The sequence below is a fragment of the Marmota monax genome, unplaced genomic scaffold, assembly GCF_021218885.2.
Source record: "Marmota monax isolate L192 unplaced genomic scaffold, Marmota_monax_Labrador192_F-V1.1 WCK01_AAM20220418_F8-fsc00308, whole genome shotgun sequence".
In the NCBI taxonomy this organism is placed as follows: Eukaryota; Metazoa; Chordata; class Mammalia; order Rodentia; family Sciuridae; genus Marmota; species Marmota monax.
In genome coordinates this window covers 904,348-976,436 of record NW_026692997.1, presented here as the reverse complement: position 1 = coordinate 976,436, position 72,089 = coordinate 904,348, and the positions used below count along the sequence as shown (strand labels likewise).

The 72,089-nt window shown below is 33.4% G+C and overlaps 1 long non-coding RNA gene across 1 annotated transcript; it reads left to right on the top strand.

The window, feature by feature from the left end:
- The first annotated feature begins 28,568 nt into the window (after positions 1-28,568).
- On the top strand, positions 28,569-48,880 carry LOC124098086 (uncharacterized). The gene is made up of 3 exons (XR_006853467.2): positions 28,569-28,827; positions 46,765-46,843; positions 48,685-48,880. It is a non-coding gene; the product is annotated as an uncharacterized LOC124098086 (long non-coding RNA).
- The last annotated feature ends 23,209 nt before the right edge of the window (positions 48,881-72,089 follow it).

Below are 72,089 nucleotides of genomic sequence, written 5' to 3'. Positions count from 1 at the left end.
AGCAAAAGAAGCAATCAGTGAGGTAAATAGAGAGTCTACAGAATTGGAGCAAATCTTTACCACAAGCACATCAGATAGAGCACTAATCTCTAGGATATATAAAGCACTAAAAACCTTAACACCAAAAAAAACCAAATAACCCAATCAGTAAATGGGCCAAGGAACTGAACAGACACTTATCAGACGAGGATATACAATCATTCAACAAATATATAAAAAAAATGTTCAGCATCTTAGAAAAATGGAAATCAAAACTACTCTAAAATTTCATCTCACTCCAGTCAGAATGGCAGCTATCAAGAAAACAAACAACAATAATTGTGGGGGGGAAAGCACACTCATACATTGCTAGTGGGACTGCAAATTGGTTCAGCCAATATGGAAAGCAGTATGGAGAGTCCTTGGAAAATTGGGAATGGAATAACCATTTGAACCAGGTATCCCACTCCTCAGTTAATACCCAAAGGACTTAAAAACAGCATACTACAGGGACACAGCCACATCAATATTTATAGCAACACAATTCACAGTAGCTAAATTGTGGAACAAACCCAGATGCCCTTCAGTAGATGAATGGATAGGGACACTTTGGTATATCTTTGGTATATGTGTATGTGTGTATGTGTATACACACACAATGGAATATTACTCAGCAATAAAAGAGAATAAAATCATGGCATTTGCAGGTAAATAAATAGAGTTGGAGAATATAATACTAAGTGAAGTAAGCCAATCCCATAAAACCAAAGGCCCAATGTTTTCTTTGATACGAGGATGCTGACTCATAATGGCAATGGGGAGGGTGAGCATGGTAGGAATGGAGGAACTTTAGATAGAGCAAAGGGGAAAGAGGGAAATGGAGGGGGAATGGGTATAAGAAAAACTGTGGAATGAGTTAGACATCATTAACCTAAGTATATGAGTGAAGACACGAATGGTGTGAAAATACTTTGTGTACAACCAAAGACTTGAAAAAATGCGATCTATATATGTAATATGAAATAAATTGCATTATGCCATCATATATAACAAATTAGAATAAATAATTTAACTTAAAAAATTTATTATTTTCTACACTGCAATAGTTAACTAGCAAATTCTATTTGTTTTCATAGCACATGCTAGGATTATCAACATAGTTTTTGCCTTGTAATTGAGAAAATCATTATGACTTACTACTATTTTATTATTACTATCATGAACCTTCCAATGGTTACTTTCTATAGCAATTCCAATTAAGAATTTAAATTCCTGGGTTTTGCACTCTGATTATTTATGACTTTTTAAAAATTCTTGTAACTATTACAATTTGACTGTTACAAAAATTTCCACTAGCAAAATAAAGGACAAATTTTCCAATAATGTAATAAGTGACATTTATAAAATCTAATAGTAAGCAGCACACTTAATGGTGAGAGATGACCTAAGATCAAGAACATGGCATGGATGTCCTTTCTCCCCACCAGGACTGAACATCATATTGGACATGTAAGTAAGACAGATCAGCACTCAGGCAGGAAAAGAAAAATTAAAGCCATGGGCATAAGAAGAGCAGGAGGAGAGCTGCATCTGTTTGCAGAAGGCATGGCTGTCTATATGGATAACCACAAAGAATCTAAAAAGGGCTCCTAGAACTTCAAATACTACAGTTCATTTTATGACAATACCTTAATAATACTTTTCAAAAATTTCAAGTTAAAGCACAGTGACTTGCTTTGTGGGATATTTGACAATGATTTCTTAAATATTAATTTTTTTCCCCTAAAAATAACATTATTTTCTCATAATGTTGATCCAGTTTTTCTTAAAGACTCTAGAACTCTTTGAAATTAAATTATTAACCTTGCATAATTAATTTCAAGGAATACACTTATCTTTTTATTTTCTATATAATGGGACTTATATCTACTTAAAAGGGGTATAAACCCATGAAAATTAGCATTTTAAGGGAAGAGCTCTCATTTACATTTCAATTCTTTATTTATCCACAATTCTATTTTAGTTTAATCTTTTCTTTTAAAAGAATAAGCTGGGTTTTGATTCTTAACTTTATAAGAATCAAAGTATGTCACTGATTTTAATATTTTATATTTATTTACATGGAAGTTTTCATTTGGAAATTACTTGAGTAATACTTCGCACACTTGTTAAAATTCTTTTGTCTGTTTTCCGTGATGCCCTGGTAATAACTCTGTGTCTGGTACTGTACTATTTAGTAAAATCCCCCACCAATATTCACTTAGGAAATTAGCTAAGCAATCAGGTTTGTGTTTGATGAATGTTCACATTTCTCAAATGCATAATGATATGATGTCAATTTTAACATCATTTTGGTTGTATATGCCCCACATAAACATTGTACATTTTTTCATCAATAATCTTAGTTTGTATAGGTCTGCAATTCTCCAGAGAAACTGCAAGCATAAAAAAATGTTGGCATCCTCTTAAAAGTATCTCAGTACTGCTCCTCCAAATAATTTTGCTTAATAGTTATTCTAGGATCTTAGAACTTTCTAGTGAAATGTGAAAACATGCATTTAAAAAAAAGCTGAAAATACAGACACATATCAGCACATATAAGTAAAAATGAAATAAAGAAGGTATGCCTTCCTAATTGCAAGGAAATATGCAAGAATTAAAATATTTTCCATGAGCTGTCTAAACTTAATCCTAGGACAATTGGCTACCTACCATCTGTTGCAGGAAGAACTTCCTTTTGGATAATTGAAATCATTGGGATACTGTTTTTCAAAGCGGTCAGACTCAGTTTATATCTTTGAACATAGCCTACATATTTAATGAATATATGTGATAATTTTACAGACTACAATCAAACTAATCTTTTTTCTTTCTTGCTTGCTTTTTTTTTTTTTTTTTTTTTTGGTACTGGGAATTGAACTCTGGAGCACTCAAGCATTGAACCACATCTCCAATCCTATTTTGTATTTTATTTAGAGACAAAGTCTCACTGAGTTGCTTAGTGCCTCACCATGGCTGAGTTGGCTTTACACTCACCATCCGCCTGTCTCAGTCTCCTGAGCCTCTGAGATTACAGGCATGTGCCACAGTGCCCGGCTTCCAAGCAAACTATATTGAAATAAATTGTTGAGTTCAGGGGAACAAATAATTCATCATGTCTATTAAATTTACTTTGGTGTAAAATGTAGATGTTGTGTGGTCATAGTTATATTCTTCCTAAGCATCTATGACACTTTCACAATAAATTAATCCTGAATAAAAAGTGGTAAGGATGATATGCTCCTCCCCAAGTAGGAGAATACTACCAATTTGTTTATAAATTACATTTTGTCTCAGTATTACCAGTGCCTTTCACAACAGCTGCTTCTCTCATTAGGGAGAACATCAGCAACCATGAAACCATATCTTTAGTACACAGTAATGAGATATCAGCCTGAAATAACTGCACCACTGTATTCCTCTGGCTCATTTAAATTCTAACTTTCAGTTAAACCACATCACTGAAGTTTTAAAATCTATGTGTTATCCCTTTGTTAAATTGATTTTGCAGAACTATTATAATATTTCTATAATCCACACAGGGGAATTATAACAAATATGCTATATCTACTTGAAGTATTTTAGTAAATCAATTATGCAAATCAGTGCACCTTCATTGAATAACTTCCTTGGGATAGACAATAATGCTATTCACCCTGTTACATGATGCCATACTCTGGGGACCTCTTGGGGGTAGATTTTTTTCTCAGTAGTGTTCAGGCCCTAAAATATGTTCCTATATAGAGTAAACAGTGAGCTTGACACTTGCATAGAATCTTATTAATATAGCTGTCTTGATTTCATTCAGTTTGATGATGTAATCTGTGACCTACCTTTGACTAGTGTGAAGAATGCGACAGTATATGTATTATGACTTTTTTGGTCAACAAAAGTCCACACATGTGGTGGTGGTCCCATAAGCTTATATAGCACTGAAAAATACCTATTGCCTAATGGTGTGCTATTGACACAGTGTAATGCATCACTAACCTAAAATGTTCATGGTGTTGCTATGTATAACTTCTTTTCCTGCCAGTATCATAAAAGTATAGCAATTACAATTATGTTCAAAGCATGACACTTGATCATGATAACAAATGACTATATTGCTGGTTCAGTATTTACTATATAATACTTTTATTATTATTTTAGAGTATTCTCCTTCTAACTTTCAAAAATGAAAAGTCATGTGTAAAAGAGCATGTTATGCTAAATCTGCAGCAGTCTCACATGCGTCATGTTTACTCATCAATGGGCTTTGTCATGCTATTGACTTACATTGCCTAGGTTTGTATTCACGAACTATGTTAGTCCTACAACAAAATTGTCTAAAAATACTCTTCTCAGAATATAACTTGTCATTAATTTGTGCTAAATGGTATTTGCATAGAGATTGTACCCTGCAATTTTATCCTTTTTTTAAAATCTTGTTTTTTATTCATCATATTTTTCTCCATAGACTTGGAGCCTAAAGCAGAAATGTATTGTCCAATAATTATGCTCTTTCATTTATTCAAAATGGTGGTAGTAAAAATTTGAAATTCTCAATATGGAATTCATCATCTTGTGACAAGTAGCAGGAGTTGTGGTCAGGAATATAAAGGATAAAAATAAATAATGGGCAGACTGGCATACATTATGATGCTGACTCTAGTGATCATGCATAAACAGTCACTCTTCCATCAATTAAAGCAGATGCTGTTCTTGCATTGTACTGGTGTAGTGAAAGCAGATTCATCATATTTCTACTATTTTCCTATCCATATTTTAGTACAAGCTGGTAGAGTCTTGGAAAGGGGCTCTCACAGGAAGTATGTGCATAAAACCTAAAGGTCTAATGACTTCATTTGTTTCCCCTTCAAATATAAACTACCCTGAAAAACCCTTCATATCCTTGACAATGTCGCTAGATGCAGCATGTATTTATTTTTAACTATGTTGTAAATATATATCATGCTCATTTATATAAATCAATCCCATATTTCTATTCATTTTCTCACTTGATTTCCATTAATATTTATTAATTGTTTAAGGTAATAGGTATGAAGAACCTACCCTGATGTATATAAATTTTACACTCACAGAAGCTTTCTTCTTTTACATCATTATTTAAGGGGGAAAAGAGGCTAATTTCCAGATAAAAGCAGTAAAGCCTATCTCCCCAGAGGACTGATAATCAATTTAAAGTCAAATTGAATTAATTTAATTTTTATGCTAATGAGCAATTATAAAAGAAAAGTCCAAGAAATAACAATGTGTTTAATTCATAAAGATTTTATAATGTTGTGACTTAGAGTGCATTTCCTCCAAACAATTTTGAAGATTTCAAATGAAAACTCATTAAAATGTTATTCTGGGAAGATATTAATAACCAAATATTATCTATGCTGTGTTGACCCTAACTGATAACCAGAAGCCACCTCGTCAGAAGTAAGGCCACACAATTCCATTATGCGAATCTTCATGTCAAAATGTTTAGAAAGAACCCCCCCAAAATAGCAAATGTCAATTGTCCTGAACCAGATACGTTCAAGGTAAGAATGGGCTGAGTGAAATGGCTACTTCTGGGAGCATCTAGAAAATTTAAAAATAGCATAGTAGCTCAAGATATGGTACATTACAAGACATCATTTTGAATCATGCAGAACACCAATATTCCTTATCTGTACTGAATCATAATAAATTATTATTTGGCTTCCCAAATAATTTGTATGCACATTAAAATTCAAGAAATACTTTTATAGAGACTGCAAGATCTGTAGTCAGCATTCCAGCAGGAATAGATGAAATACTCATGAGGAATAACTGAAAAAATAAAATTAAAGAGACTTGTTAAGGACTGAATTGTGTACCTCCCAAACATAACACATACATGTGTTGAAATTTTACCCTCAAGCACATCTGAATATGACTATATATAGATATAAGGTCTTAAAAGAGTTAAAATAAGGTTATTGAAATGAACCCTAATAAAATATATAATCACTGTCTAGATAAGAAAAGGAAATTAAATCACAGATGGTTACAGAGGGAAGACATGTGAAAACACTGGGAGAAGATGGCCATCTGCAAGCCAATGACAGAGTCTGCAAGACCTCAGAATAAACCAACTCTACCACTACCTGAATCTCAGGCTTCTAGGATCCCAAATTGTAAGAAAATAAACTTCTGTAGTTTGCAATCCTAGCAAACTAATAAAGGGCTATTCATTAAAGGTTGGTAGAGAACTTCAGGACTAACAAAGAAGAGCCCTCACATCCCTTCTAGGCTTAAAGACAACTGTAGTCATAGAGAAAGGCATCCCTATAGAAGTGAAGGCCTTCAAAATTTGAATGTAGCTGCCTTTGAATTCCAGACTGTCAAGAAGGGATCACGGAAAATAAATGTCCACACACTTATTATTTCTGTCCTTCAATATATTGGTTTCTCCTACTGGCAAAATCTCACATGAGTACGTCCTGGTGATGGAATTTGTGTAAATAAATGTGGGGAGGATGCAGACTGAGACAATCATAGGGAGCAGATTGCAAGAGTGAATAGAAATTGTCCATTAGATAATCTTCCTTCTCTTTGTTGTTAGTAACTGATTCTCACTTTTATTCTGAGTAGTAATGCATCCGGCTATTTTCCCAATTCCTTCTATATCTACCTATGTGTAAGAACATATTAACCATATGTATGAATTGAAATTGTTGGACAAGACTTCAAATTATGCTGTTTAAAGGAATACAGATAATTGGAATGAATCTTTCAGCTTCCCCTCCCTTTTTGTTAATGCCTTTATTAATTATTATTATTGTCTATTGTTTTTGTAAAGCAGGTATGCAGACTGATGTTCTGGCCACAATCTTGGATCCTGGAATGATCTTCAGCAGGAAGCCATTGTGGAAAGTGGAAGTTTGGAGAGGTGTTGGGTCTTTGGCAACTGAGGCACAATAAAATCCATGCAGTAAATATATAACAGAGTGTATATATTTAAGCCACTGTTACTTTGTATTTTATATTATGTTGAGAGGATCCATAATATGTGTTTTAGTCAGGTTTTTTTGTTTGTTTGTTTTTTGTGGCTGTGACTAAAAAACCCAACCAGAACAATTATACGGTAGAAAAAGTTTATTTGGAGGCTCACAGTTTCAGAGATCTCAATCCATAGACAGCAGCTTGATTCCTCAGTGTTCATGGTAGAAGGGTGCTGTAGAGGGAAACAGCTAACACAATTATCATGAGGCAGAGAGAGAGAGACATTCCACTTGCCACATCCAAAATACATATCCCAAAGGCACACCCTCAGTTATTCACTTCCTTTAGCCACCTCCTACCCACCTTCTGTTTCCACTTGGTTAATCCCTTCAGGGGATTGATTCACTGATTGGGTTACATCTCTCATAACCCAATCATTTCTCTTCTACACCTTCCAGCATTGTTTCACATATGAACTTTTGGGGGACTCCTAATACCTAGACCATAATACATGCAACCCCCAAATATGCCACTGTAGCAAAAGAATTATGTTGAGTTGAAGAATATCAAGAATCAATAGATGTAAGGAGAGTTTCCTTTCCTTATTTGCATAAGTGCAGAGCACAGATTTCCCATTGGAGAAAATGTCCTTCCAGAACCAGGAAGACAACAGCAATTCTTATCCTCAAAGATGGGGAGTCAACATCAAGATTATTAACTTTGCATAAACAGACTTTAAGAAAATAGCCCTTATCTCCTGTTAGTTTTCTCAGGTATACACTAGTTATTTTCTCACAATTTATCGTACATTGAAGTTTAACTCTCTTTCCTTTGTTAAAAAGATATATGAACCCCTGAGTCTAACTACTTTTTTTGCATTTCAATTCTTTTCTATAAACTCTCAGACTTGCAAATATTAATAAAAAATATATGCCTTTTACCCATTTATCTCTTTTATCGGTCACCTTGCAGGCACACAAGTAGAGAGTCTATGAGAATAGAGGAAAAGCTTTTTCTCCTCCACAGTCTAAAGCTGGACCTAATTCAAACTGATGCAGAGACAAAGGTGAGGGACTATTTTTCAAGAAACCTCACAAAAAAACGAACATATTAATTTTTAAGAATAAAAATGTCTCAGAAGAGTTTCTGAAGTGGAACAACCTCATCAGTGCTTTCTGTGTGACCCTGATAAAGATCACAGAATTATTCTAATGTCAAGTTTCTTACTTATAAATTTAGTTTAATAACAGCATCTTGGTATACTAAGAGAATTTTTCTGAAAATATATATGAATGTACTTGACAAGTGCCACAGTCTGGCTGGGCACACAATCACGAGCCACCACACAGCTTGTAGATTCAAACAGCAACTCTTTATTCCTGAACTCACACCAGCCGTGTACAATCACGTTCTGGGGAAATCCACGTTCTCTGCCCAAATCCACTCCCACTGGGCTTCTGTCTCCAAAAAAATACTGTCTGAATCCCATGAGAACTCAAGGGGAACTCAGGCAGCAGGATACACCCTATTCCCAGCAGGAATAATCTTAAACCTGGAATGCCCTAAACCCTATTATCCTAAACCGGGAACACCCTAATCCGCCCTGGTCCTTGAGCAAGGTCACCTACATGCAATGTCACTGCAAAATGTCCTATTTCCACGAGTCCTTCCACTAAGCAACATGGGGTACGCTGGCAAGGAAATTGTCATACCTACTTGGCTAATGGCTCCCAGCAGAAAAGTAAAATGTAAAGAAAATGAGACTAAGAATCAGAATTTGGAGACTAGTACGAGTTCTTCAACTAACTGAAAATTTATTCTTTTTAATTGATTTGCTCTCTATCATATAGTAAGACAGATTAAATAATTTAAAAATCTTTGGGGTTTTAACAATCACTTTGGGCAATCACTAAGGATTGTAACAATTTCAATATAAAACATGAGCATTAATACTCATATTTAACTGAGCTGCATAAAGAAAGAGTGGATACAATATAATGTTAAATCCATATTAATAAGCTATTTTAAAATGGACATCTATGATATCTTCACAGGTTTGCAATACCGCAAGGGAAAAAAATTTCACTCCTGACAACTGACATCCTTTTATAGGCCCCTAAGTTATCTGGAATGATAACTTGGGAATTATCAGAATGATTCTATGGAAGTATAAATTGAAGTTAGTGAGTTCTTGGAGGAAGAGTAATCTCCTATGGGTTTTCTTTAAGGATAATAATGTTTTTAGGAACTTTTTCACAGGAATTTTGGTTAAGATAAATATGTCATTATTAAAATACTATGTGTTGTGCTATATAAATCCCATGTACTCTGATTCATCACAAATTACTAGGTTTTTTTCTTAAAATGTGTGTGAGTATATGTGTGTGTATGTGGGTGTGTTTATGTATCACTGAAAATAGAGAAAGGTGATATACAGAGAATACAATTAAGGAAAATGTAATGAAGAGGTGGAAGGAAAAAAAACAGACTTTCAGAAGATAAAATAACAACTCTTCCAAAATTAAAGGTTAGTTGTCAGGAATGACATGACTCTGAATATTCATTAAGAAGGTAGATTATATCAATACCTGTTTACATTGAAAAGGGTTTGTTTGATACAAAAAGGTCACAAGTTTAGATAATAAATGATCAATCATTACTGTGATTAAGAATCATAAGAGTAAAGATTCTCATAATGTTCTCTTGAATTATATTTTGTTTGCAATTGAGGTAAATATTTTAAACTCATCACTTATAAATCAAATTCACTTATTGAATATTAATTACTCTAAGTTGTTAAATGTAAAAATGTCAAATCTGTATTGGTTACTATAATCATTTCACTGATTTAAGTTATTAAAAGTTCATAGTTTGTTGTTTATTGTAACATTTTTAGAAATGCAGATATCAGAGAAAAAAATCAAAAAAAAATGCAAGGTAAAAAATATACATTTTTCTTTCCCCTTCCTTCTAATAAAAAGGTAGTTTTTACAATCTCCTATTAGGAGATAGGACAATGTTATGCTTAGCTCATATTTCCTCTTTCTTTCTTCCCAGCTTACATATTTTTTTTCTAACCAAAACAGGAAATGTCTTCAAAATGTTAACCAATTGAACTACTATATATGATTCAGCAAAATTATCTCTGGATATTTATCTAAAAGAATTGAAATCAGTGTCTTCAAGAGGTGTCAGCAGACTTGTATACACTGCAGCATGGTAGCCAGAATGCAGAACATTCTAAGTGTCCATTGTCAGATGGATGAAAAAAGAAAATGTGATATATACCTACAACGGAATATTACCCATTTTTATTTTATGCCCTTTGCCATGATTCTCATCCTACAATTCCCCTCAGAAGAGGCTTGATAAACCAGTAGCACCTATTCTTTTCTTTTATTGAAAGACTTAAATGAGAATTACAGAAATTCAGATACAGAAGAGACTCAGAAGATTACTCAATACATTTCCCAATTGGATTTTTTTAATATGCTCTTTACAATATTTAAGATAAATTGTAATCCAACCACAAGTTGTACTTCGTTATATCACAAACCTTTAATTTTCAGTGTTTATTATTGTTGTTTAAAGACTTTATCATTTTTTAAAGCAGTTGATATTTATAGCAAAAGTGAACAGAAGTTTAGAAATGATTCCCATGTCACCCTTTCATGGATAGCCTCCTGGAATGGACTGAATATTTATATCCTCCCCCCAAATAGTAGGTAAATATGCCACCCCAAGGTAATGGCATTAGGAACTGTGGCCTTGGGAGGTAATTTGTCATGAAGACGGAGTGTTGAGAGCCACAGCCAAAGGGGCCCCAGCAAACTTCCAGCTGCCAGCTGATGATTGGCTCACAGCGGCGCAACATCTAGCTGATTGGCTCCTCTGCGATGATGCTCATTGGGCTGTTTCCCTGCCCTTTCAGACCACGGAGCTGCTCACTGGGGGACTTTTTTGGCTCCGCCCACGTGACCCAGCCAATCGGCCTCAAGAGCAGGAGGATTGTGGGAGGTTGCGAGAGGCTTGTGTTGGAGAGAGAGGCTTGTGGAAAGCCGGTGGTGGCAGTTGGGGCTCTGAGGGTTTTTCCTGAGAGGCTGTTTTGTTTGGTGTGTGTGGTTCTAAAAATAAAGTTAGTTTCTTTTGACAAGTGGCTCCTGATTGTGCCCAGCCAGACTGCGGCAATGGAGCTCTTAGGAATGCGTTCAGTACTTCTATAAATGGAACCACAGAAAGCTAGTTTGTTCCTTTTACCATTTTAAAGATATAGTGAAAATACAACCATATATAAACCAGGAAGTCATGCCCCATGAGACACTGTATCTCTAGGTGACATGCTCTTGGACTTCTAAGCCTCCAGTACTATGAAATACAGATTTCTGTTGCTCATAAGATATTTAGTCTATGCTTTGTTACAGCAGCTTGAACAGAATAGACGGGTGTCAGTATTTCTTTCAGAAAACATCTGCCTTTTTTTTTCCTTCTAGTCACTGACCACACTTTTGCATTCAAGAATCACAGATAAACCATATGCTTACAAAGCCACAAAGTTGTCCTTTCTGTGTAGTACTTTGGGGGCACTAATCAATTTATGTTTTGTATATTTAATTATTTTGGTGTTACATATTTTATTGAAGCATCTAAATCAAAAAAACTACGCCTACATTAATGTACAATTCTATAGATATTAATAAGTATAGAGTTTGTCCAGGCCTGAAATATTTTCGTTACCCTAAGTATTCACTTGTGCCCTTTCATAGTGAACAAGTGCCCTCACTCCTAGAACTTGATAAGGACAAAGAGCCTCTCCTTAAATAATCTGTAGTCAGGCTCCTCTAAGTCCTCTTCATAGTCTTCTACCTTTGACTCTAATCTTTTCCTTGCAAAGTCCAGTTTAAGCAAGTGTGAAATAATAACATAAACGTGTGTGTGTGTGTGTGTGTGCGCGCGCGCGCGCGTTTCTGATTCCTAAAACTCCTGGAATTTCCTGATGGACATCATTGGAGGATCTTAGAGCTCCTAAATCCCTCAGAATTTCCTGGGTTATTAGAACATCTTTAATGACTTTTGGTGGGTTCCTACCTCCAAGAAATTAGTGTTTAAATGCTAGGGTTTTAAATGATAGAAACAGTTGGTATCTGCTTGGTGTGGGAAACCCACACATTTGGTATAAAAATATGCCATGTGAGTGTAGGGACAACAGATTGGTTTTGTTGTTGTTGTTGTTGTTGTTGTTGTTGTTATGTTTAAGAATCTTCCTGCTAAGTCATTTTGAGAGAGTCATCTTCCCCTTGATATACGATCACCCTCATCTGCATCTGGCAAGAACTCTGGTAGGACAATTCACCAAGAGTTGCTGATGCCTTGATGTCTCATTTCAGTAATTTTCCATCCCCAACACCTCAACACCATCCCTACCTGCTCCTTAACTATAAACCCTATTTTTCTTGTTGTATTTGGATTTGTGTCCAGTTACTCTCCCTTACCATGACAGTACCAACACCTGTGCAATACCCTTGAACGAAGTCTTCCTTACCATTTCATAAGAATTGAGAATAATTCTTCCTTTAACAAGAAGCACTGATCTGATCTGTCTTCTGTCTCTGTAGTTGTGCCTGTTACAAAGAGTTGTATGAATTGAATCATATAGTGTGCAATCTTTTATGTCTGGGTATTTTGATTAGCACATGCAACATCACTCATGTTTCTTCTTATATGAGTAAAAAATTACTTTTATTACTAAGTAGCATTCAATTTTTTGTTCATTTGCCTGTAGAAGGACCTGTGGTTTGGGTAATTGTTAGTAAAACTGCTAAATACTGACATTGTAGGATTTATTGATCTTGGGTAAATACTTAGTATATGATACAACAATCTGCTCCTAAGTATATATTTAACTTTATAAAAAAGTGTCAAAATGTTTTTTTCAAAGTGGTTACACTATGCTCTATTGCTACCAGAAATACACAGGAGGTTTACCTGGGTGAGATTTTCCAGATTTTCTGTTGTTTTATTTTGTCATTCATCATAATAGGCATGAAATGTAGATGTTTGTGGTTTTAATTTTAATTTCGCTAATGATCAATAGTGCTGTCTTTCTCTGTGCTTATTTACCCCAATTACATCTTTAATAACTTGTCTATTCAAATCTTTCTCTATTGTTTAAAATGAGGTTTTATTATTTTTTAGCTTTTGGTTGTTAGGAGTACTTTATATAATCTACATAAAAACCTATACAAGATATTTGCCACAAATATTTTTCCCAGTCTCTGATTTGTTGTTTTATTCTTTTTCCAAGACCATATCTTTCAAATATTGAGAAAATTGGGGAAATTTATATCATGTTTTTACTGAGTTTTTCCTATGTCTGTGACTTCTCAATTGCCTTCAGTTCAAAATAGTATTCATGTCAAAGTGGCATATTGTGGCATGGCATTTTCTTACCACCACCATCCTTTTAAAATTTTTATTTATTTATTGGTTCTTTTGAGTTATACATGACAGCATAATCCATTTTGATATAAATATATAAACATGGAATGTCTTATTCTAGTTGGGATCCCATTCTTATGGATGTATATGATGGTGGGATTCACTGCATGGTTTTCATATATGTACATAGGAAAATATGTCAGATTCATTCCATTATCTTTCTTTTTCCTATCCACCCTCCCTTCTTTCCATTCCCCTTTGTCTAATCTACTGAACTTCTATTTTTCCCCTTACCCCGAATGGCCTGCTTCCCTCCAGTTTGCGGTCTTACACACCTTCCCCCTCATACTTTTAACTGCAATCCAGGGATTGTTTTCTGTAAGTTCAGAATGATTTCTCTTAATTTGGTATTTATGAAATAAAAATTTCTAGGAGCTGGGATTGTGACTCAGTGGTAAAGCGCTTGTCTAGCACGTGTGAGGCCCTGGGTTTGATCCTCAGCACCACATAAAAATAAATAAATAAATAAATGTATTGTGTCCAACTACTTCTAAAAAATAAATACATTTTTTTTTAAAAATGAAATAAAAATTTCTAAAGTTATTTCATATATGTGTAATAGTAAATATTTTAGACTATTAAAATACACATAATTTAAGAGAAGATAAAAATCATGATATTTGATCATGTAAAGAATAACTAGTATGTTTTTTTTTTTTTGTTTTGGACTCTGTTTATTTTGTTAAGTATTCACTCAGACATATTTTAATTCTTTGTAAATACCGTGTCCTGAATTTCAAACAATTCTCTAACCTGCCATTTTGCTCAACAGTATAATTCAATACACAATGTTCTTATAATGCTCATTATTAATTTTTACATATACTTCAACGGGGTTACTCATCTATTCTGATTCCATAACATGTTCAATGCACTTATTTTCTTACTTAATTTTATCTAGTAATAAAATCATTTATTTACTTAGTTGATATGACATGAAATTGCAAGATTTTTCAAGACAAAGATTGCATATTATCAACTTTATAACACAGGACAGCTAAAAAGTATCATTAATGTGAGTCAAACTCAAATGAATTAAAAACTATCTTTTTTCCACTCTACACTAAAGCCCCACTAGAACTTCATTCTTAAAGAGTGAAGATCAAATAGAAGTTTGCTCCTAAAGTGCAAACATAAGTGGGATTTTTGTCCTGCATACGAAATTAGACCTTTTTTAACCAAATGTGACTTTCATAGGAAATGCAACTCAGAGAATTTAAGTGCTTTACCTAGGCAGAGTGAATGATTATTAATCTAACCCTAGTTGGACCAAAAATATGATCATGAAAAATTTATGCAAAATCTTGTTTCATTCACATAGATAGATAGATAGATAGAATTTTTTTGATAAGAGGATAAAAACACATATAGATCAAAGAACTGGAAATATTTAAGGAACCACTGATTCATATTATCCAAAACATTTTATAATCAATAGATGAATCTAAACATTAAGAGTCCATGCTATGTAGATTTTCATCATTTGTTTTATTTGTATATTTTTCTTCAAATGACACTATCTTGAACCAAAATGCTTCTGGATAGATGCAAAGTGAATGTAAATTTAATCTCATAGGTTTTTTGTTTTGTTTTTGGTACCAGGGATTGAACTCAGGGGCACTCAAACACTGAGTTCCTAGTCCTATTTTGTATTTTTATTTCGAGACAGGGTCTCACTCAATTGTTTAGCACCTGGATGATGCTGATGCTGGCCTTGAATTTCTGATTCTCCTGCCTTGGCCTCCTGAGCCTCTGGGATTACAGGTATGTGCCACTGTGCCCAGATCATTAAATTTTGCATTCCTGTAATAGTTTTCTGTTTATTCTAAAACAACTCTGTCTTTAATGTATGAACTGTGTATACCTGTATTTACTTTAATACGTGCTAGAATAAGCAGTTTAGTTTTAAGTAGCTGAAAAACTTACTTAATGGTCAGATGTCACATGCAAATATTTAATTATGTCTCTATGCTCTTCTGGAAGGAAATAAGCTCACATGAGTTCTCAAATTATTCCAGACTCCTATTGATGCAATAGCATTTGTATGGCATCTCCTGTGACTGAGATTACAGCAAGTTATCTAGGTTTTGAAGGACTCAATATTGCAAACAATTCTTCATGTCTTAATTGTAATGAACTCTGGTCTCAGTAAAAATATTCATTATGTAATAATGACTTCATCAAAGGTAGTATATAAATTAAAGAACCAAAGTAATATTTTCCACTTTGACTTTTTTAACCTAAGTCACCAGAATACTTAAATTTTATATTACTTACATAGCTATTTAAACTTTTCAATTCATTTATGAGTATAGGTGGCACTTGAGATAAATCATACTAGTAGTATGAGAGTCCTCCTAAATTATCTAAGTTAATGCTTCTTAACCACTGGTGTGGCATATCATGAATCCCTCGAGTATATGAAGAAAGAATGAACCTGATTATTTAATTAATCATCAAAAGTTGTTTATTGAAGTCACACAACTAGTTAGTAAAATCTTAATTTATTTGGCTTCAAGTTCATTAATAAAATGAGAAAACTAAATTCCATAAAATTTTCATGTTCTGTGCTTTGTTTCTTCATGTTTTTTATCAATACATTATAGTTGTATATAATATGTCCTATGCTTTCTAATAACCCCTTCTTATAAGTTATATAATTTGTTACATTATAAAAATATAGAGATATCATACTGATGAAGCATATTTACAAAACAGCATGTAAGAAATGAAAAAATTGAATAATCTCACAATTTATAATTTTAAAATCACTTATGAGTATCAACAGTAAGAATAATTTGAGAGGAAGTTGAAAAGATAGCCCTATATTCAAGGAATTTCTAATATTAGGTGAATAATCACACATATATACAGGGTAATATAAAGATACAAGAATTAGCATAGTGTATTTATGAACAATAGAAGTAACAAAAAGTAGTCCTTATCTAAATAATGAGCTAAAATTTATTAGTGCTCCAATTTTGCATAGTTTCACCACAGCTGAAGACAAGAAGGAACATTTAGTGGGGTGCTAGATGTTGAGGAGGAATATAAATAGAAAAAAATTCTTTGAAAACACCACTATTTGAACATGGATGTTATTGTATATGGTCTTTTTTTTTTTTTTTTGAGGGGAAAGTTTGTGGTTTATCATAATGTACATGTGCTCCAAGTCAACAATAAATCATCCACAATATGTATATGGTCTTAATGGCTCCACACCACATCCTGATTTAGTTTTGGTATTTCTCTCAACTCTAGTAACTGCTGTTTCAGTAGAGGAAATTGAAAACTAAGTTTGGATCTCAAGGCCTCACTGAAACTGGATCAATGCATTTCACTTCTAAATGTTCTGAGCTACAACTAAGACGTAGGCATTTACTCACAGTGCCCCAGGCAGGTATTGTTCATTGAATGGAGTCCTGATTTTCGTTGCTTTAACTTGTCCAAAATTTTGACACCAGAAATCATAATTAGATTTATTGATTTACTTACTTTTAACGTATATAGAAAAGGGATAAATGTTTTTGTTCAATGAAGGACTCAAATATTAAGTGACGAATTTTATGTTATTCCTATTTATTTAAACCCTTGTTCCTGGAAAACAGTGATTGTTAGGAAGAGCTGACACCATTTTGTAGTTCCAGAAAATGGTTTATTGCAAAGAACTATCCTTAATTGTTTAACATAGATATGACTTATAAATGACCAGGTCATTTTCCTTGACAAGGTTATACACAAACACTGCATATTCTCATTCTTTATCTCATAAATATTTAAAAGAATTATTTGTCCATCTGGACAAAATGTTCTCTTACTGAAACTCAACCAAATTTTATTCAGAGTTCACATTTTCTCCCAGATCCCTAAACTTTGTCTCATCTTTGATTTTTTTTAATTGCACATATTTGTTATACAACATCATATTTTGACATATAGATAGCCCCAAACCCCCAAGAAAACCAATCTGAGAAAGAAAAATAAAGTTGTAAGCATCATGCATCCTGATTTCAAATTATATTACAAAGCTATAATAACCAAAACAATATTCTATTGGCATAGACAAATGAAACAGGTTAGAGAGCCCACAAGAAAACTCAAGTGTATATGGTCAACTAATTTTCAATGAAGCCACCAAGAAAACACAATGGACAAAGGATAGTCTTTTCAATAAATAGTGATGGGGGAAATTGGATATCCACTTGCAAAAGAATGAAATAGGCCCTTCCTTGATTTTAGTCAAGCATTAAGGATTGAAGCAAGCCGTAGATTGGGAACAACACCCATTTCTTGCTCACTATCCTATCATATCATCTGTTCATCCCATTTCTCCATATCTCTTCTTTTATATCCTTGCTTATCTATTCTGTCTTAGGATGCATATAGATTTTAGAATCAAAACAATCTCTCAAAATAATCCACCTTTCCCTGTTGTAATTATCTTTTGGAGTAAAATTTCTCCTTACCTAAGTCAATATTTTTTTAGGTAGTACTTATAATGTTTCCCATCCATTTCATTTAGATATTCTAAGCCAAATTAACATTATGTTTTAGTCAGCTTTTGCTGCTATGACTAAAAGACCTTACAAGAACAATTTTTGAAGAGGAAAAGTTGATTAGAAGTCCACAGTTTCACAGGTCTCATCCATAGATGACCAACTCCATTTCCTGGGTTCAAGGCAAGGCAGAAGAGAATGGCAGAAAGATGGGATGGGAGAAAACAGCTCAGGACATGGCAATCAGGAAGCAAAATATAAACCCCAAGGTCAAACACCAGTGACCTACTTCCTCCAGCTACATCTTACCTGCCTACAATTACTGTCCAACCAATCCATTCCAGTGGTTAATCTACTGATTAGGTTAAGGCTCTCCTAACTTATTCATTTCACCTCTTAAAATTCTTGCATTGTCTTATAAATGAGGTTTTAGGGAAAACCTCTTATCTAAAACATCACAAGATACTTATTTACACATGAAGAAGTAACAACCACAAATAAATGTTTTCTAGGAAACATTTTCTAGGAAGTCCTGTCTACAGGAACCTTCATATATAAGGTGATTTGATCTAGTCTTACAAGCAAAGGTAAAGACTATAGAGACAAAGATGTATCTAATATCTTGCAGGCTGAATAACCTACTCTACTCTATGACTCTACTCCCTGATGTCCCTTTTCTTAGAACATTATCTTTAGAAAACTTTGACTTGTAAATTCTATCTCCATGTACCTTTAAAATATGTTAAAAGATTTAAAACCTTTTGCCAATATTAAAATCCAGAATGTCTTCCCAAGGACTTGAGCCCATCTCTCTTTTAAATGTAAACATTAAATAAGATGGTTCTTCTACCTCCCGGTCTTTGGGTCTTTGAGCAGGTAGGAGCCCATCTGTGATGAATACTAATTTGTAAACACAAATCAAGTAATCACAGGTGAAAACATCTAGAAACTCAGAAATAGCTCAATATTCTTGAATATTGTGTTGTTTGACTCCACACTGATGTACTTCAGTACATTTGTACTACCTCACCCAGCACCTAGAAACCCTCCCTTCTTTTGGATCAATGGAATTGAGTTTGAATATAATTTTGAATTCTCTATTACAATGGGCTTGAATAAAGTCTTCCTTGCCTGTTTAACATTTCAGGTGCAATTTCTTTGCTTTGAAAGAGTTCCTTAATTTTTTTTAAAGGAGGAATGGAAGGAGACAACAAATAAAAATCAGCAATTCTTTTGTTTTTCATAGATAACTCAACCCATGCAAATGGGAAAATAGACTTCTCTATTTTCAGTTACATTTAAAAATTATTTTATGGACTACACCCAACTTTTGGCATAGATTTAGTTATATTTTGGCAGAGTTAGAGACTACAGGGATTATATAAATGTGGAATATATTATTTTGCTTTAAAGCAAAATGAAACACCTAAGAAATATATTTTTTTTATGCCTAGAATGTGCTTCTACCTCTTCTGTATTTGGCAATATGTTTATCACCCCTCCAGATACATCACAAGTGTCTCAAGTTGAAGCCTACCCAACATGGACTAGATATTTCCTGAGCATACACTTTTTTATATAATTGAATCATCATGATTTATTCCCTGCATTATTACTCCACTCTTGATTCTTTTCTCCCTGTGCTATTATCAATCAAGTCCTCCTCTATATTGTCCAGATTGGATTGGATGCTCTCATTCTATCCTAAACTCTGGCACCATGAATGTTACAACAGGCTCCCTTTGTAACAGGACACTTGATGGAAGGAGACTGACATTCAGACAACACCTATCTACAAGCTGTGCTACATAATGTTCAGTACTGTTTGAAGAAGTCATCTAATTTGCATGAAGGTGCCATATGGGATGGTGATTTCCTGGTCCTGTATGTATCATCATAATAGTATTTAAAACAGAATTACCCCATTACTCAGAACCTCATAAGTTTAAGAGCAAGTTTTGTGTGTGTAACTCATATCAGAAGCCCAACATTTGCCAAAGTGTCTAGAAATATACATTGGTGGAGAAATAAATGAATGAATGTAGATTTTTAAAGTGTATTCATCTCTCTCCTTTCTCCAAAAGAAAACTTAACCATTCTAAGTTTCCATAAAGACAATTTTCTCAGTAGAAGTAATGATGGTTTTTCCTAATGCAATGATTTTCTCAGCCATATAAAGTCTGCTTGTGACATCCTTAAATTGTATCAGCTACCTTCTTCTCCTTGGAGCATGCACATATGGCTCTTATAGTTTTTACCTCATATACCAGACTATTGCTGTCATTCTGTCATACCTCAGGGACATCAGTGCACTAACCTATTGCAGCTTAAGAGTTCTGTAAGTGTACTGCTGGTGTGCTATGAGATAAGAAACAAGATAAACTGTGAGTAAAACTTAAACATTCTAAGTTTCCATAAAAGACAATTTGCTCAGTAGAAGTAATGATGGTTTTTCCTAATGCAATGATTTTCTCAGCCATATAAACTCTGCTTGTGACATCCTTAAGTGGTATCAACTACCTTCTTCTCTTTGAAGCATGCACACATGGCTCTTATAGTTTTTACCTCATATTCCCTTGCTGTCATTCTGTCATACTTCAGGGACATCAGTGTGCTGACCTATTACAGCTTAAGAGTTCTGTAGTGTACTGCTGATGTGCTATGAGATAAGAAACAAGATAAACTGTAAGTAGCCTTAAAAAAAATAAGCACTTGTGGAATTCTGTATATTCTGGAGAAATACAGAGATTTGCTGGCAGAGTAATATGACTTTAGTGGAGAAAGAACATCCTAAAGACTTATTTTTAAAAGTTCAACTTCTTGGTCCTATTTTTTTCCCTCTTTCTCTTCCTCATTCTTTTCTTCTTCCCCTTCTGGTACATACCAGTATTATTGTTAAATAGCCTCTTTACAGATGTATGAATTTTCAAGCCCATGTGTCTACATTAATGTGGAGTAAAATAAGTGCCCCTAATAACTCTCAAAACCAAGTAAGCTCACTTTCCAATTATATTCAACCTTTATGAAACCATGGGAATGTTATAACAGAAAGCAAGTCTATATGATCTCTTTTAGTGATATAAAAGCTCTTTGGCCCCAAATTTATATTCCTGCCATTTATTTTATAAGTGTTCTCAGATTCAGTGCATTCAAATAAATTTATATTCTCCCTGACAATGCAGGTGACCCCATATGACTCTATCTGTATTTCTGAGAGGATTTTTCAATCTTCAGTAGCTTTTATATTACCTTCAGGGAGTCTTTTTATTGATATGTGCGTGTACATTAATACAAATGGGATTGCTCTCTCCTAATCCTTTGAAAGTTGTAGCCAGCGAATATACATAATAACAAAGTTGCAGGCACGGATGCATCTTACAGAAACTCATCTTTAAATAAATGACACTGCTCTATACAGGGATTGTTATGGGTTATAGTCTGAATAGTTATCATTTTTCCATTGAAATGTTTTCTCTGAGCTTATATTTGTTCAAGAATGTATTTCTACAATTATTTTTATTTGTCTCCTTAAGTAGTATGGTTGTTCAGAGAAATAGCAAATGTTCACACATGACATCTGCTGGAAAATAATGTGGTATAGTTTAAAGAACATGCAGATGTTATATAATTCTAGCCACAAATTCTACTTTGACGAAAATTCCATGATTCGCAGCAAATCACTTGGTCTCTCTGATCTTCAGGTCTTTTTTATCTTTAAAAGGGCCTTTACTTTATTAGCCACCTAGGAATATCTTAAGAGTTTGTATGAGTCAGTGAGATAATCTTTAAAAACTGGTAAAAATATTGGGCTCCTAATGATGCACCTTCCTTCTCCCTCCATATTGCTATCTGTGATTCAGGGTAATGGAGGCTCTATTATATTCAGTCCAGGGCTTCTAAGCTCACTCAAGAGATTAACGTACTGCCTGTAGATGGGAAAAATAAATGAACGAAGGGCAGAATGCAAGGTTTAGTAAGCCTGGAAGTAATAATCATAGCCTCTGCCCATGTGCCACTGGTTCCAGCCAGAAGTAAAGGTTGAGGGGAAATGAAGTAACAGCCCCCAAAGCAATTGCCCACCAGCAACTCTATGTCATGGAAGGGGAAAATTTGCCACTATAGAGAGCTAGAGGCATCCTACCAACCTAGAAGAATGTGGGGGATTGCTAAAGATCACCTGAGTGTACCCTATTTAGGAGGTCTGACTGAAGGAAGCTCATTCTAGTCTAAGAGGCAAGGAGCACTGCTTAGGTCAAGGGGAACAAATTATTGTGGAAGGAAAAGGTGATTTTTGAGCCTGGGTTGGTACAAACCAATTAAATTTGCCTGCATCATTCAGTCTTCAGAGTATAAAGAACTATGTCTGGGTTCCTTAATAAACAGCAGTCATAATACAATAGTAAATAAATGGAGCCAATAAATAAACATAAAACTATATACCTATAGTTTACAACTATGAGCGTAAATTTTTCAAGTAACTAAATTTCCTGAAACAAGTGATTATTTGTAGTGTACACACAATATACTTTGTATTTCGAATTTTAAGTATTTAGCTTTGTTCTGTCAACAAATTACACTTCCTTAATCTCGACAGAAGCTAGAAATCATAAAATCATGTTTGATTTTCTATAATCCTAGCTCTGAGCTCTGACTCGATCTTAAACCTATACACAGCTCTTCAGTGGGTATCTCATCAGACATCTTACTGGTACCTCAAACTCTACCTGTGCATATAACCAGCCACCCAAATCCCAACTGTGTTATGTGCTGGCCTCCATGCTAATTAATGCTCATTTCTAATCAATTCATTTGTCTTCAATAATATCGCAGGAAACTATTAAAAGATAGAAGAATCTGACACAGGGATTTTCTAATTTAAAGCCACTTGAAAACCAACAGATACAAGCATTCTTTACTTTCCATGTTCTTCCTGAAGATGGTAGATAAATCCCCCATTGGAAAGATGTACTTCTTCTACCAAGGGAGAACCAAAATTCTTATCACCAGAGATGGGAAGTCAAGACAGAAAGAAACCCATATTAACAAACCTTAAAAAAACAGCTCTTTTCTTTTTTTAGCCTTCTCATGTTTTAGAAACTTTTCAATAATTATTACTCTTGGTGTATCCATACATAAGTACTTAGGCATAACTTCTGTTTGTGTTATCTTCTTTGGAATCTCCATATCCATATAAAAATAAAAATGTATGGTTTTGTTTTCTGTTAATCTTATGTCAACTTCATTATCAGACCAGATGAAAACCCTGAGAAGTTAGAGAAAGAGTTTTGTTCTTCATACATAGTCTTTCTTTCTCCACCCATACTATTGTTCTCTCTTTCCAATCAGCATTATCTCTAACACTGTTTTGGTCAGCATTTTTTGCTGCTCTGACCAAAAAGACCTGACAAGAACAACATCAAGGAGAGAAAGTTTATTTGGGGGCTAACAGTTTCAGAGGTTTCAGTCCATAGCCTGCGGACTCCATTCCTCAGGGTTCCAGGTGAGGCAGAATGTCATGGCAGAGGTTGTAGTGGAGGGAATCAGCTCAAGATATCTCACCAGTAAAATGAGAGAGATTAAGATCAGCTCACTAAATATATACCCCAAAGGCTTGCTTCAAATGACTCACCTCCTTCAACCACACCCTACCAGCCTAGAGTTACTATTCAATTAACCCCTACCAAGAGATTAATTCACTGATTGGGTTAAGGCTTTCATAATGCAATTAGTTCACCTGTAAAACTTCTTACATTGTCTTACAACATGAGCCTTTAAAGGACACCTAATATCCAAATCAAAACATCAGCTAACATGTGTTTTTTTTTTCTTTCTCCCAACTCTTTCCTTTTTCAAATTAGTGTTCACAGTTGTCTCTGCCATGTCATAAAATTCTATCCCAATTTGATTAAAAATTAAACTGATCATGTCATATTCTGCTACCTCTGCTAAAACAATGATGATATCCTGTATTCATAGGATGAAATTCTATTTTTCTTAGCAAGCCAGACAAGAATTTACATGTTCAGAACACTGCTTATCTCTCCAGTCTCATCTTTAAGTAATTAGCTATATATACAATTACAATAGATTACTTCAACAAAAATCACACTTCTACCAGTCTGTTTCAAACAGCAAACTTAATAAAATAGCAAGATGAAAGGACAGAAAATAATGAAATATACATATAATTTGATTTTATTTTTGTTTTGGACAGATGCTATGAAAAAATAAGAGAAAAAAACCATAGTAAGAAACTTTGATGTACGAATTGTCTGTATCAGTGAATAGCATCAAAAAAAAAAAAAAAAAGCAAATTCTGGAATACAGGAATAAAGCACTGGGTGATGGAATTAATTGAGATGACAATATTTCTAAAAGAAGCACAAGCAATGTCCCTCCTGCATTTGTAAGGAAAAGGGGCCTTTCTCCTCATGGCTCCCTGAAATGACACCATTGCTACAGTTGCATGTAAGCAAGTAAGGCCAGATGACATTACCACAGTGACTTTTAGTCAATGAGCTGTCACCAGGCATAAGGACCTGTGTGTCTAAGTTTGTAATGTTGAGCCTCTGCGTGTGTATTGAATTTATAGCTAGAAGAAAATATTTTTGGCTTGTTTGTTGTACAAATCCAATAAAATAATATTCATAAACTTCCAAAACTTGTTAAAAAAATGATACAAATTTGCATAAGCTAGCAATGTGACCAAGTCATTATTCTTATCATTTTTTTTGTATTTAATTAGCTCCTTCAACAGAGAACTATAAGATATTGCATATTTCTGATATTATGGATAAAGTTAAATTAACAATTTTGCCAGTCTTTCTTCACAGTGAAGTGACAGCAATTTCATTGCCAAGGTAGATATAGTAGTATAAAGTATGAAAACATGATTTCTTTGGGTGCAGGATGTTAGTCGGTTTTCTGTCACTGTAGCAAAACATCTGAAATAAATTAACTTATAAAAAGAATAGATATATTTTTGCTTCACAGTTTTTGGGGGTTCCAGTTCATGATTGATTGGTCTTATTACTTTGGGCCTGTGGGAAGGCAGTTCATAATAGAAGTCTATGGCCGAGAAAAACATCTCAACTCATGGCCAGGAAACAATAGAACAAAAAAGGAAGAGACCAGGGTCCCACAATACTGTTCAAGGCCATGCCTTTAACAAAGAAAAGACCACACACAAGGATGTACCTCTTCATTATACCACCTCCCTATGTGACCATCCCAGAGACCAAGCCTTTAACACATGGACCTTGAGGAACATTTGACCTCCAAACCACAGCAACTGGTTTTCCAAAATATTTCCAGACATCTTTTGACATATATAGCCTCATGCATTTTAAGAAATAAAGAATAAAATAATTATGTGCATAATGAATTATAATTTTAATATAAATTATATTATATTTATAATTCCTATATTAATATAGGAATATAAAGAAGAAAACAGCTTCCTGAAACAAGTTAAGATTGCTTCACTAGGAATTTATTGAATTAATTTATAATTCAGAGAGTATTTCTAGGCATAATAGAAATCTACAGGGAATTTTTGGAAAATCTGCAATAAATTATGCTTATACTAGAGAAATTTAATTAGAGATTTTATCTAAAATCTATTGGAGTTTTGCCAGTCAGTCATTAGGTCTTATCCTTATTTGGAAGCCATCCTAAAATGTAACACTACCATATCCTGTAAGATATAGAGTGATTCTAAATCTAAATATTAAAATGAATAACAAATATTTCAAGCACATTATAACAACTTTGCAAATTTCTCTGATAATTAACAAATTGATGCCAAGAAAGCTATTTTTTAGACATTTCTTTACAACAATCAAATCCCAGTTTATTACCTTATTCCTATTAAAGAGTGTCATCATACATAGCTGAAACCAGTCTCCTCTATGTGTTGCATGACAATCTTCACATGATCGCCAAGGAAAACTGGAGACAGCATTACTTCTAAGGCACAACACCATCTTTTGTCTCTCTAAGAAAACAATAATCTTTCTTTAGGTTTATTTTAAGAATTATGTGTCACCAACCTGGAAATATTATATCAGAATACCTCAATATGGACTCAAAGATCTGCAGTTTAACAAGTCCCTTTTGACTTTTCTACCAAACCATGGAGAACTAACTTATCTTTTCTGTTGGTTCCCACTACATTTTATATGTGCAATTACTTGTTTATTTTTTTGGATTCCCTAGTAGACTGAAATATTTGAGAGGAAAGATATTATGTTTTATTAATTTATGCACACTTGAAATACAGCAAATACTGTATGATGCAAACTATGTATATTGAAAGAATGAATTTAGACAAATATTAATGTTTAAAACATAACCAGAAATTTGATGATAACAGTAATAAAATACTACAAAAGTGACAATAAGAATGGTATATAAATAATATCTTAAGCAAAAAAACCATTATATTTTATTAGAAAAATCTATGTTGAGAGAATAGCAAGAAATATGCCTGGAATAATGGGTAGTCTTGGTAAGATCAGAGGAGGTTTGAATATAAGTTTGAAGAATTTTAAATATAATCTATACAGAAAAAACTATTTATTGATGGAAAAATATTAAAAATGAATATATTATCATTTAAAAATATCTATAATAGCAAAATGTATCTAGTGTGGTAATGTAGGATCGATTATATAGTAAAGAAAGCAGAAACCACTGTAGTATGAGTAAAGGGATGGCAGAATATTGGTGTTACCAACTCTGGTGTTGTTTATTTCACATGCAGATTAATATTGAGAGAAAAATATTTATTTATAGACTATAATGTACAAAATATAAACATATCTTAAAGAGCTAAGTCAAACACAGAAATAAAGGATTTAACAATTACTTTTAAATTAAAATTTATGGTTTTTTGTTTGAAACCCTCTGTAATTTTATAATACATCATGATGACATCTGTATTATGGCTAGAAAATTTCATTATGGTATCTTTCCTAAATTTGGGGGGACAAGAACACATGTCATCAAATAACTTCAAATAAAACACATAAAGAATAAAGATACTAATTAATTTGCAATCTTAAAAGAAGGAAGCATAAAGGGCTATTGAAGAGTTAGAAATACTTTTAAATAATATTTAAATCAAGTTTTATCTATCTATCTATCTATCTATCTATATATATATATATATATATATGCTAATTATGAAACTCTTGCAAATTTTGGTTTTTAGGGGATTCTGGGGATCAAACCCAGGGCCTTGTGCATGCTAGCAAGTAGACTACCACTGAGCCATAACCCCAGACCCAACAATGCAAAATGTTTACTTTCTATAAGAAAGAAAGATAATCACCTATAGTCTTGAGAAGTTGGTAGTGGAGTAAATTATAAGGGTTTTATTTACCTTTGTTAGATTGAGAAATTTTAATATGTTGTTATCATATATTCTGGGGTTAATTAGAGTACTTTAAGAAGGAGCAGAGCGGATATCTGTTTTGTTTAAATACTAAGAGTTTAAAAAAATGGATAGCTAAACCTATCAAAGAATTTACAGCTCATGAAAAGACTAAATAAGTAATTTTTTGAAAAAAAAGATAAGTGGTATAACATTCTGCTATTTTGCATGGGAACAGATGGTTACAAAGGTAAAATGATGAGTCTTGATGAGGAAAATATATTTTTAGATGAAAGGAATGGAGATACTTTTATAGCATTGAGTTTACTTTATTAAAATGAGCAAAATAGTAATTATATGACAACAAAATAAGTGATGTAACAGGAAATGTTCAGTTAGAATTACTTTAAAATCATTTGGATCTGGAGAAAGCATTATGACTTGAAATGTTGGATGTGGAACAGATTCAAATGTTGCTCCACTTAATTGACCTAACTGGAATGAATCTAGCATTTAGGTCAGAGAGGTTTAGAGGCCAAGGAATTAATGACACAGTATCACTTATAAGTTTTAAGAAATTGTAATACCTGTTGGCAACTATTCTCTTATCTTTTTCACCTATTTTGATATGCAGAATTTTCATCAGAGAAGAAAATAATCTTAAATATCACATATGCAGTCAATCAAGGGGAACCCAGAAGAAAAGAGCCTGAGAAATCAATAACTTCCTCTCCTCCCTTCTACATATTTCCTTCTGGGAGACCTCATTCACTGGATTCAAGCAATTGGCAATGGACAATGAGTTGTATTAACAGTGTCTATATGGACAAGACTTGTGGGAACAAGAGAGTTCAACAGAGAATGGTGAATAATGAAACCAGAGGAAAAAGTTCAAGATAGCCAGTACCCCTTACCCAGTACCTCAGCAGCTATCAACAAATGTGTCCTAGGGATACACAGTAACCCTGTCTTCTGCCTTGTGCACCACTGCTGTCTTAGTTCCATTCTGTCACAACTGCCTTACATTCCATAGTAGGTACTCATTGCCAGAGACTTCTTCAGTGCTTTATTGTAGGAGGTGTAGCGACTAGTGCATGAAGTACTGCATACCTGGCATACACTAAGGGCGTCTGAGTGGCAAACCACTCCCCTGCAACTAGGCGTGTGAGTGGCGAACAGCTTACCCCATAGGCACAGCCCTGGGTGTGAGGCCGTGTGTTGCAGTCCCTGTGCTTGCTCCATGGCCCACTCCTCTATTGGTCGCTGCAGGGACAGTTGGCCAGCAATTGTATTGGTGGCTGCTTGTAATCAGCTTAGCTACTGCCTGAATATATATTCATGGTAACTGTACAATCAAATTAGGCCTGCTTCCTGCTTGGTCTCCAGAGGTCTTGATTAGAGACTCCGTAGCCAGTCTCCTCTACCCTGTTCCGTGGACCTCCTTACTGGACAAGAGAGTGCCCACACACAGAGCAACATCCAGTGAGTATAACAAAAATTACTAATAAAATTCCTCTCTTTTGCAGTCCTGGGGATTCAGTTTGCCACCATCATTCTCTACTCCTATTGCATTCCACATTCCTATTGTTCCATGTCTAGACCTACCCAGTGACTAATATTCTTTCTGCACTTTCACTGGGTCTGCTCATTCGACTGGAGTATTATTATGTGGCTGCCACTGCTGTTGGGCTCTTAGTTCAGTCCCCTAATTCCACTACTGCAAAACTTGGTCCCTACATGGTGAATCTGCTTCTGATGTTTAACATTCTTATTTATTTACCCCCCTCTATGGCCTTTAATTTACTTATCTTGAACAATAATCACATCCAACCAAATTCTTTCTTGCATCACTGTCACTATTGCCCAATATTGAACTCAGTACAGCTGGCCCTGTAAGGTTAGTGTCTATAACATTTTCTTCTGTTTCACACATTCAATTTAACGTGGAATATTAAATATCAAGGGCTTATATAATATCTATGCTATGCTATAATGTGAATTGCAAACAAGATAAACATCTTTCTTGTCCTTTCAGATATTATAGTCTAGTTGGTAACAGAGATAAGCATACATTCAAAAAAACATGATCAGTGCTAAAGTAAAAGGAATTGAAAATATAGCAAATAAAAGAAGCACAGTAGGATACAATTCAGATATAGAAAATCAAAATATTTTTCTAATAATAATTTTTTTTTATTTCTTAAGTTGTGTACCTTATGGGGCTGGGGATGTGGCTCAAGCGGTAGTGCGCTTGCCTGGCATGCGTGCGGCCCGGGTTCGATCCTCAGCACCACATACAAACAAAGATGTTGTGTCTGCCGATAAGTAAAAAATAAATATTAAAAAATTCTCTCTCTCTCTCTCTCTCTCTCTCTCTCTATCTATCTATCTATCTCCCTATCTCACTCTCTCTTAAAAAAAAAAAAGTTGTGTACCTTAGTTAAAAATTTATAAGGTAAAAAGGAAAATAGAAAAATCTGTGTGAATAATTGACAGTCAGGGGTATAGTCCTGTTAGGGGCAATCCTAGCCTTAGAAAAATTATGACACTTTGGAGAAATGGAAATCATTTGAATGATGTAAGAACCTGGACCTTCACTGTGTCATGAAACAATAGGAGAATTCATTAGTAGGAGTCAGAAATGATTAATGAAACTTAGATTTGGCAAGTTCTTAAAATCCATATTATGGTGTGTAGAACTATCCTAAGTGTTGAGATTCTCAGGGTTTTATTCAGTAGATGACAATATCATATATGCATGGTATAGTAATTCTTTGCCACCTAAGGTAGATAGGGAGTACAAGTCAGAAGAGAGAAAATGAAAATAATTTCCAAGTACAGTAACAAACAGAGATCCAAGCCCATTATAATGTCACAAGAGAGGTGACGGAGATAAGTAGATGTATTTGGGTTCAGGGAGGCTGAAGCAAGTGTAATTTTCAGGATAGAATAATGGAAAGAGAGAGAGATATACAATGAGGGACTATGAGAAATCTACATAGGAATCTCCTAGGGATTAAATCTGAATAGTTGTAATTTCATAACATGAAACTCGATGAGGCTTAAGAAAGAACTTTGTAAGATAAAAGTAGAGAGAAGATTTTTTAGAATTCATGCAAGCCTAGAAGACATTTGTGGTCTAAGGTTTCAATGAACACTCAGGATATTTATTAGATGGTCAATGTGATTTATGTTTTAAAAATAGAGGTAAAGTAATCTTATAATAAAGCTAAGCAAGCCTTGAAAAATCATAGCTTTAAAATACTAAAAGATCAAGCAGGTGTACATGTAATTTAGCTGTCTTTATTTTTAAAGTCAACAATGATATTTAGATCATGAATAATGTAATATTTATAATTTTTACTATCCCATCAATATACTATATATATACAAAAAAGGAAATAGAAATCATAACTTTAAGAAAAATCAGTAAAGAAATGTAGTCAGAAATGATGGAGATGATAGAATCATCAAAAACTGGCTTTTAAAGACCTACTAAAGTATGCTAGAAAATATAAAGGAAACATGAAAACTGAGAAGAGAGATGAAACAGGGAAAAAAGAACAAGTGGAACTTGGTGAACATTTTGAAAAAAAAAATTAGTAAAATTGAAAACATGGCAATAGAAGCTATTGAAAATAGAGACCAAAATAACCCCAGAGTCCAAGTGACCTGGAGAAAACTTCAAAGATCTAATAAATATGTAATGGAGCACAAAAGTAAAAGTAACGAGAAAATATCTGAGGAAGTAATAATCAAAAGGTTTCCAAATTCATAAGAACCATAAATCTTTAGTACCAAGAAAAGAAAAACAGAAAGAAAATTCTGAGTAAAATAAACACAAAACCCTAACAAACATCAAAATAAAATCACTGAAAATCACTAATAAGAAGAAAATATTTAAGCTAGTCAAGTTGGCTTGAAAAAGAAGGGTAAGAAATAAAAATATCTTTAAAAAAAACAGAATTATTTTTTGTTTTCTTTTTGTGAAAATCAAAGTTGTGAAAATTTATCACAACCACACTGAAACTACAAGAAATATTAAGGGAAATTTTAAGAACTGGAACAAATAAAAATCAAATAGAAACAGGAATCTACATAAAGAATAAAGAACAAAATAAAAGATAGAAGACGGTAGATTGGCATAAGGCAGCATTTCTCTTGTCTGGGCTACCAGAATTCAAGCAGTGGGAATTCTAAGTCTCCCCAAGGCTTTGAGTGAAAATTCCTGAGACTGCAGAGGCAGTCTGCTCTAGCAAAAACAGACTGTTTGACTTCATTTGATATTAACAAAATTTCTCCACTGGAGTTTATCAATCCAGGAGCCATCTTGGGACTTGTAGCAAGGTGGAGCGTACGGAAGCTGGAAACCCAGATCTGTAAGTTTACAGCTAGGTCTGTGTAATCCTGTCTGAGCTTATCTGAGCCTAGCTAACCTGTGGAAAGTCAGGAAATGGGAGCATTTTACCCAGGTGGAAAGCAGGTTAGAGAGAGATGTGGCCAGCTATAGTGGTCTGAAGGTTGAAAGAGAAGGTATGAGGGCATTTTGCTTTCAGCTGCCTGTCTAGGCTGTCTGGCATCCACTGGTTCCAGGGGGCCCATGCTAGCCAGCACACTCTGGTCCCCACACCAGCCTGATACTTGACTCTCTCCCCAGTCCCATCTGGCTTCCACCAGTCCCTGGGATCCACTGGATCTGGCGCCAGTTCAACGCCCAACAGGGCCCTCCATCTCCCTGTCCCCAGTCTCCCAACCCACAGTCCTTGGCCTGGACCACTGCTCCAGCTGCCCTGACTAGGCCTAGAACATCCCATCACCTGGCTTTGACCCACCCCATGCAGAACAAAAGACATAGACAACACCTATTGTTTGATTTTACACTATACATAATATGTGATTATGTACTGATTGTACTGATGGGAATTGCTATCCCCACATATTGTACCAATTAATGCTGGATATTAAGACAGGAACTAAGGACTTAGTCTATACTGCTATATTATTTGCATACATTGTTGCTATAATTGGGCTTCCTCTCCTCAATCTAAAAGGTATTATTAACATACGGGGACATTGTAAATTAATAAAATAGAAATGCCACAGCGTAGATCCATCCAGATAAATGGGTAGACACACAAACAATATGAAAAAGCAAGGGAACAAACCATTCCAAATAACCCAAACTATCTCTACAGTAGACTCATTGATACCACAGTGGAGGAAATATCAGAGATAGAATTCAGAAAATTCGTGGTTAAACTGTTCTATGAGGTAAAAGATAACATAAGAAATGAAATCAGGGAACAAATGCAAGAAACAAAAGATCATTTCAACAAGACAGAGATCCTAAAGAAGAATCAGTCAGAAATCCTTGAAATAAAGAAATCAGTAAACCAAATTAAAAATTAATTGGAAAGCATCATAAATAGATTAGACCACATGAAAGAGAGAGTTTCAGGCAATGAAGATAAAATATATAATCTAGAAAATAAAGCTAACCATGGTGAAAAGAAGTTAAGAGGCTATGAACAGAACTTCCAAGAATTATGCAATAAATTGAAAAGATCAAACTTAAGACATTGGGATAGATGAAGGCTCAGAGATGCAAAGGAACGCACAAACTTTTCAATGAAATAATTTCAGAAATTTCCCAACCCTTAAAAATGAGATGGAAAAACAAATACAGGAGGCTTATAGGACCCCAAATATATAAAAGCCAACAGACCTGGACCAAGGCACATTTTTTATGAAAATGCCTAACATACAGAATAAGGATAGAATTTTAAAAGGTGCCAAAGAAAAGCAATAGGTAATATTCAGAAGGAAACAAATCCAGATTTCAGCTTATTTATCAACCCAGACTCTCAATGATAGAAGGTCTTAGAATAATACATACCAAGATCTGAAAGAAAATGGATGCCAGCCAAGAATAATATACCCAGCAAAATTAAGCTTCAGAATTGATGATTAAATAAAATCTTCCAAAATAAACAAAAGTTCAAAAAAATTCACAACTAGAAAGCTTACTCTATATACTTGATAAAATATTTCAAGAAGAAAAATGAAAAAAAAAGAGGAAAACCAGAAAAGGGAGGAAGGACACTAGGAGAATAGTCAATCAAAGAAGAAATTAATTCAAAATAAAAACCAGAAATAAATCAAAATGACAAGGAAGAAAAATCATTTCTATGGGCTGGAGATGTGGCTCAAGCGGTAACGCACTCGCTTGGCATGCACAGGGTGCTGGGTTCGATCCTTAGCACCACGTAAAATAAAGATGTTGTGTCCACCGAAAACTGAAAAATAAATATTAAAAAATTCTCTCTCTCTCTCTCTCTCTCTCTCTCTCTCTTAAAAAAATCATTTCTAAATAATAATACTGAATGTAAATAACCTAAATTCACCAAACAAAAAACAGGTAGATTGGATTAAAAAAATAAGACCCAACAGTATGCTGTCTCTAAGAGATTTACCTCATAAGCAAAGACATCCATAGGCTGAAGGTAAAGGGTGGGAAGCAAACATATTATTGACATAGATCTCATCAACAAGTAAGGAATTCTAACTTCATTCAAATAAAGTGGACTTCAAGCCAAAGTTAATAAGAAGGGATAAAGAATGACATTTCATAGAGCTTAAGGGAATTATACATCAACAAGTCATAACAATTTTAAATATTTATGCCCCAAACAGTGGAGCACCTATGTAAATCAAAGAAACCCTTCTCAATCTTAAGAATCAAATAACTATACTACAGAGCAATAGTAACAAAAACAGCATGGTACTGGTACCAAAACAGGCGGGTGGACCAATGGTACAGAATAGAGGACACAGAAACCAATCCACAAAACTACAACTACCTTATATTTGATAAAGGGGCTAAAAGCATGCAATGGAGGAAGGATAGCATCTTCAACAAATGGTGCTGGGAAAACTGGAAATCCATATGCAACAAAATGAAACTGAATCCCTTTCTCTCGCCATGCACAAAAGTGAATTCAAAATGGATCAAGGAGCTTGATATCAAATCAGAGACACGCCCTCTGATAGAAGAAAAAGTTGGCTACGATCTACATTCGGTGGGGTCGGGCTCCAAATTCCTCAATAGGACACCCATAGCACAAAAGTTAATAACTAGAATCAACAAATGGGACTTACTCAAACTAAAAAGTTTTTTCTCAGCAAAAGAAACAATAAGAGAGGTAAATAGGGAGCCTACACCCTGGGAACAAATCTTTACTCCTCACACTTCAGATAGAGCCCTAATATCCAGAGTATACAAAGAACTCAAAAAAATTAGACAATAAGAGAACAAACAACCCAATCAACAAATGGGCCAAGGACCTGAACAGACACTTCTCAGAGGAGGACATATAGTCAATCAACAAGTACATGAAAAAATGCTCAACATCTCTAGCTGTCAGAGAAATGCAAATCAAAACCACCCTAAGATACCATCTCACTCCAGTAAGATTGGCAGCCATTATGAAGTCAAACAACAACAAGTGCTGGCGAGGATGTGGGGAAAAGGGTACACTTGTACATTGCTGGTGGGACTGCAGATTGGTGCAGCCAATTTGGAAAGCAGTATGGAGATTTCTTGGAAAGCTGGGAATGGAGCCACCATTTGACCCAGCTATTCCCCTTCTTGGTCTATTCCCTAAAGACCTAAAAAGAGCATGCTACAGGGACACTGCTACATTGATGTTCATAGCAGCACAGTTCACAATAGCAAGACTGTGGAACCAACCTAGATGCCCTTCAATAGATGAATGGATAAAAAAATGTGGCATTTATACACAATGGAGTATTACTCTGCATTAAAAAATGACAAAATCATAGAATTTACAGGGAAATGGATGGCATTAGAGCAGATTATGCTAAGTGAAGCTAGCCAATCCCTAAAAAACAAATGCCAAATGTCTTCTTTGATATAAGGAGAGTAACTAAGATCAGATTAGGGACGAAGAGCAGGAGAAGAAGATTAACATTTAACAGGGATGAGAGGTGGGAGGGAAAGGGAGAGAGAAGGGAAATTGCATGGTAATGGAAGGAGACTCTCAGGGTTATACAGTGGAGGGGGTAGAGAGAGAGGAGGGGAGGGGAGGGGAGAGGTGGGGAGGGGGGAGGGGGGAGGATGGGAAAGGCAGCGGAGCACAACAGACACTAGTATGGCAATATGTAAATCAATAGATGTGTAACTGATGTGATTCTGCAATCTGTGTATGGGGTGAAGGTCGGAGTTCATAACCCACTTGAATCAAAGTGTGGAATATGATATGTCAAGAAATTTGTAATGTTTTGAACAACCCACAATAAAAAATTAAAAAATAAAAAAAAAATAAAAAGAATCAAATAAACCACAGCACAGTAACACTGGGTGACTTTAACATGCTTCTCTCATCACTAGATAGATCCTCCAAACAAAAAACTAAATAAAGAAGATATAGAATTAATGAATACAATAAATAACTTAGATTTAACAGACATATATAGAATATCTTATCCATCAAGGCATGAATATACTTTCTTCTCAGCAGCACATGTATCCTTTTCTAAAAAAGACCATGTTTTAGGCCACAAAGCAACTCTTAGAAAATTAAAAAAAAATGGAGATAACACCTTACATTCTACCAGATAATAAGGGAATAAAATTAGAAATCAATGACAAAATAAAAAATAGAAGATATTATAACACCAGGAGTCTAAATAAAATGCCATTTAATGACCAAAGGATACAATAATAGTAGTCAGGGGTGAAATTTAAAAGTACTTAGGGGTAAATGATAATCATGACACAATTTATCAAAATGTCTGGAATAACATAAAGGCAGTTGCAAGAGGAAAGTTCATTGCACTGAGTGCATTCTTTAAAAGAATAGAAAGTCACCAAACAAATGGAATAACATTATATCTTAAAGCCCTAATAAAAGAACAGGCCATTATTAAAAGTAGTAGAAGACAGGAAAAAATCAAAATCAGTGCTGCAACCTGTAAAATTTTAAAAAAAAATCAAAAAAATAGACAAAACAAAAAGTTGAGTCTTTGAAAAGATAAATAAAATTGAAAAAAACATTGGTCAAATTACTGAAGAAAAGAAAACTCAAATTACTAAAATTTGTGATGAAAAAGGAAACATCACAGACACTACTGAAGTTCAGATGATAATTAGAAATTATTTTGAAAATCTGTACTATAATAAAATAGAGAATCATGATGACATTAACACATTTCTAGAGACATATGACCAATCCAAATCGAAACAGGAAGAAATAGAAAATTTAAACATCAATTTCAAGCAATGAAATTGAAGATGCCATCAAAAGCCTATGGACAAAGTAAAGCCCAAGACCAGATGGGTTCTCAGTCTAGTCCTACCAGATGTTCAAAGAAGAACTTAGACCAATACTCCTCTAATTATTCCCTGAAATAAAGAGGGAGGAAACCCCTCTAAACTCGTTCTATGAAGCTATTATCATCCTGATATCAAAACCAGAAAAAGATACATCAAGGAAAGAAAACTTTAGGCCAATATCCTCATTAACACAGATGCAAAAATTCTTAATAAAATCCTGGCAAATAAAAAAGATAATTCATCACGGTCAAGTGAGGTTCATTCCAGGGATACAATTTGGTTCAACATACAGAAATCAATAAATGTAATTCATCACATCAATAGACTTAACAAAAAGAATCACATGGTTATCAAATATATACAAAAAAAGCATTGGACAAAATACATCATCCATTTATATTCAAAACACTAGAAAAAGTAGGGATAGTAGGAACATACCTCAACTTTCTAAAAGTTATGTATGCTAATCCCAAGGCCAACATCATTCGACATGGAGAAAAATTAGAAGGATTCCCTCTAAAAACTGGAACAAGATAGGGATTTTATTCAACATAGTCCTTGAAATCCTGGCCAGAGCAACTAGACAAAAGAAAGAAATTAAAGGAATAGGAATAGGGAAAAAAAAAAAAACCCTCCAACTATCCCTATTTGCTGATGACATGATTCTATATTTAGACAATCCAAAAAATTTCACCAAAAAGCTTCTTGAACTCATAATCAAATTCAGAAAAGGAACAGGATATAAAATTAACACCCCTAAATCTATTGTGTTCCTATACACCAATGACTAACCAGCTGAAGGAGAAATCATAAAAACTATCCCATTCACAACAGCCTGAAAAAAAAAGTACTTGGGACTCAATCTAACAAAAGAGGTGAAAGACCTTCACATTCAAAATTACGGAACACTAAAGACAGAAATTGAAAAACATCTTAAAAAATGGAAAGACCTCCCATGTTCTTGCATAGGCAGAATTAATATTGTCAAAATGGCCATACTACCAAAAGCACTATGTAGATTTAATGCAGTTTCCATTAAAATCTGATGATGTGCTTCATAGAAATAGAAATAACAGTCACAAAATTCATTTGGAAAAATAAGAGGCCTAGAATAGCCAAAGCAATATTTATCAAGAAATATAATGCTGTGAATGGATAATTATGAATGTAATGCACTCCACTATTGTCATGCATTAAGAAATAAATTTTTTTAAAAAAGAAAAGAAATATAATGCAAGAGGCATCACAATACCAAAACTTAAATTATATTACAGAGCTATAATTTTTTTAAAAATGGCATGGTATTGGCACAGAAATAGACCAATGGAACAGAAGAAGACAAAGAGAAATACCCACATAAGTACAGTTATAGAAGACAAAGAGAAATACCCACATAAGTACAGTTATCTCGTACTGGACAAAGGCACCATAAACATACATTGGAGAAAAGACAGCTTCTTCAACAAATGGTGCTCGGAATACTGGAAATCCATATGTAGTAGACTGAAATTGAACTCCTATATCTTATCTTGCACAAAATCAATTCAAGTGGATCAAACCTTGGCATTAGACCAGAGACCCTGCACTTAGTAGGAAGCAGTAGTATGCCCAACTCTCCATTATATTGGCTGAGGAACAGACTTCCTTAATAAGACTCCTGAAGCAAAAGAAGTAAAATCAAGAATTAATAAATAGGATGGCATCCAACTAAAAAGTTCTTCACAGCTAGTTAAAAACATGAACCAAGAGCCTACATAATGGGAGAAAATCTTTACCATTCGCACCTCAGATAGACCATGATTAATCTCCAAGTTGTACAAAGAACTCAAAAAAACACCAAAAAGACAATAATAATGCTGGTGTGGTGGAGCATGCCTATAATCCTATCCACGTGGGAGGCTGATACAGAATGATCTCGAGTTCAAAGCCAGCCTCAAAAATGGTGAGGTGCTGAGCAACTCAGTGAGACCCTGTCTCTAAATAAAATACAAAATAAGGCTGGGGATGTGGCTCAGTGGTCGAGTGCCCCTGAGTTCAATCCCCAGTACCAAAAAAAAAAAAAAAAAAAAGACAACCCAATCTCCCAATCAATAAATGGGCAAAGAAACTGAACAGGCACTTCATAGAAGAAGAAATACGAATGGTGAACAGTATAGGAAAAAAATATTCAACATCTCTAGAATTAGAGAAATGCAAATTAAAACTACACCAAGATTCCATCTCACTCTAGTTAGAATGACAATTATCAAAAATAAATTTTGGCAAAGATGTGGGGAAAAGGGTTCTCTCACACATTGTTGGTGGGACTGCAAATTTCCACTCTGGGAAACAGTATGGTAATTCCTTAGAAAATAAAATCACCATTTGACCCAGTTATCCTACTTCTCAGCATACACTCTAAGGACTTAAAATCAGCATACTTCAGTGATACAGCCACATCAATGTTTATAGCACTCAATTCACAATACCAAGCTAAAGAATCAACCTAGGTGCCCTTCAACACATGAATGAATAAAGAAAACATGGCATATATACATAATGGAATATTACTTAGCTATAAAGAAGAACAACATTATGGAATTCGCCAGTAAATGGATGGAACTGGAGAGTATCATGCTAATTGAAATAAGCTGGTTCTCCCCCAAAAATGGTCAAATGTTCTCTCTGATTTGTGGATGCTAACTTATAACTAGGGAGGATAGGGAGGGGAAGTGTAGAAATTCATTAAATGAAAATCTATTTCTCTCCATTTCTACTCAATGTTGAATGAAAAATGATGAGATTGGAAAACCTACTTGGAAGTTTCTAAACAATTGAATGTTTACAGAAGAATTAGTAACACAATATGTAAAGTGTATAATATATAAATGTGTGACAACAAGAAGACAGAAGATGAGCAGGATGAACATAAATATACTTTTGAAATTTTTTACCCAGATTAAATTCATTCTTTGTAAGAACACAGAGGACATTGGAAAAATTGGCCCAAAAACTACTATCAGTAAATTTGAAAATATTGACATTATGTGTAGTATCACTTCTAATAAAATAGAATTAAATTATAATCTATAAAATATTTGAAATACCTTCTACTACTTGAAGACATGATTACTAAACATTATCCCTATTCTTACTAAATTGGATTAGACATTTGACACAAGTCCATTCAAAGCTCTACATGAATTTTTTGTGATAGAAATTGACAAGTTGATTTTAAAGTTCATAAAAAAATATATGAAAGGTCTAGTATATACACATAAAGTTTTAGTATTGCCCTCAAAATTAATTTAGAAGTATTATACGTGGCCGTATAACCAATGTGATTCTGCAACCTGTACAAAGACACAAATGGTGTGACTATACATTGTATATAACCAGACACATGAAAAATTGTGTTCTATATGTGTAACATAAATTGTAATACAGTCTGGTTTCATAGATAACAAATTAAAATAAATAAAAAAGAAGTATTATAATTCATATACTTTAGTACCATACAAGGGTAGACATATAAACAAATGTACAAATTAATAAAGAAACAGAGAACCAAAATATGATGTGTTTTTGCACATATGTGTATGTGTATATGATTTTGACAGTGCCCAGAATATATTAAATGCAAAATACTGGTCTTTTCTGTTAATTAGTGCACCTCAAAACTACTGCACACCATGAGAAAAAATATATTCAAATGGATTCCAGAATTAAATGAAATGCCCAAACTGTATGTCTCCTAAAAGAGAAAATTATAGCCATACTAGTTCATGAAAGATTTTTCACACTAAGATTAAGTGCACAATTTTAAATGGTGAATTAGAATAGGATACTTATTAATTGGTTTCCAAAGACACCACTAAGAAATGAATGGGCAATGTATAGAGTGAAAAACAAAAACGGTTTTTTTTTCATGTTTTCAGTTTCATTTTTATAATTGACTAGTATTCAGTAAGAAAAGCAACCCATTAAAATGTTGCCCAAAATTTTGAATAGTTCATAAAAGATGGTCAATGAGTACATGGAAAGATACTCAAAATTAAGTGTTTTCAACAATTGATGTGTATGGTTAGCAACTGAAACTGTAATATTTTGCTGATAGAAAAGTAAAATAATACAGCCATTTGGGAAAACAATGTGGTAATTTCCTATGAAGTAAAAAATACATTTACCATAAAATTTAAAAGATATGTATTACTACATTTACCATATTTACCCTCAAAAATAAAGATATAAGTCACAAAAGTCACAAAATATCTTTGCATCAGTGTTAAAGTGTAATTACAGCCCTATCCACACACACACACACAAAAAAAAGAAAAATCCCAATCTGAAAATAACTTGGATGTTCATTAACAAATGAAAGGCTTAAGAAATTATCTTCAGGTGTTAAAAATTATCTAAATCTTGATTGTGATTAAATCAAACATTTACAAGTTTTCAGATTCTAATATAACAAGGATATATACACCCATATTTGTTCATGTATTGATTTAAAAAATAGCTCTGATCTTTCCTTAAATTCGGGTATCTATTTTTATATCAGCATCTTTTGATTTGGTGTCTCTGCTTTTCTCTTTACCTTTTCTTCAGTGCTCACAACTATATCTCCTTAATATCTGCTATATAAATTGATGGATGGATGGATGGATGGATGACTAGCAGCAAGACAAAGGAACAAACAGAAAACCCCCAGCTGTTCCACAAAGTACTTCCCTTCCCAACTGGAATAAATCCCAGACCACATTTCTTCAATAACCACTTTTTAAAGAACCATTTCTATCACTGGCACCTCTCTGCTAGATGCTGCCTCGTTTGAGCCAGGCCATACTGTCTCCTTTTCACTGCCTTTTTTCCTGCACCATCTGTTGGACACATGCAGACCCACCATTACTCCTGAAAATATAGTCTTATGCAATTCCAACTGCAAGTATGTGAAGAAGGCTTCTGGTATTTTAAATTGAAAGTAGGAAATGATATTCATGATTAGGTGTGTTTCTAAATAATGCTCTTGAGCTAACTCTCAATATTTTAATGGTAAGAAAGTGTATTTCAATACGATCCATTTTATCTATTAAAAATAGTGAGAGAGAAAGCTGAGGTTACACAGTGTATAATATAGGATTGAACAGAGAAGATTTTTATTTATATAAGAAAGCTGACATGGACTCATTTAGATACCTTGCTAAGAGGAAAGGTTACATTATTTTAGTAAAGGTCATTGTAATATTTGAAAGCCTTTAAAAGAAAAAAATAGTAAGTTGGAATTTGTTGAACTATTGAGCAGGGCAATATATATTCTGACTTAAAGCCAGCTAAAGAGATGTCATTGTGATAGTACAAAAGTATATTTTAAAACCATACAGTATTCTAGGGAATGATAAAATTTACTTGGCTAAGAGAACCAATTGAACAGAAATAGAATTTGGTATTAGCCCCCTGTTTTAATTAACTAATAATCAATCTTATATAAGAAAGGACTCCAGATTTTATATGTGCTTAAACTCCTTTCTTGAATTCCAAACATTCCTTGTATATACCAAATAAGTGACACAGTTTAATTAACACTACTTTGGAAATGTAATTAGATTTTCTTATTCCAATGTTATTTCCTTCTTTATTCTCTTCTGAAACATTCTTACTAACAGAAAGAAACATCAGGAATAAATACTTAAAATAGATGAATGACTTTTTGAACTTCTGTCTTGTCACATCAGCACACAATGCCTTAACTATTATAGTGAGAGCTGAATTTCCTACATTTAGAGTTTAACCCAAGTTCAACTATTGTTTTCATTTAAATTTTTTTTTCCAAAAGAAAAATAAAAGGTAAACTGATATGGTCTTCATATTCCAAAGAAGGTCTGGGGATATTTGGGACATTTGGGATATTTGGGGAAGAATTTTGTGCTCATCATATTCATCTTTCTGTCCTATACTGTCACTAGAGGATTGTGCCTTACCAGTCACCACTGAAAGAATCAAAAACAACAATAAAGTAATAGTTCCCAACTAACATTTTCTTTTCTTATTTTTAGGACCATTATTATTTTATTTCATGACTAGTAAATGAAAATGATATAGTCATATAGAAGAATGGGCATCAAAAATATTTGTTCCGTGTGTTAAATATAATAGGCATCCACATCATGTACCACCACAAGAATGGGATCCTAATTAAAATAAGTTTATTCCATGTATGTATAATATGTCAAAATATATTCCACTGTCATATGTATCTGAAAAGAACAAACACAAAAGAAAAACAATATAATAGGCATGCCATTGTTTATAAAAAATGTAACCAATAATTTTTCTAAAGTGTTCATTTTAGAAAAATCTCTAAATTACTTGTTGAAACCATTTTATCTTTTGGTGTTTCTCATTTCTTTTTTATAGTTTTTTTTTTAATTAGTTATACATGACAGTAGAATTTATTCATGTGAACAAGTCAAAGCACACACTTGCAAGGCTGAAAAAGAGCATATGAAAAATAACCTGCAATCTAGCATGAAGACAAAGGTTAACATAGACTTGGAAAGGTCATTAGTGAGGAAAAACTGAATGAATGAAAATGCCCTTGGGAGACTTAGGATTCTGGCAGTGAGGTAGCTACTGACAAGCAATGAGTTGAGAAAACAGGAGAAATTTGTTTTGTTTGGGGCATTTATTGTATTTTATTTGTCGTATTTCACATTTTGTGGAAGGACACATAAATGTTTGGCTTGGATTTTCTGTTTACTCACTTCTAGATGTTTTGGGTTCAGGAGCAAAGTATGGCATATGTTTAGTATGTTATTGTAATCCTTGTATGTATTCAACTATCCTACTTTTATCCATCTTTAAACATCTTCTCCGGTGTTATGTTCAAACAAGAACATTTTTTTTTCAAATATCATGATTTAACTTTGGAAAGTTTATCTAAATATCTGATAGTAACTGGAAGAGACATAGCTTTCCTGTCCAGGATAACTTCCAAATTTTACTTGAACTTGTTACTCTTTCTCCTTTCTTGTAACCACAGCTGCTTGCCTTGATTCTGAGATGACTTATTTATTGATTTATTTATGCATGTAGTCCTGGGCACTCTACCAAATGAGCTATATCCCCAGCTAGCCCTGGGTATTGAACCTAGGGCCTTACAGTGCCACTGTCATGGCTGTCATGGCTGTCATGGCTCAGTGTTGTAGTGCTTGCCTCCTATGCACACAGGCACTGGGTTCAAACCCCAGTTCTGGAATAAATAAATAAATAAATAAACATTTGACAAATGTATGCAGTTATTATTCAGCAACCCAATCAAAATACAAAACATTTTCATCACTCCCAAAATATTCTTTCCTGATGTTTTACAGTAAATCTCTTTTCCTCACTCCTAACCCAGGTCAACAACTTGGTAAGGAGTAGTACCCATTTTATATGTGCTTGTGATTAATATGCTAATATTAAGGAGTTTGGGTTTAAGTTTTTGAGGGTAATTAGTCAGCAGTTTTAATGTATTAGATGTTGTTATTAAGATAATGCTAGCATCCTATGAATCTAGAAATGTTTCTTTCCTTATTTTTCTTCCAGATTTTCTTTTGTAACTTTTTTTTTCTGTAGATTGAAAGATATTGATTTGCCTTCCCAGCAAGATTCACTAGGAAATTTTTAGCTACTCTATCCATGAAAAACTGTCAAGTTGAGTGATTTTCCTGCTGACAGTGAATTTGTTCTTTGTTATGTTCATCATGGAGCTTTTATTCTACACTGCTTCTGTAAATTGCTCCGTGATCAAGTGCCCATCTTTTTTGTCTACATGCATCAAAAACACTGGCCTCAGTTATGGATATCTGTCTCCAAAACTTGTAGTGACAAATATAATGATTAAGTGGAATAAATTTCTTAGATATTTGTAAATATTATCTGTTATTTTCTGTGATATTGTTTTGTCCTTCAGCATAATGAAAAAGAATGGATTGATAAATAATGTGCCTATTGCAAAAATTTTTTCACGGCTTTTCTGTATCATTAATGTTTACCACTATAGAGTAATGCAATATCTTAAATATTCAAATTTACTTATTACCAGTTCAAAGACTTGCAACTGTGTGGTAAAATATTATTCCCACATATTCATTCCACCTCCTAGGGGTGAGCACTCATTCCTTTTCCGTGAACTTCTATAAGTTTTGGTGAGGTGATTTTTATTCTGGGCCATGTACTATCTTAACATGTACAACAATTTTTACAAGAAAATTGGTTTTTCATAGAACAGCATGAAGCAAAAATAAATATAGAGAACATTTAAAAATATGTTGTAACTGCCATAAATCTTCACTTTCAGAAAGGCAGAAATCTACTTCAATTTTCAAGCTATGTTTTAAACAACTAACAATGATTATTGACATTTTCAGATGGTAACCAAGAATCTATCATTTTGACTAGAAGCAGAAACAAACTTGGCAAGCACAAAACCTATTACTGCACCTTTAATAATTCAGATATTCATTTCCATACACTTCAGTTCTTTCCATGATTCTAATACCCCAAAGAATTATCTACAGTGCCTTATATTTCATCAAAATAGCAGGTATGCTTAGTAAAAATCAAAGATAAATGGCATGGCCCGTTTTTGTTCAACAAAGACAATTTATTTTTGTAAGTTATACTTGAGATTTACTGTCCAGTAAGTTAACTACATTTCTGGTAAGTTAACTACATTTACTACAGTTTAGTACTGACAAATTAGCAGCCTTTATTGCTACTAATCACAATCTACCAAGGTACAAGTAGTAGTCATTTTCCCATGTTTTGTTTTGTGGCCAGGATAACATGACTTTTGGCACCCTGTGAACTTTTGTAAATAGTCTAGTATATTTGAAATAACAATTATATGAAGATATTATCAACTTGTACATTCATTTATATTTAGTAAATGACAGGCAAAGTCAACCTAACAAAAAAATAAAAACATATCATGTTTACCCTTTATGGATTATGATATACAATACATAGTTTGGTTTAAAAACTTCAGTAGAATTGAGATAATTCCATATTTTGCTTTAATTGTATAAATAATGTAGATGTAATTTTCCATTTGAACTGCCTATAATTACTCAACAAATATGTTTCCTAGCCACTAAAATCCCAGAACTTTTGAAGCAGTTTCTCTGTGTGGATGTTTAAATAATATGATTCATCTTTCAACAATATAACCTGCTTGAATCACTGCAGTTCTTGAAAAATGGACATCAGAAAATGGACATACTTTATAAAATATACATTTTGTCATGTTTCATCTTCTTTGTAGAGAATTTGGCACTGGGAGAGGTCGGTCTATAACAATGTAGATAGTGACAGAGCAATACAGTGTAGTTTTTTTCAGGTTTCTTGACTTCAAGTCTAATATTTGTACCATTATAGTTCAATTGGGGAAGAAAAGAAGTCATAAAAACACTTCCATCTGGCATTTGCCAAATGGAAACAGAGTGAAAATTTCACTGCGTGACACAAATCCAGTTTAGAAGCCCATGCTCTGACATCAAATGAGTTGCTTAATAATTTACTGTGTGTAAATAAACCTTGGATACATTTAAATTCTCATTCTTTATTAACTTATTTATACAAAATACTCCTAACATGTCTTGAAAGTTCTATAGTGTGTAGTAAAGGGATTTTAAAATTATGTGACAAGAAAAACCACACTTGGTAGAAATGATTCTTAGGTCACTCACTTTATGTCTGTTATTTTTTGCAAATAATAGACTTTATAAACTAAGTGTCCATTTGTTTGGATTATTCAAAATTTTTTTCAAGGATCATTTAAGATAAATATCCTTACAAAGTCTCATCAAGGCTCATTTTATTTTCTAAAATTTGAATTGAACTCAAATACAACACCATGGTGATATAAATTTATCCATGGGATTATGGTTTATTGTAAAATCACATATCAATGGTCTAGGATGGACTTGAGTATATCTGAGCAAGTTCTCTGCATTTGTGCAAAAAAAAAAATGTTGATTCTCCAATGGCATCACTCACTCTCATATGTCCTTCTACCATTAAACCCTGTACTTCCTTTTCAGGTTCTTCCTTCTCTGCCTTTACCACAGTATAAATTCTGAATGGTTTCAGAAATTGTGGATGAACAAACACAGACTCTGGGTAATAATTACTGTCTTTTTTGTTGTTGTTTTAATGCAGGCACTGAGATGAAATGCTAACAGGGCACATTTCTTGAGGAATCTGGGTTAGGGCGATGTTGGTTACTGATCCATTACAGGTTTGTAAAGCTCTTTTCCCAAGTGCATGGACATCACAATTTAGGGGATTCCACATCATTCTGAGATTTCACCTGGAAACCCAAAGTCTTGACTAAGGTTCATCCAACTTGGTTGAATCCAAACTCTAATTTTCAATCCAAAATGGTTCTAAAACTATATACTCAGATCATTAGCTTTCCAGCTCCTCTGGTCTGCTGGATTTACTGGAATTTATTGCCCTCCCATGTACAAGTTAGAAACTAGTCAATGGTGTGAAGAAGAATTGGTGTTGTGATCATTTCGCTTCAATTTTCTCTTCTCTAGAATAAATAAACACATTTGCTACCAAGAAGAAGGAAAAATAGAATGGAAGAGAATTTCTCCACCTATTTTCTTTAAATCTACCAATTGGATAAACCATCCTAGGTCAGAGAGATAAAAACAGAAGAGAGAAGTCAGTCATGATACATTAATTGAATTCCCTCCAAAGGGAAGAGTAATCAGGAAATGAAAATGAGTGTTCCTTCCATCAGAGCTTGTAATTATGACACAAGAGTGAATAATGAGGTATATGCAGGGTAAGTTTTATTTTATTGTAAACTGCATTCTTTTTTTCAGAGAGCTGTCAGGTGTTCATCAACCCTTTACCATAAAAAATTTTTTTTTCTAAATTACAAAATTAAGCCTTTTTTAGCAAAATTTTTACCTTGGAAAATAAAGAAATTTTTAAAACTTTATTCATGCTTTAAAGAATGTTGGCAGCATAAACATGAAGTGTGTTTTTGACAAGATTGGGGAAATAATAGAACATCTTATTTTATTCAAACCATGATGCACTTTGAATAGATAGCTAAAATGAAGGAAAAAAGAAATGTTTGCCAAATGCATATGCTTTGGGAACACTAAATTGTCATCATTTTCCTTCAGTAATTTGATACTGTGAAGAATGTTTATCAGAAATGATATAAGAATTAATATGTGTATGATAATTATAAGTGCATTACATTTTTACCAAGAAAGTAGAAAGACAATTTCCATTGTCAAAATACATATATGAAACTAAAAGTGATTTTGAGAAAATAAGGAAAATTTTCTTAGAACTGTTTAAAATTGGTTTGTTTGTTCATTCAATCAATGTTTACTTTGTAACAGACACTAAGATAGGTACATTAGTTATGATCTGTGACCAAATTATTTTTCTTATACAATTATAAAATATTATATTTAAATCATTTAGAAAATTCTAAAATACAATTATATAGAATTTGTAATCAAGATAATAAAAAGTGAATTAAATAAATATTAATATTTATTTTACAGAAATAGAAACAATTAGAAACAAAAATGGTATCAAGATAATAGGTTAAGATAATATAAAGGTTAAATACTCCACTTAAAAACTAACTGCTGGACTTTCAATGTCATTCTGAAAGCTCATGTCATTTCATCCGTCTGTATTTCTAGGAATATATGAATCTTGACACCAAAGGCATACTGAAACCTAAATGCAGGCATTTTACACAGATTAGACATGGATGTTGCTGTGATTTGAATGATGCTCCTCCAAAATTCATCTTGAAACTTAATTCCTGACATAATAATATTCAAAGTAGAGCATTTGGGAGGTTGTTAGGTTAATGAGGGCTATTCCCTCATGAAAGATTAGATTTTTAATCAAATGGTCTTCACATAGCATTTGATTTTTTGTTTCACTTTTGCCCTTCCACCTCCTGCCCTGTGAAGACACAGTGATCCTCCTGCAGAGGGCTCAGCAACAAGGTGCCATCATGGAAGCAGAGACCATGCACTCACCAGATATCAAAACCTTGATCTTCAGAACTGTGAGGAATAAATTTGTGGTATTTTTTTATAGAAGCAGAAAATAAACTAAGACAGATATAAAAGGATATCAAAGAGATTATCAACCGAAAACAGTAATTGAGATGCCATTTTAAAAAGTACTATCAGTATTCTTGTCCTATCATAGTAATAAGCACAAAATATTTTCTTCCAAGGTGTTTTAGTTTAAGGGTGTTATATTGTACCTATATTTTATTCCACAGTGGAGAGAGTCATTTGACTCAAGTCATTAGTTCAAATGCCTCCTGCATTTCTATGGTGTCTTGTAATGGAAAGAATAAAGTACTTCAGTGAGAGATAAGTGCCATTAGTAAGTCAAATATAGAAAACATTTTACAGAATTAATAGAAGGAAACAAATTTTGGCCTAACTAATTGATAAAGATTTGTTCCTATTACGTATTGTTTGATGCAGATATTGACAAATTCCAGACTCAGATATTGATAAATTCCAGACTCAGAAACTAAGTATGATATAGGTGTTATTATTAAAATGTCCCATGATTTAAGAATGAAAGCTTGGAGGAATCAATGATAAGACACAGGCAAGAGGATTACGAGAACCAAAAAGATATATCAAAAGAAATTTTGAGATCAGGGAAACTATAGATTTAGGTGGTTGAGTAGTGTCATGTGTTTTACCTTTGAGATTTCAGTTTTATTTAATCAATTGTTCAATAAGTATTTATGAATGTTCACTATGTTCAAAATTAAAACCAAACCAAATGCTATGAGATAGGGGTTCAATGGGGGGAGGGTAAATTCTTGGGCCTTCATTTATAATTTATTGCTGAAAGTCATCTTCTTCTCCCCTACTCTTGCAATGTATGGAATGAACCTTTTCTTACTCTTCTATCCTTAATTAAATCAACCATAAACATCAGGTGTAGGACCATGCCTAGAAATTAAAAAAAAAAAAAAGTCTCTTGACAGAAAATAAGTTTCTTAAAGAAATTCTAAAAATACAGGACTTCTCCACTCCTAGCCATGTAATAAAAAGCTGGACAATTTTTTTTGTTGGTGGATCATTTTGACCATCTCTTAGCTATGGCTATCCCCTTCACCTGGAGAAGTACCCTCACAAGCCCCCATTCTGCCTCTTTTCTTGTGTGGATTAAAGCTTTGCCTGTATACTTGACTTGGTGTTTGTTTTTATTGACACCTAGTCAATAGTCCCCATCACTGGCATCACTACTATTAAGAAAATGCCATACAGATGGTCAAAATGATCCACCAACAAAAAAAATCGTCCAGCTTTTTATTACATAACCAAGAGTGGAGAAGTCCTGTATTTTTAGAATTGAATACAGATGCTTCTTGATTTGCCTTAGGATTTATCCTGATAAAGGCATTTCAGTTTGAAAATATATGTTGAAGATGGATTAAATACACCTAAACTTTCACACCATCAAAAAGTTCAAAAATTAGGTAAGTTGAACCATCATAAGTTTTGGGTCTGTCTGTACAATATACATTTAAGAGCTTTTAAATAAATCAGATAATTACTCAAACACATAGTAACAAACTATGATTATAATATAAAACAAAGTGCCCTTGCTAGGTAGTAGTTAGCAATGAGCAGTGAAATGTAAACCAATAACAGAGCAGGGACACAGAGTTTCTTTGAAATCACCTTTAGTGAACAATCAAGTAACTTGTTGAACAACAATAGGTGTACTAACTCTGAAAATAAACAGGTGGAAACAAAGGGAGCCAATTAAGAAATGTGACAAGAAAGAAAGATCAATGAGGCTAACTCTTGACAAGGTCTACTGAGGTCATTGTAAAGTTAGGATTTATGGCCATGGGTTTCTCAGTGTATTTCAGAAGGGAAATTTCATTAATAGCACAGGCATGCTAAGATGAATGTTGCCTGGTCACTGACCCAAGCACTTGCTTTGACATAATATTGACTTCAGCATGAACCCTCCTGGAATAGGATGGTCAACAAGACAGTTCCATAGAGGACCAACTAGGGTCAAATACTCTTCTGCCCCATGTGAAGGAGGAGATAAACACCTGATTGGTAAAGACTGTGAAAGATGGATCCCAGTTCTTCCTGTAAGTGAAAAAACAGTAATAAATTTGGAAGCAGCATTGTTTCCTTGTTATCCTCTGCTCAAAGATGACCTACTCTCTTTTTTGAGAGTAACCTCTGTTTGACCCTTATATTGCTTTCACTTATAATGAAGTTTTCCTGCTTGGTTTCATATCTAACTTTAAATTTTCTTTCATTGGAACACAGAACTGAAGTTTGTAGCTTCAGCTCCCCACTCTCCTGTGATACCATGTAGTATGAAAGAAAAGGACGGAAGATAACTTCTTTGGTGGGCTCTCAGAATATGCCCTTGAGTGGAAATGATGAAGTAAAGGTAAATATTATTGAGTGGGAGGGTACAAGGGGCATACATTGAAACTTGGGAAACAGTAGATGTCAGTTCATGACTATCTTGATAGCCATGGACATCGTTGGATTTTTCCCAAAATATTAGAATCCATCTAGAGACTTTGAGCAGGAAAATTGCATGTTCCAGTAATAGCTTCACTGTTACTTCTAGTTGCAGTATGAATTTAATGGGAGCCACAGTGAAGGAAGGGAAGAGCCTCCTCAGGACGGCACAATTTACCCATATCTGAGATGATGGCTGCTTTTACTATTTACTAGCAGTATTGTCAGAGAGAAGTGGGTGAAATCAGGAGATAATTTCTGATGGGATCTCAGCTGGGTTAGTTCTAGAAGAGAGAAAATCATGAAGATGACTTTTGACTTTCTAGCTGGAGCAGGCACATGTTCTTTTTTTTGCCAATTATGGTAGTTGAGAAAAAACGAAGGAAAGGCAGCTTGCAGCAGGGGAAGTTGAAGATTAATCACTGTTATTTCTCAATAATAGTGAGACTTTCATTTTAGTTTTTTTTGTTTTGTTTTTTTTAAGTTGTTATATCTCTTTAATGTGAAATAGTTTGTCATTCTTTGCCTTTAATAACCTTGACATTTTTTTTAATTTTTTATTGTTGGCTGTTCAAAACATTACATAGTTCTTGATATATCATATTTCACACTTTGATTCAAGTGGGTTATGAGCTCCCATTTTTACCCCGTATACAGATTGCAGAATCACATCAGTTACACATCCATTGATTTACACATTGCCATACTAGTGTCTGTTGTATTCTGCTGCCTTTCCTATCCTCTACTATCCCCCCTCCCCTCCCCTCCCCTCCCCTCCCCTCTTCTCTCTCTACCCCCTCTACTGTCATTCATTTCTCCCCCTTGTATTATTTTCCCCTTTCCCTTCACTTCCTCTTGTATGTAATTTTGTGTAACCCTGAGGGTCTCCTTCCATTTCCATGCAATTTCCCTTCTCTCTCACTTTCCCTCCCACCTCTCATCCCAGTTTAATGTTAATCTTCTTCTCATGCTCTTTGTCCCTACTCTGTTCTTAGTTACTCTCCTTATATCAAAGAAGACATTTGGCATTTGTTTTTTAGGGATTGGCCAGCTTCACTTAGCATAATCTGCTCTAATGCCATCCATTTCCCTGCAAATTCATTTTAGAATACAAGAAAATAAGATATAAATATTTAGGAGGTTGCAAGGTACAAGGACTTGAAAGGGAGATCAGATGTGCAATGTTTGAAGTTTAGGGGTTGAAGATGTGTAGTAAGGGACTCAGAATTGAACAGGAAAGACCTGCAAGCTTGTAAGGAAGAGACAGAAAGATTTAAGGAAGAGAAAGGATCTAAGAATCTGAATGCAAATCTGAATGAAAACCAGGGAGGGGTGATTTCATAGAATGAGACATTATTTCTTCTTATCACATATTTTCTTAAAGTCTCAGCAGCTTTTGAAACAGCTACCTACTCTTTCCTGGAGAGGAGAGAAAGGCTTGATAAAGGTAGGAGGAGAAGAGATTAAGCCTACAATTGGAGGGGCTGGTCTCTAGAAGAATGAAGCACTAACTCACAGATAATAGGGAAAATGAATGGGCAAAGTAAAACGAATGGTTGCTAACATATGCAGGAGTGTAGACTTGATGGAAAAACAAATCACGGAATGACATCTGTCTTGCCTGCCAGGCGTCCTTCCTGATTATTTTGGCAATAGCACTTTGAGGAGTGCCACCACTGGGAGTTTAAATGAGCTGCTTGCACTCTCTCTGACATCAAGGGAATGTGACTACATTTTTTATGGTAAGCAAATTATCATACACCCATGGCCATATTCATGATGCACACCTATACATGCAAATGATTTCTTACTGGTTTTCAAGAAAAAAATGTGTGATTTACTCAGCAAAATTAGCAGCAAACTATGGTCAAACTTCCTATTCCAAAACTCAATTACTATTTCTCCTTTTCTGTTAACTTACATTCTATTTCAGTTTCTGCTGTTTCTTGCTACCATAGTCCAAAATCTGGACAGAACATCCATTGCTCTCAGGACTCTCTGATCTTTCCCCCAGAGTCAAAGGTTCACTGAGTGACAATCTCACTTAGCCCCTTAGTCTATGAAGTCCCAGAAGGCAGCACCCTCAAGAATCCAACAATAAATTAATCCACAGGAAAGCAATAACAGGCCTGTCTGTCAGAGTTTTTCCTATGTTAACTGCAGTCTTAAAAGTTCTTAATTGGGTTCTGAGATTCAAGGTCTCTGACTGTTCATTGCTAGACAAACTTATTAAAACCTTTATCTGTTATAATTAATACCAGATCACACTGTCTTCTACTCACTACTTGATGTAAATAAGCACAGTGAGTTGAATTCAATATTATCAATGTATACAAAAAAATTGTTAAATATGCCTTTTTCCACAAATCCATCTTTTAACATTCACAACAATGTATGGAAAAGGTCTTACTATCATTCCCTTTTACAGATTAGCAAATGAGGTGTTAAAAATTAGGTAACTTGCCCTGTCATGTACCTATTAAGTCAGTCAATTAATTTTGAAATTATTCAGGTCCTGATATGGTAAATTGAATAGTGTTCAAAAAAAAAAAAAGAGTGGTTATAAGTTCAATTCACCCCAGGACAATAACCAGATACATTGGTATATGTTCAGATATTCAAGTATCAGTTTTAAGTACTTGTACATTGAAGATAAAATGATATAGCAGCTAAATTTAGTGAAGCATGGATTTTAACCATAAAACAATCCTTTAGCAGGTACAATTGAAAAAAGAAAAAGAAAAAAAAACTGCTTCTCCAATTATTGACAGCCACCAGGAGGGTGCTTACATTTGAATTACAGCATGTCAGTTTTATTTTCTAAGTTGCAGGAAAAGTGCAGATTTTAATTAAGTTTAAAGTGTCCACCAGGAACAATAATATTATATGAGACATGGCCAATTGCATGTTAAGAAACATGGCATTTAGCCACTGTAGCCATTTTTATAGCTACTAGAGAAAAAAAAAAGAGTGAAAAGCAATATGATCTAATGTATCTCTCATTCAGCAATGAATTATTGTCATTTTTGCATATGTATTTAAATTATAATGGAGAGAGTAGGCTGTATACAGATTACAAGCATGATTAGATTAAGTAAATAATAGTATTATATAAGTAATAATGAGGATTATTGATTATTATTTTACTTAAAGCAAATATGAAAACATATTTGTTAGCACAAATTTTGCATAGTTCTCTTTAATGTGTGTGTTCTGAGTTCTATTCATATATTAAGGTAATAAGTATTGAAAATTAGGTATGTGCTGGGATTTAGGATACCAGAGTTGAAGAATGTAGGGTCTCCTGACTTCAGATGGAGGAATAAAATATTTTCTTTTTCTAAGTAAACTCTGAAGGACATTACAAACATGATTTAGAATACAACAACTAGGCCAGTTGAGACAGGGACCCTTAATTATCATTTACTGGTTTTCCCCTCTAGTCATTTATTCTTTCAGCTATTTGTTTATTGATTCCACCAAGAAATAATTACAGTAACAAATAGGAACCAGGTACTTTCTTTTCCCTGAATTATGTTAGTTTTCTTAAGGGAAATCAGACATGTAACACAAAAATTTAAATCTAGGGAGATAATTTTAACTTTGCCTTTTAAAATCAAAGGAGACATAAGAGGCAACACTTGATCCAAGTATTAAATGAGTAGGAGTACAACACTCAGCAGAGAATTTCAGGAAGTCTCCCACATGGTTCAATTTACTTCAGCATATATCAATTGAATGACTTCATTGCATAAATATTTTGGGGATATTATTATCAGGGAATACAAAGAAACAAACAGTACTTACGTTTTAGAAATGCAGTCTATAACATTAATCAAGCAAGTAAACAAGTAAGTGAAAATCCTGTGAAATATTAAAAAAGGAAGAATTAATTATTCAAGTGGCTGGACTAACAGAAGGTGATGATGAATATGGGTTTCCCTTACAGTGGGGGGAGGACATCCAAGAAGGAAAGTCACCCAGACTGGAAATATAGGGTAGTGTGAGATGACAAAGTATTCTAACCTGCTGGAGGACCATGTTCAAGGGAAAGAGCAAAAGACAAGAGTGTAATAGAATCTTGAATAACTTACTAAGAAGCCCTGAATCATTGGCCAGATTATCAGGAGCCTCTAAATTGAATATACTCTGCAAGGAACTGGGCATAAGATAATGCATAGCAATGCCTGAAGAAAAATGTTTGTCTTCTGATCATATTTGTTTCATCTTATTTTCTTCTTTTGGGTATATTTTATAATTTCTGAAACATGATAAGTCATGTATATAATTTATAAAGAAAAGAATACAAATACCTTGAAGGGAATTGAAGCTGATGGTTGTAGATGATGGGGGTTCATACAAAGAGAGAAAGTGATAAAGACAAACATTTGCTTTGGAAGAAAACACATAGTTAAGACAGCCATAGGAAGGCTAGTTAGCAAACTGGTAGACTCAGAAGAACTAGTAGGGGTGTGAACTAATTTGGATTTATTAGAATTGGAGATAGACTTTAAAGCATTATATTCAAGAAATGATCAAGGATGCAAGTAACAGTCTTGATTGACTAGATAACCAGCTCATTCTCTGGCCACTTGTCAGGCCCTGGACGCTCTGGGCCACAAAGAGCGCTGCATTCAATCCTCTTAGTGATGAGCAGGTTACGATTTTTCATATAAAAATTAGGTTTAAAGAAGTTAAAAATTTCATCAAAAGGTACATAGCTGGAAAGAGGCAATTCTTGACTTAAAACAAGGTTAATAAGACACTAGAGCTATAAGTTAATAAAACTCCAGAGTCAAGCAGTTAATCACTTGCCTCTGAAGGCAGAAAAGTCAGGAAGGAAAAGGAAAGCAGGAAATTGATGCAGAAGACAGGGGTTAGTATGAGAAAGTAAATTTTTCTAAGGATTTTCATCTATGTCTTGAATGGTGTTGAGAAGTCATGAAATACATTGTCCAGGAGATAAATATTTAAACTCATCACCTAGTGATTCCAAACATAGACCAGAAAAGTTCAAAGTTCTACAAGTTAAGGGTACATTACTAAGAATTATGATTCTTATACTTATTTGTATCATGTAGAACCATGAAACAGTCACAAACTTAGATTTGATAATGAAGCAGCAGTTGAAAAATATGTATTTTGAAACACAATGCCAAAAAAAATAGACAACAAAAGTCCAATTATATAATAATTTCCAGTTTGGGAAGAACTTTAATATTTGATTGTAAGTATGATTTAATGAAAATATATCACAGTTTGCTAAATTAGTTCAATGTCATTTTCAAGAAAAAAAATGCTACAACTTTCAACAAAACTAAACAGAATAATGGAATTATTTCTATTTACTTATAACTCAAGGTTTTTTTCTTTAGTATTATCAAAAAATTAGAGAGATTCCGAAGTTAAAAAGACCACCCTAACAAACTTGGCAATCATCTTTTTCTTTGCTTAAGAAGGTATAATTTTCAAGTTGGGTGAAACTCTTGGGATGCTACCAGTGGCATTTTGATAGAAGAGGGAGTTAATGCTATTGAGGGACCTCAAAATCACCTTCCTCCTGATTATCTTGGGGTTTTAGAGCTCTTGGATATTTCTATGTTTCTTAAAGGGGATGACTGCTGGTGGTCAGAGATATGCAGATGTGGCAATCCTGAAGGACTCAAATGACACTCAAGGGAAGCAAACAAGATAGTTTTCTTTAAAAATGGTTTGTGGTTTTTTAAGAGATTTTAGGAAACATTCCACAGTATTGATTGAGGTAAAGGAATAGATATGCAAAATACCAGATACCATGAAAAAGGAAGTTAAAAAAATAAACCTATTTAATATTAGAGACAATTAGCAATTACAGCAAATTCTGACAAATAATGCAACCACAAATGCACACATACACAGAGTCACACACAAACTGCCCGCATGGTGTGCACATTATTGTTCAGTTATTCTAGAGCTAAAAGTAGAGAGAATTTAAGGAATCCTGTTTCACCCAATGATATGTTTATCCCAGAGGATGGAGATTATAGAGGATAAGAAAGCTCGTTATAGTTCTTATTTCACAGATATGAAAGGCAAAATTGAATTTCTTTAAGCACAATGTGGGCATATTGTAACATAATAGTAATAATATTCTTACCTACATTTCTTATTTGTGGTTAGTTAATGCTCGTTAGTTAAAATCATACACTCTAAAATGCTTTCTTCCCTTTGAAGCAACAGATTTCATTTATTCCTGGCAAATCATCAATTTGTATCCCTCTTGAAACCCATTCTTAATATTTTACTTGATTAAATATTAAGTAATTTGAAAATTGTGCTAAACTCACCAATAGTGACACCTATTGGTGGGATGTAATTATAAAACGGATATTTTTTAACCTACAAATAAAAATAGTTAACTTTATTCATAAATTAGAATTATTGTTAAAATTTTGATGTCTATTGTGTCATCATAAGGGTTGGAATATTGTTAATTCTCAGAATAAATATGCCAAAATGATCCAATTCTATTAATTTCGATATAGTTTTAAGCTTTAGTTGTATCACCATAGCTAATGTTTCTTTTCTATCTCATGGGAGGACGTTATTTGTACGATTCATATCAGCTGTGTTTTGGCAGATTCCGCACCTCTTCCCCAGTTTTTCCTGGGGATGAGTGATTTCTAAATGCAATTAGATTATTGCCTTATTTACTCATTCATTGTAAATGAATGGAAAGAAACGTTTCCTAGTGAGAAAATGCCTACAAATAAGAAACTCTTCATTTACTTCCAATATCAAAGATAAATAGGTATATGATATTGGTTGTGTTAAACTTTAAAACACAAACTACTGTAAAACATACTGTATAGATTACTTAAATTGCTATAATGTGCCACAATCAAGCTCGAACTTCAAAATGTAACTATGGTATATATAGTAGATTTTTGACATACACATATTGTTATTTATGTTTTGCTTTGTTTTAGGAGCCTCTGGTGAGAACTTAATGAAACAAATATGTGCAGTTATATTAATTGCTTTAATTAGTTCCTCACCTGTATTTTTAATTACATTTGCAAGGAAAAACAACACAGAGTCAGATACAGTCACACAAACTTTGTAAATATATCTTTTACTACTCATTTATTAGCTGAAATAGATTTAAGCGTCTTTATCAAAGAGAAATTAAAAGACACTTCCTAGGGCCAATAACAGAATAGTTAAGAAGTGATGAATTAAGCAAGATCAGTAAAAGATTTTCTATGAGATTGGTGGTCACAATATTGTACATGCCTGCATCCCAGACACTACACTCATTTCTTCCCTGGTTCATTCAGTCTTGCTTCAAAATGTTATTTGCTTAGTGAGGGTATCTCAAAAAACTGGCCATTGTATCTGGTAAGAATGCATTCCTCTATATAACTGCTTTCTCACATGCAATTTTTCAGAATATATTTTGCAGTATATCCAGTCAGATGCTATGCAATAGTTTTTCAAAATATAGGTTAGTACTTAATTTTAATACTTAGGCAGAAAAATATTCTGATTGGAATAGTTGAGTAGAAATATACCATAATAATTTGGAGGAGTTCTCAGGATCTTTATTGAAGGAACAGTGACATTACTATTAAGTACAGAATCAACACCATCAGATAGGGATTTACACATAAAGTATCCAAAATTGCTCTGGGAAAAAATGTTTTAACAACAACAACACATAAATTGTGCACAGCATACTTCTGGTTTAAATTTTTAATTTTTCCCCTCAGAACAGCTTCTAATAGGGCCTAATATGATGTCTCTCATCCTAGGCTACCATTTCTAGTCCAGTTTGGTCTGAACTGGTAAGACCCTGACAATCAAGATAATCCTTGATAATTTTTGAGAAAATATTACATATTTTTTACATGTTAAGGGTGACTGCAGAGGATTTTTTTCATCCCGCTTCTATGGAGGCTTTGCCTTTTTCAAACAACCTGCCTTACTGTTGAACATTATCAATTCAAGTTTCTTTGGATAAAAGACACAGAAAATGCCTTTTCCTAACTTAAAGCTAACAATTTTTTCCCAAAGTCAAAAGAAAAATATGAAAGATATTCTATCGCTGTTATTTCTGAATTGGTTGGGAGAAAAATCAGATCCCAAATAAACCACAACACACACACATACACACACACACCAAAAATATTTTTTTTTCTGAAATTATATGCTACCCTGCCTATAAGTAGAAATCTTATCCCTACTATATTCTAACCATATACAGATTGTTTCTAGGGTATTGTTGATAGTGTTGATACTCCTGAGAGCTGAATAACTATGTTCAGCAGCCTTAGAAGTGAGAATAACAAGAATAATTTCCCATTATGCCGTGCAAAAAAAAGGAAATAAATTGTTTAAGTATGAGAAATAAGACAGATATTTTGTATTTCATAGCTAACGTTTGTATAGTACTATGATTGCCTATGCTCTAGGCAGGATAGTGGACCCTTCTTCCTCTAACTACATCTTGAGTGGCTCAAATGCTCTCAGATGTAAATCTTTCTCCATAATTCTAAACTCTACAATTTCAGCTAGCTTCCTTTTTTCATTTCAAATCATGTATTTCTTCATTCTTAAATATCTTCTATAGTCTATATATCTGACTACCTGTTCATGTTACAAGTATGAAAACAAACCCAGTAAGTACTGATATAAGGCTACAATGAAATCAGAATTCAGGGACATAAATAAATGAAAATATGTCAGTTTGATCTCAGTAATAATGGCTTTGTCTTATTTAACTTTATTTAGGCAACACATAGATAGTGTTCTCTATCCTATTAGTTATTTGAAAAATTAGTTATTTAATAAATCAGTTATTTAATAAACTTAATAAATTATTAGTTACTTAATAAATTAGTTATTTATAGTTAATTAAAAATACATGGTCATGACTGCTGAAATAGAGATACATATTCAACACTATTAGAGCACTGAAAAAGAACCAATCAATTGCCTAGGGTTCCAGGATAGTTTTCACATTTGAACTGAAAGGTGAAGAGAAGTGTAAAACAACTATGCTAGACATGGGGGAAATAATGAGACACTTGTTTTAGAAGACAGGTGTGTCCTAAAATGCTCAATCAAATGACACCTGAAGGCACAAATTTTAACTTTTGTAAGAAACATGTTGTTTATCAGATAGCATGAGGAGCTTCTTGGCCTTCTTGGTAAGTCAATTCACAACCTAAACATTTCATCTAGATGATGTAGTGGTCTCTGATACATAATGAATAATTAGGTTTTTGATGCAGTACACAGAGGGTGAGAGAAAATTGAGTGGAGATGCTCAAAATAAACCACTATTTATTATTTTGCAGTGAATTCAATACAAAAATCAATGAACAAATTCACCTGTGGCTTGACATTTTTAAAAGTTTACATACTTTTTTAAAGAGAGAGAGAGAAAATTTTTTAATATTTATTTTTTAGTTTTCGGTGGACACAACATCTTTATTTTATTTGTATGTGGTGCCAAGGCGAGCATGCTACTGCTGAGCCACATACCCAGCCCAAAAGTTTATATTTTTAAAATGTTTATTATGTATGTATTCTTATCCAGTTTAACACACATGTCAAACTATATTTCAGGCCCTTATGATTTCTAAAAGTTGAAAAGAAGTAACAATGGCCTTACAAAGTAAGCTTCATAAATAGGATTTATAGCTTAGGGTCACAAGTTTTTGGCTAATAAGGACAGATTTCTTTTTATGCTAGTTGTACATTCTAACTTGCAGAGTAAAAACATGCCTTAGTAACAAAATTTAATAAAATGTATAATTCATATGTTTAAAAAACTCTTTAACACAAATTTGTAGATGCTTAATTTTACCAGCTCTAGACAATTAAAGGAGAGTGCATAAAAAAATAAGATGTATCTGTTAAGAAAATTTCAAACAGAAGCAAAACATGGGGAAATGAAGATTGAGAAATTCATGATTAAAATGGCTTAGAGGTTCCCATTGCATTTAGTAGGAGATAAAAGTAAAATTCACAGCAGTTGATTCTTGAATACATATCATACTAAAACCTACAGAAGTCAACTAGTCGGGAAGTCACATCTCTCATGGCACAAGGATCACTCAATGCAATTTAAACTCAGCCATCTTGTTGGGATGGTAGTTTCATAAACTTCAAACGTTGAAATTATGTAAATTATGTAACTGGTAGCTAAACCTGTGGGATTCTCATTTCTAAACAATTTTAGCATTGTGTAGACTGATTTAGGGTAATTGTTATGTTCCATAGGGTTGCACAAAATTCCCTAGTTGAGCTGAAGGGTAACACTAGGGAGTGAATGGGCAGGATGGTGGTGGATCCAGGATGATACCTTGTATATGATGAGACAATGCAGGCAGCTGCCAGGGAAAGTACTCAAGAAATGATACTCTTCCTTTATTTTATTTGTTTCTTAGTTTATTCATATACCATTTTTCCCAGAAAAAAAAAGAAGAAAACTAAAATAGCTTGAGAATATGCATTTGTATCTGCAGGATTATGAAAAGATGAAAAATGAGAACACTAGAATATTTAATGAGAATTAAAAGTTGGGATCAGGGAGATTAATGTGGAGTCTCTGTGCAAATTGTGGCATAAATTTGTGAGTTTTTTGCAGCAAGTGCAAAGGAGAATATGTTTACTTATATGGCTGAACATTTTTCATATCTTAATGTTATTTGTATCAGAAGTAGTCCGAGCATTCCTAACACTAGCCCTTAAGATACATATTTATCATATAAGCAAGACTGTGAAATGTAGTGAAGTTCCTCAAATCCTGTTTCATGAAAAGGGAAGTTACATGAGGAATAAAGGTGAAGTATCACATGGTGGCTTACCTACCTAAGTTTTCTGGTTCTACATCCGAGAGAGCACCATTTAAAACAGTTGATCAGCAATTCAGTAGTGCATATTTTAGGAATGTACCCAGGTCATTACAAATGTGGTTCATACATATGTAGTTAATAATGGGAAATATGCTTTGTCGCTGAATTTTTGCATTAACTAAAAATCTGCAGCTGTGGAAAAATAAGCTGAGTTTTGATTCAACCTCAATTATAAAACTATCAGAGTCACACTCAAATAAATGCACATAGAAGTATTCTTGATAGTACTTCAAAAGATTAGCAATATTAACTTTTTTGTGAATTGTGTACATCCATATATCTTCTATTAAAAATATAAAAATTTTGCCATTCAAATATTTATATGGTTATCTCTGCATTCATTCACTCATTCGTTTAATAAATATTTATGAGAGCAACTACATACCGGGCACTATTTCAAGTGCTTGAGGTATAGCCATGGACAAAACAGGTAAAGATCCCTACTTCCATGGATATTGCATTCTAGCAAGTAGATCATCAATAAACAACAAATAAAAATTATGAGTTAAAGATTTTTCATAAATACTCTTGGAAAACAGAAATAAAGCATGATTAGGAGCAGGGCTGCAACATTAAATAGAGTAATTACAGCAAGTCTCACACTGAGGAGATGGAGCACAGAGTGGAGGACAGACAGTAAGAGGGTGTATTCTGGTAAATGTCATGCAATGCACAGTAAACAAGGTGATATGGCTCTCAGGTAAACATGCTTGTAATACAGGCCATGTTTCTAGAGTTGAGTCTAACAAGGAGTAATAAGTCTCACACATTGCCTAGGACACATTTATTCTATATATATATATATAAATGTACTATCTATCTATTTATCTATATCCAATTTAAGTAAGAATTACAACTTGTCACCAGATAGATATGTTTCTAAGAACACTAATAGCTCTTATGACCTCTAAAAACTAGTGTTTGGGAAATAGGTAGATATGAACTAAACATATATATCCTTACACCTTTATAAGATACCCCCAATAACTTTTAATTTAAAAGGTACGTGGCAAAAAAAAACAAACTTACATGGTTTAGTCATAAAGTTAAATAAAATGAGCAATAAAAATTAAAATTTCTGGTGTAATGACAATTCAAACTAAATTATATCCTATAAAGTTTGCAAAAAAGTGATTTCATAAGAAATATAATTAGTATTTAGAGGAATTATCATTATAATTTTGAAGTAGGCTTATACTTGTGTAAAGATGGCACATGATTGGCTTTTTATTCTGCCATCTTTGCTCTTGTTATTACATATACTTTCCTATCACTTTATCTTTCAATGCAATTCATAAAACCTTCTATTCAAGAGTAATCAAAATTAAAATCAACAGTGTTCCAAAAATGCATTCCAGTGTATTGTTTACAGCATCCTAAGGTTGGTGATGTATGTCTTCCTAAATATGCCACTGGGTAAATGGAACTGTTCCCTCTACAGCTGCACCTGGCTAACAGGAGTAAGCAGAGGTTAAGATCTACCCTGTACTCAGCAAGGATACAAAACATTTATCTGTCAAAAAACTTGTATGCATAATATATAAAGAACTGAATGATTCACTAATAAAACTACACAGAATCATCAAAGTATCTAAAATATCAAAGTATCTTTAATGAGACACTACATAAAAAAACAATGTATAGGGCTGGGGCACAGTGGCAGAGCACTTGCTTAGTATGTAGGAGGCACTGGGTTCAGTCCTTAGCATTGCATAAAAAAAATAGATAAAATAAAATAGTATTTTTTTAAAAAAGACTTTAAAAAGAGAGATGGACAGCAAGTAAGCAAAAGAAAATATGTTCAACATCATTGTCCTTTAGTAAAATAATTAAAATTATAACTAGATATCACTACATTCATATAAAAATGTCAAAAAATTTAGAAACAAAACAATAGTGTCAGCAACATGACTACAAAATTCTGGCAAGGAAGCAGAGCAACTGAAACACTATCTCGAATATGCTGATGGGCCTGCAAAGTGGTACAACCACTTCAAAAGACTTCTTGGTGTTTTCGTATAAAGTCAAACATATACTTACTATAAGATCCAGCTCTTTTTTTTTTAAAGAGAGAGAGAATTTTTAATATTTATTTTTTAGTTTTCGGCGGACACAACATCTTTGGTGTATGTGGTGCTGAGGATCGAACCCAGGCTGCACACATGCCAGGAGAGTGCACTACCGCTTGAGCCACATCCCCAGCCCAAGATCCAGCTCTTAAAATGTAAAAAGGAAAGTATATGTCTATACAATTGTTTATAGAGACATTACATATTACAGCCCCAAATTGGAAATAACCAAATACCCATTAACTGATAAATGCACAGTTAATTATATTTTATACTATAGAAAACTATTGAGCACTATAAAGAAACACATAGCTTACACATGCATCAAGCCACACATTTTTGAAACATGCATCAAGCTTGACGAAAGAAGCCAGATGCAAGATTTCACACTATATGAGTCATTCCAATGACATTCTACCAAAAGGCAAAACTATAGAAATATAAATCTCCTCAATGGTTATTATGGACTGAGGATAGGGAAAAAGATATGATCATAAAAGTTATAAAAGGAAACAATTTAATGTGATGGAAACATTTATATTCTATATCTACACTCAGGTAGTTTTCTACATACATTTGTCCCAAATGGCCAAACTACACAACCTAAAAAGGGCAGATTATGTTGTCAGCAATTTATAACTAAACAACCACAGTTAAAAAACAACATCCCTTCTTTCAAAAAAAAAAAAAAAAGTCATATAGTTTCTATTATGTATGATAAAAATGTGCTGAAAAAGAAATTTTAAAAGACCTCAAATATTGGAATGATGGAGTTGAATAGTTTAAAATTATTAATTATGAATTCTCCTCAAACTGATCATGAGATCAAATACAATCTATCAAAATCTCAAACTCATTTTTTATTTTGTTTTTCCAGTGTGTATGGGAATAGAGTGAAGAGATTGACAAGCTGGTTTTTAAACTTATAAGGAAATGGGAAATGTAAAGATACTTAGAAGACACTGGAAATAATGAAGAACAACAGTGGAGTATGTACATTTACAAATATTAAGAATTACAAATCTATTGGATCTAATCAATGTGGCATTTATGCTAGGATAAATAGACTACATTTGTAGAATTGAGAATCAGGAAAAAATCTATACATATACAAAATAGATGACTGCAAAATAATGCAAATAGTTAGAAAATGATGGCCGTTCCAATTAATATTACTGGCTTAATGGAGATATACTTATGGGGAAAAATATCTTTGTCATTATCTCACACCATACAACAAGTAATTTCAAGGTGTCTTATAGTTCTAATGTGAAAGTTGAAACAATAAGGTCTCATAAGAAAGCACAGGAAAATAGCTTCATATATATGTAGATGTTCCTTCAACATGATACAATAAGCATGAACAGTAAACATATTGATAATAACAACATAAAATCTATAGAGTTCTATCCAATAAAATGCCTCATTAAGAGAATGCAGTGATGAGTTCACAGTTCTGAGCCACATACTCAGAAGATTTGCAACATATATTCTGCAAAATCTCAAATCAAATATATCTGCAAATCATGAAGAAAAATGCAAATAAATTAACTAATAATTAATTAATTAAACTAATACAAACTAAGGCCCAATAGGGTATAAAATGTTATTCAACACCATTAATCATTAACAATATGCAAAGTCTAACCCTAAAATGACAAAACAAACTGAATAACCTGGACTAATTTAGAAACTCTTCAGTAAGCATTAGCAATGATACAGAGCAACTGGAGTTTTCATAACTTACTGATGAAAACTTTAAGGTATTTCATACCCCATTGATACTAATAATAGGAGAACCATAGCATCAAGAGAAGTAAAAATGGGACAATTTTCTTGCACAGAGATGAAAAACAAAAGTATTAGTGTAAGGATTCATTAAAATGCCTGACACAATTATCTGGTAACAACTCATGTAAATAAGAGTGATCAAAAATATTTCTAAACGTTACATGCACACTGATTTGGCGTTTTTCAAATACATGAATATACATAGGGGTAACTATATACTTTCATACTTATATTAATTCTTGTTAAGTATAATACTCATAATATGTATTAAGTATAGGTATTATAATACTTAAAAAGCATATGCAAGTACATATAAAATGTATGTAAGTATTATGCTTATAAAATATATATGATTTATATATTTATATTTATACTTTTATATAAGTCATGTATATTTTTAGTAGTTCATCTGTAAAACAAAGTCTTCAATTATGTAAGCTTACTAAAACCTAATAAAATCATTCTGCTACTGCTGCCTCTGGCAATAATTTCAAATACTCTGACTCTGTAGAGTTAGAAATGGCCATGCGTTATTCACCTAAGAAATAAAGGAATTGTTTCAACAGTTTGTTAATCGTGTGAAAGTTCTACTGAGCTATGTTTAAAATCCCAGGATAGTGATCAGTTTATCTTTGTGTAATATATTCTTGAAGCATAGCTAAAGGCAAGTTAGTATTTTATTCTTATGAGGATCTAAACATTATACATCAAATGATTGGTAGGCAGGTACTTTATTCTGACAAATAGATCTCAAGAAAAAAAAAAAAAAAAAACAGAAGTGTGATTAGAGGAAATTCCAAGCTAGATGGCCATAATTATAACAACTAAAAAATGATCACTCATCAAAATGACCTTCACTTAATCTATGTGAGGAAAAACACTCACTATGTTATATTTTCTAAACTTTCCTTGCCCTGCTTTTATAAACTGTATCCATTACAAATATAGTCATAGAACCAACTTCTTGTATCTCACAGAAAGAAAAAATCTCTTTGAATCATGTCCCTAAAAAAAGTAAAGGTTTCAATCATTTGTGCATCACATGATAACTGATAGCTGTACTTCACTTTCTAAAAATGTTTGCTAAATTCAATACTTAGCAAGAGCATTCTCAACCTACTTACCCTTCTGCAATGCAAGGCAAGGAATCAACATTATATGATAAATCAAAGTGAAACTAGCATCTTTGTACCATTCCCAAGGTATCATATCAAACTAATATTTTTTTACATCAAAGGGATTATAATTTGCCAACTATATCCTTCTACATCTTGATGGACAAGGACAGAGTTTAAAATCACACTTAGAGATTAACATCTAATATAGACTGAAAAATAACATATGGATATTATCTGAGCTTCAGGTAGAGGCCAGTGAAAGGTGAATTTGCTTATTCAGCATTTCTGTTGTGAAATCATCTATGAAGTAATGGCAAAAGTGACCAGAAAATTGAGAGGCAAATGCTAATAAAATGGACAAAATTGAAGAATTTCATGGTACATAGACAAGAATGTCTACTGTGAATAATATAAACAATTAATCATTAATAAGAAAAATGTACAGAATATATCACTCCTAGGTCTTTCATTTGAAATGCTTAAAGCCTTAATATTCCTGTGACAAATAAGAGACTACCACAGGTAATTTGGGGTTTGAGAGACAGAAATACTCTGTGCATCAAAAGTAATTTTGCAATGCAATTCTAGTTGTTATTTATCGAATAACTTAAGGTAAAAAAAGTAATTCTGCTTCCATAGCTCACATATAACAATTTATGCAACAAGAACAACTTTTTATTTAGAAAGCACTTAATGCTCATATTTTTTGTTTTTTATTGTGAGCTCCTTACCCTCTTTAGGTTAAGGCAATAAGTTCTTTTTTTTCTCCTATTTTATAGATTTATCTGTTTCATAAGCTGAACTTGAATATTAATAGATCTAGCAATAATTGTTGTATACCTTTTTTCAAATAAAATGCCTATTGTGAAATAAAATTAACATGAGATGCCAATTGCATATAACATTGTGAAAATATCTTTAAATGCAATATTTATCTAAGGAAGAAGCAACAGGCACTTAGACTCTTCCGGCTCAAGAGCAATTAATGCACACATTAGGAAGGAAATTTGGCAATATTTGTCTAATAACATAAGATCATATATGTTTCGATTGACTACATTCATATCAACAAAGTATAGTAAGGAAAACATCAAGTTTCACAATACTATATAGAACAGGAATTAATAATTGTGTGTGTGAGTGGGTGTGTGTGTGTCTGTATGTATGTATGTGTCTGTTGTATGTCATTAGAAGAATGTAGTCACCAGGGAGAGGAAAGAGGAGGGAATGGGAAATAAAATTACCAAAGTTATGTTATGTGCATGAATAAATATGTGACAATGAAATCCACTATTATGTATAATTGTAATACACCAATAAAAATTTTTAAAAATGAAGTCAACCTAAATTTCAAGACATTACTTAAATAAGAAATAGTGTACTTTTATACTATGATAAAAAGAAATAACTATAAATTATATGTAACATACTATGTATTATTGTGAAAGTGTTTTGAAATAAAAATTACAAGAGGATACAATTAGAATGGAGAAAATTTGATTTTTCTTCAAAATATTCTCAAAGATACTTGATAAACATCTATGATCATCACATCATTATCATTTCTATCTATATAATAAAAACTCAGAAATTGAGGAAAGAAAACATCTTTCCTATTCTGATTAAGGGTACTTACTAATAACATGAATCATAACTAATGGTGGAATGTTGAAAGCTTTCCTCTGTCATAAGGAAATAAGATAGTGGCCACTTTCACTCTTCCATTCATTCACCATTATATCAGTCATTTTTGCCTGTACAATAAACTAGAAAAAAAATGAGCAACATAAGTAAGAACATCAAAGAAGATTAAATTAAATGAGAGCTGCTCCATGTTTAAAAGACTGATATCTTAAAGACATCAACGCTACCTAAATTGATCAATAGATTTACTTTACCAAATCTCAAAATTAAAACTTTTTTATTGACTTATTTACTTATTTTAATTAGGTATATATGAGAGAATGCATTTTGATTCCTTGTATACAATTGGAGCACAACTTTTCCTTTCTCTGGCTGTACACGATGTAACGTTGTATCATACGTACATCATAGATACACGCAAATTTTGCATGTGGCAAAAATTTGTTCCCAAAATGTAGGCTGTCTCTTCACCTCATACATGTACCTAGGGTAATGATGTCCATATCATTCCACCATCTTTCCTGCCCCCAATCCCCCTCCCCCACACTTCCTCCCCTTTGCACAATCAAATTCCTCCATATTTTCTATGCCCACCCCCATTATGGATCAGCATCCACTTATCAGAGAGAATATTCAGCCTTTGGTTTAGGGGGATTGGCTTACTTTGCTGAGCATAATATTCTCCAACTCCATCCATCCATTTATTCTCCTTTAATGCTAAGTAATATTCTACAATTTCTTTATCTGTTCATCTATTAAAGGGCATTTAGGTTGCTTCCACAGTTTAGCTATTGTGAAAAGAGCTGCTATAAACATTGATGTGGCTCTGTTACTATAGTATGCTGATTTTAAGTCCTTTGAGTATAGACTGAGGGGTGGGATAGCCAAATCAAATGCTGGTTCAATTCCAAGTTTTCTGAGGAATCTTCATGCTGCTTTCCACAGCAATGGATAAGTGTGCCTTTTCCCCTACATCCTTGCCAACACTATTGTTGTTTGTATTCTTGATAGCTGTCATTCTGACTGGAGTGAGATGAAATCTTAGAGTAGTTGTGATTTACATTTCTCTAATTACTAGAGATGTTGAACTTTTATATATACATATGTATATGTATTCATTGATTGTATATCTTCTTCTGAGAAGTGTCTGTTCAGCTCCTTAACCCATTTATTGATTGGATTGTTTGTTTGGTGTTGAGTTCTTTATACATATCCTCCAGATTAGTCTTCTATCTGATGTGCTTGTGGCAAAAATTTGTTCCCAAAATGTAGGCTCTCTCTTCACCTCATTGATTGTAACACATTCTCAGAAAAATAAATAGACAAAAGAAATTAAAGGGATGAAAATAGGAAAAGAAGAACTCAAACTATCATTATTTGCTGATGACATGATTCCATACTTAGAGGATCCTAAAAACTCCACCAGAAAACTTCTAGAATTAATGAATTCAGTAAAGTAGGAGGATATAAAATTAATAACCATAAATCAAATGAATTTCTATACATCAGTGATTAATCCTCTGAAAGAGAAATTAGGAAAACTACCCCATTCACAATAAGCTCACTGAAATACTTGGGGATCAACTTAATAAAAGAGGTGAAAGACCTCTACAATGAAAACTACAGAACACTAAAGGAAGAAATTGAAGAAGACCTTAGAAGATGGAAAGATCTCCCATGCTCTTTGATAGGCAAAATTAATACTGTCAAAATGGCCATACTACCAAAGTGCTATACAGATTCAATGCAATTCCAATTAAAATCCCAGTGACATTCCTTATAGAAATAGAGAAAGCAATCATGAAATTCATTTGAAAAAATAAGAGACCTAGAACAGCCAAAGCAATCCTTAGCAGGAAGAGTGAAGCAGGAGGCACCACAATACAAGACCTTAAACTATACTACAGAGCAATAGTAAAAAAAAAAAAAAAAACAGCATAGTATTGGCACCAAAATAAACTTGTAGACCAACAGTACAGAATAGAGGACACAGAGACTAATCTTCATAATTACAGTTATCTCATACTAGACAAAGGTGCCAAAAACATTCATTGGAGAAAAGATAGCCTCTTCAACAAATGGTGCTGGAAATCCATATGCAGCAAAATGAAACTAAAACCCTATCTCTCACCATGCACAAAACTCAACTCAAAGTGGATCAAAGACCTAGGATTAGACAAGAGACCCTGTACCTAATAAAGGAAAATGTAGGCCCAAATTTTCATCAGGTCGATTTAGACTACGACTTCCTTAACAAGACTCCTAAATCACATATATAGAATATATATAGAATCAAGAATTAATAAATGAGATGGATTCAAACTAAAAAGCTTCTTCTCAGCAAAAGAATTAATCAATGAGGTAAAAGGAGAGCCTACATTTTGGGCATAAATTTTTGCCCTTTGCAAGTCCAACTTTTTTTTTTAGGGAAAATGACAAGAGAATTTTAAAGTATATTAAACATCCCACTGGTAGTGTTGACACAGGCCTATAATTTCAGCAGCTGGGAGGCTGAGGCAGGAGGATAGAGAGGTCAAAGCCAGCCTCAGCAAAAGTGAGGCACTAAGCAATGCAGTGAGACCCTGTCTCTCAATAAAATACAGAATAGGGCTGGGGATGTGGCTCAGTTGTCAAGTGCCCCTGAGTTCAACCCTCAGTGCCAAAGAAAAAAAATCCCAAAATATAAAATATAATCCTGAATAAGGACAAACTAGGAAAACTTACTTGACCAAATATTAAGGTTATTATAATAAAGTTATTTATATAGTGTAATATTATTGCAAAAAATGGCAAATGGAACAACCAATGTCCAGAAAGAAATCCACAAATAGAGATACTTACTCATAAAGAAGGAATACTTACTTAAGGATATGGAAAAAGTAGAAAGGATACTTTTTATAATGAAACAATTGAATAATAAGAGAAAATGCATTTTAATCTTTAAATCACATCTACGGAAACTATTGAAAAAAAATGTGCTTCTAAAAGACAATACAAGCCAGTTGCAGTCGCTCACTCCAGTATCCCCAGGGGCTCAGGCAGCTGAGGCAGAAGAATCAAAAGTTCAAAGCCAGCCTCAGCAATTTAGCAAAGCCTTAAGCAACTTAGTGAGACTCTATCTCAAAATAAATAAAAAAAAAAAAAAAAGAGGCTGAGGATGTGGCTCAGTGGCAAAGTGCTCCTGGGTTCAATCTCCAGTATCAAAAACAAAAAGACAATATGAAAGAATACTTTCAGGATAATGGAAAAATATTTCCTCAACAGGTAATAAAAGCATGAATTATAAATAACTGTTAACTGTTAGAGTACTTTAA